This window comes from Camellia sinensis, chromosome 13, assembly GCF_055761805.1.
Source record: "Camellia sinensis isolate YWXY chromosome 13, ASM5576180v1, whole genome shotgun sequence".
NCBI lineage: Eukaryota > Viridiplantae > Streptophyta > Magnoliopsida > Ericales > Theaceae > Camellia > Camellia sinensis.
The window spans coordinates 41,441,253-41,513,341 of NC_138973.1; the positions used below are offsets into that span (position 1 = coordinate 41,441,253).

The 72,089-nt window shown below is 38.5% G+C and overlaps 2 protein-coding genes, 1 long non-coding RNA gene and 1 pseudogene across 4 annotated transcripts; 3 read left to right on the forward strand and 1 right to left on the reverse strand.

The window, feature by feature from the left end:
* The first annotated feature begins 32,023 nt into the window (after positions 1–32,023).
* Positions 32,024–37,549, forward strand: LOC114285103 (Plastid-lipid associated protein PAP / fibrillin family protein). 2 transcript variants are annotated; one of them, XM_028228098.2, is made up of 4 exons: positions 32,028–32,689; positions 35,652–35,847; positions 36,625–36,962; positions 37,251–37,549. In XM_028228098.2, exons 1-3 carry the CDS (start codon positions 32,094–32,096, stop codon positions 36,934–36,936), a joined length of 1,104 nt encoding a protein of 367 aa, XP_028083899.1. In that variant the 5' UTR covers positions 32,028–32,093; the 3' UTR covers positions 36,937–36,962; positions 37,251–37,549. The 2 variants fall into 2 exon arrangements, with proteins under 2 accessions (XP_028083898.1, XP_028083899.1); XM_028228097.2 differs by lacking the exon at positions 37,251–37,549 and having other exon boundaries at positions 32,024–32,689; positions 36,625–37,148.
* A 1,478-nt stretch (positions 37,550–39,027) lies between these two features.
* LOC145806108 (uncharacterized) lies at positions 39,028–43,500 on the forward strand. Its single transcript, XR_014348755.1, has 3 exons — positions 39,028–39,300; positions 40,372–40,806; positions 42,530–43,500. It is a non-coding gene; the product is annotated as an uncharacterized LOC145806108 (long non-coding RNA).
* A 7,861-nt stretch (positions 43,501–51,361) lies between these two features.
* On the forward strand, positions 51,362–53,315 carry LOC114285098 (putative calcium-binding protein CML18). The gene has a single exon (XM_082902072.1). It carries the CDS (start codon positions 52,050–52,052, stop codon positions 52,536–52,538), a length of 489 nt encoding a protein of 162 aa, XP_082758198.1. The 5' UTR covers positions 51,362–52,049; the 3' UTR covers positions 52,539–53,315.
* A 3,022-nt stretch (positions 53,316–56,337) lies between these two features.
* LOC145805336 (pentatricopeptide repeat-containing protein At4g16470-like) lies at positions 56,338–57,921 on the reverse strand (annotated as a pseudogene).
* Between the last annotated feature and the right edge of the window lie 14,168 nt (positions 57,922–72,089).

Below are 72,089 nucleotides of genomic sequence, written 5' to 3' on the forward strand. Positions count from 1 at the left end.
CTTGATAAAGAGTGCCTTTTAGATATCTGAGAATTCTTTTAACCAAAGCAAAATGACTGGTAAGAGGAGTCTGAAGAAATTGGCATGCATGGTTAACAGCAAAGGGTAAGTCAGGTCGAGTGATAGTAAGGTATTGTAATGCACCAACAAGACTACGATAGAGAGAAGGTTGAGAGAAGGGTAAATCTACTTGATCAGTAGAAGATTTGAGAGTCATAGGTGAAGGAGAAGACTTGCAATTTGTCATACCAACTTTAACCAATATTTCAGTAACATATTTTTTTTGAGATAAGAAATATCCTGAAGGAGAAGTAGTAACAGAGATACCCAAGAAATAGTTGAGCAGCCCTAATTCCTTCATAGAGAAGATAGAATGCATCTGAGTAATAAGAGCAGAAATATAGGAAGAATCACTGCCTGTAAGTAAAATATCATCAACATAGATTAAAAGGACAGTGATAGAGTGAGGAGTCTTTTTAACAAACAAGGATGAATCACAATGACTGCTCTAAAAACCATAAGTAAGAAGAAAAGAGGAAAAAGTAGATAACCAGGCCCTAGGTGCTTGCTTGAGTCCATACAAGGCTTTATTTAGTTTGCAGACTAAGGAAGGATTAGTTTGATCAACAAAACCAATAGGTTGATGCATGTAAACCTCCTCCTCTAGAATACCATGAAGAAAGGCATTAGAAATGTCCAATTGTTTGATAGACCACTGAAAATGAAGAGCAAAACATAGAAGAATTCTGATAGTGGGTTGTTTGGCTACTGGACTAAATGTTTCAAAGTAATCAATGCCTTCAGTTTGAAGAAACCCTTTTGCAACCAATCGGGCTTTATGCCTAGCAATAGTCCCATCAAAATTTTTCTTAAGTCGAAACACCTATTTGCAACCAATAGCCCTTTTTGTTGGAGGAAGATTGACCAAAGTCCAAGTACCTTGTCTGAGCAAGGCAGTGTATTCATCCTTCATAGCAGCAGTCCAAGCACTGGATTGAGAGGCCTCTTGATAGGATTGAGGCTCAGTATGATCAGAAGAAGTGAGAAAACACTGATGCTGAGACTTAGACCTAGTGATCATGGGATGAGTGTTAGGAGGAGAAGTGGAATGAGTAGAATGAGTGGGAGGAATGGAAGGTAAAAGAACAAACAAAGAAGATATAGGAATTTGAGGCTGAGAAGTAGGCTGAAAAGTAGACTTGGAGCTAGAAGTAGGAGGAAGCAAACCAGCAGATAGAGACAGATCAGCAGCAGACTGAGGCAAACCAGCAAATTGAGCTGAAACAGAAGGCAAACTGTCAAGAGGAGCAGCAGTTTCTGGAACAGATAAATTTGCAGGAGAGACAAACTAATGGACAATCTGTGAAACAGAGGACTGATGACCAGACTGTGAGAGAGGTCTAGAAAAGGACTGAACATAATCAAATTGACCAAAAATAATTGGAATTGGTGACTGTGGTGGAATTGGTGACTGTGTTGACTGAGCTGTAGTAGGAAGAACTGCAAGGGAAGGCACAGAGAAGCCATGGGAAGAAGACTAATCAGACCAGAAAAAAGAGCTCAATTGGAACAAAGAAGGAGGTGCAGATTTAATTGATGGAGAAGAAGCAAAGGGAAAGACATCTTCATAAAAAACAACATGTCTGGAAACATGAATTTGTCCAGTAGCAGGATCAAGACACCTATAGCCCTTAGTAGATGAAATGTAACCAAGAAACACACAAGGCACATACCTAGGTTGGAGTTTATGAGTAACATAAGGTTTAAGCCATGGATAACATCTGCAACCAAAGGTTCTAAGCAATGTATAATCAGGAGCATGGTGGTACAACATTTCAAAAGGAGTAAGAAAATTGATCTTAGCAGTAAGAAGCCTATTAATGAGAAAAACAGATGTGGCAAGGGCATCAAACCAATAAGCAAGAGGCAATGAAGAGTGGTGCATAAAAGCAATGGTGGTCTCTATAAGATGTCTATGTTTCCTCTCTACTACTCCATTTTGAGCAGGTGTGTGAGGACAACTCAACTGATGTTCTATGCCATGACTCTTTAAAAAATCATGAAACTTGGTGCTAAGATATTCACAACCATTATCACTCCTTAACACTTGTAATTGCGTAAAAAATTGTGTTTCAACAAACACTTTAAATTCCAAAAACTTATGAAAAACTTCACTTTTATAATGAAGAGGAAACAACCATGTAAACTTGTTATCGTCATCAATGAACAACACATAATATTTGTATGAGGAAACAGATGAAGTGAATGGCCCCCATACATCAAAGTGAATAAGAGCCAATGGCTTATTAACTGTAGAATTAGACAAGCTAAAAGGAAGTCTATGACTTTTGGAAACACAACAATGTGAGCACATTTTATTATCAATAACATATGAAACATTTACAGATGAAGAAGGTAACAAATGATGTGTAACAATGTGCTAAAGTTTCCTTGAAAAAGGATGGCCTAATCTAAAATGCCAATGAGAAGAATTAACAGTGGACTGAAAACAAGCTGGTGATGCAGATGCAGAAGATGGAGCAGCACTAGGAAGATGATAGAGACCATGGGAATGAAAGCCTTTATATAGCACATTCTTGGTACTTTTGTCCTGTATGATGAGCATATCTTTATAAAAAATAATAGTGCAATGATTATCAAAAATAAGCTGATGGACAGAAATTAAGTTGGAAGAAATGGAAGGTACATGAAGCATGTTTGAGAGATGAAAAGGAAAGGATGGAGTAGGGAGAAGACCTTGACTAGTGTGATGAATAAGTAAGGTAGTTCCTATCACGACCCAAACCCGCCCCTATAGGTTTAGCATCGTAACCGGCCAGTAATCCTGTGATTACCGAAGGCCTCTGAGACAGATTAACATAATATTAGGGGCTAGAGGAAGCAAATAACAAATATACAACGTTCGTTGAGCTGTGCAGACTTATATGAGACAGAAAAATTTTAAATTTTTTATGTGCATATACACACATCATCCTCACGTCATACTCTTGATCCTAACTTGATTTTACATGCAAACCCAAATTTAATCTCATAAGTCTTTTTACACATGAATTAAATCTAAAACTTTGAAATTCTAACATGCATGTGAGGATGAACCTCAAATTTATGAAGAATAATAAAAATCAAACTCAAACTAATTAATTTCTAAATTAATTTCCATAATCATGAATCTAATTTAATTTCTTGCTCAAAACCCAATTTCTTACAAACCCATGGAATAGGTTCCATAACTTTCTTAATTTTAGCTTTTAACTAAATTATCTACAAAAATTAAGACAAATATTTACCTAAAATTGTTGAATTCTTGAGCCTTCTTCCTAATCTTTTTTTTTTCTTCACTTCCTCTTGCTTCCTCTCTTTTTCCTTTAGTTCATCTCTTCAGTTAGCTTCAGAATTTCCAGCAACCTGGGTTCTTGTTCACAAAGTTGAGCCCTCTCTTTCTCGGCTCTCTCTTTCTTTCTTTACAAAGTGTTTTGAGCCCAAATGAATATTCAAGAGTTCACTAGCATAGAGACACCAACATACACTATACCTCTTGACACCTCACAAGCACACGTGCACACTTTTTTTTGAAGCCCACCTCAAGACTTACATGCACACACATACCCATGATTTCTCTGCACACACAAAATTTCTCTGCACACACACTTACATACACCCTCAAATTTTACACCATTTAATTTATGATTAAAATTAACTTAATTAGGCTACACTTAATCTAAATAAATCTTGATTAACACATAATTAAATTAATCATACCTAATCACAAATCTCACATAATTAAATTAGTTTAGTTTGACTTCCATTAGAGCCTAATTAATTATATTAAATTTATTAATCCGAATCAGATTTTTAGTCAGACTCCCAAAAGGCTCCAAATATTAAATTAAATTTATTATCATTATCAATTTTGATCTCCCAAATCATCTAAGCCTTCAATTTCTGATCAGACTCAAATTTCCATCAATAAATTACATATTTAAATTGGGCACATCATAATTAAATTTAATTTATAATAACCACAATCCTCAATCCTCATGACTTAATCAACTCCAATTAGGACCTAATTAATCGAATCTCAATTTCATTAAACTAAATCGAATATTTAATTAAACTCCCAAATGGGCCCTTAATTAAAATTAGATTCATTCAACTTCTTAACTTCACTTCCTTAAGCCATTTGGACCCTTAATTTCTAATTCCAAAATAACTCTTTAATAGAATCATATACGAGTCAGATCCCACAATCCTCATAAATCCCAAATTAAATTATAATACTCGGCAATTAAATTTCAAATCCTCGTAATTAATCAGGTACTAATCATTATATGTGATGGGGTCGTCACAGTTCCATCACCAACACTGACCTGATCATGTCCATGATATGGTTGATAAGAAGAGAGATTGTTCAAATCATTGGTGATATGGCTAGTAGCTATAGAATCTAAAAACCAGTTGGTATTGTTGAGAGAATTGTCACCAGGAGAACCAGTAGCAAACTGATTTGTATTGGTAATATAGGCTTGATGAGCTTGACGCCTTGAAGATTGAAAAGATGTATCCAATCTGTACCAACACTCTAATGCTGAGTGATTTGGTTTCCCACAGATCTAGCAAATCACTTGAGAAGAATTAGAATTAGATACAACAGAGTGAGTAGCAGAACTTGATTGATATGACTGATATCGTGTGTGACCTTGGCCTAAATTAGAAGATCTGCCTCTGTCTCGAAAATTAGCATTGCTAGAACTAGAATTTCCTTTAAAGAACCTGTTACCAGCTCTTCCTCCTCCTCAACCTCTGTAAGAACCACCTGTAGACGCGCCCTCGGGGGCTCACTACAGTTCGGACTCGATTTGTGTCACGGTCCTGTATCTAATCTCGCAGAGTGCAATGCAAGACTGATGAAATCATCAAAGAGTCCAAATCCGGCAAATCATTTTTTAAAACAGATTTTTTGAAAGAAGTGCCAAACATGGACTGCTTTGCCAGATACAGAGTCGCCACCTAAATATTTTATTTTGGGAAAATTTAGGAAACCCTGACTCATTGCCTAAGGCCACGTGTCCGTCATCACCAAAGTTGCCTCGGCTCGGGAACTTGGATACGATTGGGGAAGGTCACTTCGTAAGCACCCCCACTCGCCCGATCAAAGATCGGCCTCTACTAACCATGATATCTAGTTTTGAAAACATTATGCGTTCTTATTCCGGTTATTAGCCTAGATTTACTATGTGATACGCACAGCATACAAGTATAGACTGGATCGCTTGAATTGGAACAAAACATTTCATGTTTGTTTATTTGAAAATGGTTTGATGGTGCTACCCGCAAGTAGGCTAAGACGTGGATTTGCCACCCTCGGGTGGGCTTAGAAAACATGATTTTGCCACTATCTAGTGGGCTTAAAACTCGCAATTGATGAATTGTTCTAATTCAAATAACCCAACCTTCACCCACAGGCATTCAGGCAGTTATATCATATAAGCACATAGCCTCATGGTAAGCATGCTATCATGGCAGTCACTCACACACATGTAAGGATGCTAAAGCATAAACACTTACCGAGTACTCCAAGCCAAAACAAAAGTTATGTTAGAAATCCATGCATGATCCTAACTATACAGAAATGTCTAATGCAACACATGCAAAATGCAACTAAGATAGGCTCGACTATTCTAAAGATGGCATATGAAATGCTACAGCTAACACGTATTCAACTCGGAATTGTAATACAAATGCAGTTAGTATGATGCGCCGAGCCCGGTGCATGTAATATAGATGAATGGATGCAGACATGCTATCATACTGTATGCTAATTGAAACATACCCTAATCTAACCATCATAAGCTGGTAAATAAAAGGGAGAAAGACGTGGGGTTGGAAGACATACATCACACTCACGCACACTTATTACAGCATTACCCTCGCTCGGAGGGTCCAAAAGAATAATACAGTCTGAATAAATAATTACAGTCCGGAATGAATAATTAAATATTACAAAATCCTAATTAATTAACAAATTAACTAGGAAAGCGATAAACTAGCATGTAAGCCTATGGACTGCCTCAGCTCTGTTCCGAATGGTGGAATGATGCATGCTTGAATTGCCTGGCGCGGAAATCCATTGCGATGCCCCGATTCGCCTCGGTTTGCAATTGTTTTCGGAATATTGCGTAACGCTCCAGAAGGCCGCTGATTTCTGATTTGCTGCAACAGAGAGCAACAAAGGGGCATGGCAAAGTATTTCATATATGTATGCATGACTACTCTTCAGGGAGTGTAGTCCTCGATCCTCGTGCTACCAATTACGCATATCGATGCACGATGGCCGAGGAGTCGAATTGCATGACTCAATATGAGATGAATGCACATAAAAACACAACAAGACCTAAACTCCATCATGGGTCATCTGGAGTGTCGGCGACGGGGAATTGAGACACGTTCCGTCACTCGGAGTACGAAACGTCCTTCGTTTTCCGTGCTTGGGCTAACTCCTATCCCAAACACAATGCAAATGAGATGGCATACACAATGTGACTAACATACAACCTAGCATACGCAATGCTATGAGATGACATACATAATGCTCGATGTAACATGGCATACACAATGCACTAACACGCAACCTAGCATACGCAATGATATGAATTGAAAAGTCATACACAATGCATAATGGACTTACACCAACATGAGTGGGCCTCAGCCACACTCACATCAGTAGCCATTAGATGAAAATGAGACAACTGAAGTGCGTGCACACATGCACGCATACCGAGGACCGAACCTAAAGCATCAAATGCCACTCTATCAAAGTATGGCAAGGGATGAAAGATGGCCTATGAATATGTAATTTCCAGCACTAAAACATGATGCTAAATGATCCCGAAACATGAAAATATGGCACCCGATGCATGGAATAAGCCTCGAGACTCAAAACTAGGCACATGTATTGAACCACATGTATACAAAGAAAGCATTATTTGATCATGAAGCCAAAAGACAAAGCCAAGGCAGTCCCAAAACATGCACATTTCTAGTTTAGAGCATGGCCAAAAGATGCTAACATGATGGACTAAAATAGCATGCAACATTGGCTAACAAGCATGGTTTACATGGCACATATATGAAGCAAATGAGAACTCATCAAACCAGCCAAAAACAGTGAATGAAACATGCCAAAATATGCCCAAATAATCACTGCAATGCAGCCAATCCATGCAAAAATGAGGGGCTTCTTTGGAGGGCCTTGCAAGGGGTTGTTTAGCACATATAAGGTAGACACTTAGCATGACCAAACCAACTCTGGGAATGAGTTATGACAGCCCTAAAACTCACAAAATTGGCCCTGAAATCAGTCAAGGAAGCATACGATGAAAGGCCCCCTCAAAAGGCCTTGAATGGAATTGTTCTACACATGCACTATAGACATAAAATATGATCAAAAGGGCCCCGGAAAGACTTAAGGAAGACATTAAAACCCACAAAATTGGGCCCAAAAAGTGACTCCAATGCATGCAAAATAGAGACCATTTGGAAAGCCAATGATGCTAGTAAAGAAAATGAGGGGTGAGAGGATCACCCCTCTATGATTTCAAAGCTCAAAACCTCATCAAAGCCACTGAAAATCCCCTGGATTTCAGTGGCTAAGAGGCCAAAACAAGTCCAATGCAAATGCTCTAATGCATAGCCCTAAATATGAAGGAATGAAGCATGCAAGGAAGGAGATGACTCCAAACAGAAAAGTGACCTCAAAAAAAATTAAAGAGGAGTTCAAAACAAGGCTTTTTCCAGTTTATAAAAAATCTCTAAAATGTTCACAAGTAAGGCTAAAGTATGATGCAAAAACAACCCTAAAAGAGAGATAGAGGGTAAGCGGAAGTAGATGACCTCAAACAGCAAAGTGCCCTTAAACAAAGTTGAAGAGGAGCTCAAAATATGACACTTTCTAGTTTATCACAAAGCCCAAAAATACTTGCAAGTGAAGCCAAGTAATGAAGCAAAAAAATGCAAGTTTAAGGGAAATAGACACTTACCCTTGAAGAGCCGACCTCCAGTAGCTTTTGGACCAAGTTGGTGAGCTTTCAACCTCTGCAAATGACTTCCAAGGTGTTGGAATGGATGATGGAGGTGTGGTGCTAAGGGTTGTAGTGCAAATGGACCAAGAAAATTAGGGTTTTGGAGCTTGGAATAGTGACAATGGAGGAGGCCCTTAGTAAATTTTGTTCAACCCTCTGATATGAAGCCAAGCCTCTCCTTTATAGAGGAGAGGTTCCAAAATATCCAAAAAGGTCCCCAAGTATCCTCCATACATGTGTATGGAGGATACACCAAATGGCATCCAACTGGCACAATTGGACTACACTCAGAAAAAGCAAAAAGCAAGAAGTAGGCCGGCCAGTTCAAGTGGCCGACCGGCCACCCCCCCTGGTCGGCTGACCAGGGGTCAAAAGGGTCAACAAAATTTTTTGGCCGACCACCCCAGAAAGGTGGCCTCCCAGATGAGTGCAACACAGATATGTAGAGAAAAACCAGAAAATGTGACCCAAGAGAAAGAAAAGCTAGCTTTTAAAGGGGGTTCAAAAGGGTCAAGATGAATTTCTGGCCGGCCTACCCATATTGGTGGCCTCCCAGATGAGTAGAACACAATGGTGGTATGAAAAGCTAGAAAATGTGGCTCAAAAGTGAGAAAAACCAACTTTCTGTCAGAAAAATCGACTTTTGGAGAGAGAAAATGAGAAAATAGGTTTTTCAGGGAAAAAGTTGGCCGGCCACCATACTACCCCCTCCCTAATAGTGAAAATAAGGTCCCCACCAAAAACGGGCCAAAACGGATGCAAAACGAAGGTTCGGGGGCCAAAACGCGCGGTTCGGGACCCTAAAAATAAGCTGTTAGGCACCGAAAGTGGCGTATGACCACGAAGGTGGTCTCCCAGGCCACAGTGTGCCTCTAAAGGGAGGAAATAAGGTGTGTGCCAAAAACCAGAGCAAACGGAGGTAGTTAAGCGGTCCCGAACCGAGGCACACGGCCGACGGCTCCGAAAACTAGGCTTCAAACGGGAAAAATGGCCTACGACCACGAAACATAGCCTACGGCCACTGAGAGATGGTCTACGAGACCTCTCCCTCCCTTTGGAAAGAGAAAACGGAGAAAACAGGACCAGGTTCGCAAACCGAGGCAAGACACAAAAAGAGCCCCGAAGTCCGGAGGCAAGGCTCGCAACCGAGACTCTGAAACCTCAGAACGAGCACAATATGCAACATCACCGAGCGCTCAACTAGTGGCGTCTGAGTCTTAAGGTCGGTCAAAAATGAAGTGTCTACACCACCTTTATAGCCACATCTATGAGAAGTGCTTGAAACATGATAAGCAAAAGGAAGTTCTGAAGCATGAGCTTGCTTAGATAAGGATTCAACATGAATTGACTCAGAGTTTAAGAGAGAACATAACTCTCCAATGGAAATAGTTTCAACTCTAGTTCTGATTGCCGTTTTGAATGCATTATATTCATCAGGCAAACCATTAAGGATTAGTAGAACCAGATCCTCATCATCAACCGGTGATGCAGCTAAAGCCAATTGATTAGCAATTGACTTGATTTGAGTCAAATAGGTATCCATTGTGTGGCATTTTTTAAAAAGTTGACTAAGTTTGTTCTTCAACTGATGAATATGTGACCGTGACAAAGACGTAAAACGTTTGAGAAGAACACTCCACACTTCATGACTTGTGGAACAATGAAACACAGAAGTGAAGATAGATGGTGAGAGAGTTGCAGTCAAGCAACTGAGTAGATGAGAGTCAATCAGCATCCAATGTGTATACTTTGGATTCAAAATCTCATGATTGTGTTCATCGATGATAGTAGATGACGGACATACCTGTGTGCCATCAACGAAACTGAGAAGTTGTGTAGCTTTCAGAATATTTTGAACTTGATTCTTCTAGATAATAAAGTTTGTGGAATCAAGTTTGACACTTACAAAAGCATTCAGATTTGAAATGAGTAGAGCAAGATTTGGAGGTATGGAGGATGAAGTAGATGATACAACAGATGAGGACAGATTCAGTGATGACATTGAAGACGCCATTGATGAATCTTCAAGAACCAATGCTCGCAGGAGTCTATGGCTATGATACCATAAAAGATATTTTGCAGAGATCAAAACTTTTCTATTAATTCTCAAAATCAATTACAAATACAGAGATGAAGATATTTGTGAACCACACTAAGTGTGTGTTTGGTAACGTTTACGTTTTCAGTTTATATTTACAAAAATTTTATAAACTGGTTTTTGTTTATTTTTTGTTTATTTTTAGAAAAACATAAACTACAAACGTGTTTGGTAATTGACAAAATGTTTAAAAAACTTTAAAAATATAAAAAAGAGTGAAAAGAGGCAAGTGGCGGCGGAAGACGGTGGTGGAAAGTGGTGACGGTGGGTGGTGGGTAGCTGGTGGTAGTGGGTGGTGGCGGGTCGGTGGGTGAGGGTGGCGGGTGGTGGGTGGTGGCGGGTGGTGGCAGGTGGGTGGCGGGTGGCGGTGGTGGCGAGTAGGTGGTGGTAGTGAGTGGGTGGGTGGCGGTGGCGAGTGGGTGGTGTTGGCGGCGGGTGGGTGGTGGGAGGTGATGATGGTTGAGTGGGTGACGGTGGCGGGTGGTAGCGAGTGGGTAGTGGTGGTGGTGATGGCAAGCGGATGGCGGATGGTGGGTGGTGGTGGTGGTGGTGGTGGTGGGTGGGTGGGTGACGGTGGCGGGTGGTAAGTGGTAACGAGTGGGTGGTGGTGGGTAGTGATGGCAGGTACGTGGCGAGTGGGTGGCGGGTGGTGGTGGTGGTAGGTGGCGGGTGGTGGTGGCGGTGGTGGGTGGCGGGTGGTGGTGGTGGTGGCGGGTGGGTGGGTGACAGGCGGGTGGCTGGTGGTGGATGGTGATGGCAAGTAGGTGGCGGGCGGTGGATAGTAGTGGCGGGTGGTGGATGGCAGGTGGGTGGTGGTGGCGGAAGACGGTGGTGGAAAATGGTAGCGGGTGGTGGCTAGTGTTGGGTGGTAAAAAAAAAAAAAACTGAAAACTCAAAATGGAAACACATTTTTTGTGTTTTCATTTTTTGGCCAATTTTATAAACTGAGACCACTGATTTATAAATCAAAAATTTTACCAAACAAGTTTTTATTTGAGTTTTTTAAATTTTTATAAATATAAACAGAAAACTGAAAACGTAAGTGTTACCAAACGGCACCTAAGTAACTTTGGCTCAAGTTAGCTAAACCATAACAAACTAACTAATTCCAGTTTACGCTGTAACTGTCTAACTGTCTAACTGATGCAGTGGCTTAGCTAAAGCAGTTGCAAGTGCTGATGAAGCTGTCGACTGATCATGATGGCTGGAGCTTGAGCTATACTGCAGTGTGGCTGACGGAGCTTGAGAACTATCATGGTTAGCCTCTTTATCAAAGAAAAGTCTTTATAGGTGGTAATACTAAATTTTAATGGACAAATTACAATAAGGTGATAGTTTTCCAAAATAATTATAAATCTATAAAAAATTGTTTTTAATTAATTTGTAAGGTTTACTAGTATTTTATTTTATTTTGTTTTTTTAAAATGAATTAATATTTCCTGAATTCCTATTCATTATATTATTTCTTTTTAGTTTTCTAATAGGAAATCTATGTGATGCTCCTATTGAATAGTTATTGATCTGGATTGGGATCATCTTCTTCTTTTGTTAGGCGCTTGTCTCATTTGCATGTAAGCGCGTGTATGTATATATTATTTCAACATTATCCATGTTTTTATTTTTAAGAGATACTTTCACTAGGTAGTTGTAATAAAGTGTATGTATTATATCATCCAATACTTGTATAATATTCGAATGATTTTATTTTTATTTTAAATTAATAAATTTTTTTATAACAATTGACGTGGGTTTTTCATAGCTAATAAATGATGTAATGAAAACTTGCATTATCTCATCCAATAAATAAATAAATAAATAAACTATATAATAAAGAGAAAGGGTGTTTGATTCATAGATTTTGAGAAAAATTTAGAAATGAAAATAAAAATAAAAAATGAGTATAAAATGTAATTATATTTTATTTACATTTTACCTACTTTTTTTTTTCTTCAAATATCTCTTCAAATTATAAATTAAACACGATGTAAGTGAACTAGCTCTCTCTCTCTAAACTCAGAGCATCTCTCTCTATGCCTCCCTTCCTAAGCCTTCTGTTGGGTGTGTCGCCGGGGGTGGAGAGGAGTTCCGACCATCGGTCTCCTCTCTCCTCTTTCCACCTCATTTTTCTCATTTTCTTAGTCTTTTTGTTTAATAATATTGGAAGCTTATTCTTCTAGCCCATTCGTGCGCTACCATCACTACACCACCATTAGATCTGTTATCTTCCTGCCTCCATGGATCCACTCTGACTAGATCTGTCTCATCTTCGATTTTCCAGATTTGATATTTGGCTTATGCCCAAACTTTCACACTCGTAGCCAAAACTTTAAGATTTGATTTCAGATCTTCTCACAATTCGAAAACCGATGTTGTTTAACGTGTTTGTTTTACAATAGGCGACCATGTCAACTTCAATGTTCCATCTTGACCTGTAGAGGTGGGGTCTTCAAATTCTAAGTTGAAGGTTGCGGTATAGTGGAGCTTTGGATGTGTTTGGTGACTTGGATCAAGTTATTTTTCGGTTTGCTTTTTTATTTTTTATTGTTTGCTGTAATAATTTTCCTTATGTGGAGGTTGTGTCCCTCCTTTGTGAGGATTTTTTTCTCCTCCTCTATGGAGGTCAAGATTCTTCCTTCTATACAAGTTTGTTATCTCTTTATAAGATCTTTTGTTACTGTTGTACGAAATTGATCCGATTTTTATTAGTTTTGAAATGAAGATTTCTTCCCAATGTGGAAAACAGTAAACTGATTCTCATTAAAAAAGAAATTTATGAGCAAAGCTCATATATATATACAAACAGTAACAGATAATCTGTTATGATCTGTAACAAGCTATAACAAACTAACAAACTACTAACAATCTTATTAACTGCATAACAGAATTACTAACTAACTAACTAGCTGCTGCAATAGAGGTTGCTTTAACAGGCCCTTGCAAACACATGGGGGAAGACACCATGAGTTTGTCTTTAAGATACTGGAACCGAGAGACAGCCAACGGTTTGGTAAAAATGTCGGCCAACTGATCAATGGTGGGAACATAATGAAGAGACAGCCGTTTAGCAAGCACTTGTTCCCGAACAAAATGGCAATCAACCTCTATATGCTTGGACCGGGAATGAAACACCGGGTTGGAGGCCAGAGCAAGAGCAGACAGATTATCGCACCAGATCACAGGTACAGTAGGAGAAAAGACAAACAAGTCAGCAAGTAACATACGGAGCCAACTAACTTCAGCAGCAGCATGGGCTAAAGCCCGATATTCAGCCTCGGTGGAGGAACGAGAAACAGTGGCCTGTTTCTTGGCAGACCAAGAAATGAGATTGGCACCCAAAAACACACAATACCCAGAGGTGGACTTACGATCAAGAGTGTCACCGGCCCAATTGGAATCAGAAAAAACATGAAGATCAAAAGTGCTTGGGGTATAGGTAAGACCATGAGAGAGGGTACCCTTAACAAAACGAAGCAATCGTTTAACAGCAGCAAAATCACCATTGGTTGGGGCATGCATGTGCTGACAAGCTTGGTTGACAGCCAAAGAGAGATCAGGACGAGTGATTGTTAAGTATTGTAAAGACCCAACAAGAGTACGATAGAGCGATGGATTATCAAAAGGAAAATCAGAAGTAGGGGAGAGACCAGGTTTAACAGAAATAGGAGATGGGCAAGGCTTACAATCATCCATCCCAGCTTTGTGAATGATCTCTTGAGCATATTTATGTTGAGAAAGGAAATAATGTGTATCAGAGGTGTGAACAGAAATGCCAAGAAAATAGGACAAATTGCCTAAATCTTTCATAGAGAAAACAAGATGCATTTGAGTAACTAAGGTGTGAATATGAGAAGGATCACTGCCGGTAAGTAAGATATCATCAACATAAACCACTAAAATGGTAATGGAATGAGGAGTTTTGTGAATGAAAAGAGAGGAATCACAATGACTATTATGAAAACCTTGAGACAGTAAGAAGGTAGAAAATGTAGAATACCAAGCACGGGGGGCTTGTTTAAGCCCATACAAGGCCTTATGAAGCTTACACACATGAGTAGGAGAGGAAGAATCAATAAAACCAGGAGGTTGGGTCATGAAAACCTCTTCTTCAAGCTTCCCATGAAGGAAAGCATTAGATATGTCCAACTGTTTGAGAGGCCAGTGATGATGTAAGGCAAGACAAAGAATAATCCGAATTGTAGGAAGCTTGGCAACGGGACTGAAAGTCTCCTGAAAATCAATACCTTCTTGTTGGAGGTATCCTTTGGCAACAAGACGGGCCTTATATCGAGCAATCGAACCATCAGAGTTGCGTTTAATTTTGAAGACCCATTTACACCCAATTTGATTTTTATGAGAAGGCAAGGGAACCAAGGACCAGGTGTTCTGCTTTTGCAAAGCGCTAAATTCTTCTTGCATAGCCTTAAACCAAACAGGAGAGGTAAGGGCAGCTTGGTAAGTAGGAGGTTCAGCATCAGTATATAAAGAAGAAATACTGAGGGAAGCAGAGGGGCCAAAAGATTTGGACCGAGTGAGCATAGGATGAAGATTAGTAGATGAAGAATGAGGAAGAGGTGGAAGGTCAATATGTAAGGAGTGAATAGGATAGGAATGTATAGTAGATGTAGTAGGCTGGGTTGAGGAGAACACAGCCGCAGAAGACAATGGAGCAGCAGAAGGCAAGACAGCCGCAGGGAAATTCGTAGCGGAGGAAGTAGGCTGAGTGGAGGAGAGCACAGCTACAGAAGGCAAGACAGTAGTAGAAGGCAAGATAGCAGTAGGTAAACCCGTAGCTGAAACTGGGATTTGAGGTAACCGAGAAGAAGAAGAAGATGGAAACTCAGATGGAGTTAGAGCAGCAGTACATGGCAGCACGGGAAGTGAAGACTGAGGAGAATGCTGGGAAGAGGAAGCTGTAGTTGGTGCACAAGAAGACTGAGGAACATGTGAAGATGCCCAAAAGAAAGTCTGAATATCTGGCAAGGAGGAAGATTGAGATAAAGCAGGACAAGAAGAAGAAATAGAAGACATAGAGAAAGGAAAAATATGCTCATGAAAAATTACATGACGAGACAAATATAGTTTTCCAGATTTAGGATCAAAGCATCTATATCCCTTAGCAAATGGATGATATCCCAAAAAGACACAAGGCACAGATCTAGGATGTAGTTTAGATGAACTATATGGTTGAAGCCAAGGAAAACATTGACAGCCAAAGACTCTAAAGAAAGAGTAATCTGGAACAGCATGAAACAATACCTCATAAGGAGATTTATTAGCCAAAATAGAAGAAGGCATTCGATTAATAAGAAAAGTTGCAGTAGCCACGGCATCAAACCAAAAATGTAATGGAAGAGAAGCATGATGAATCAAAGCAATGGTAGTTTCAATAATGTGTCTATGCTTGCGCTCAGCCACACCATTCTGAGCGGAGGTGTAAGGACAGGAATGTTGATGAACAATCCCATGATGTAAGAGAAAAGCTTGCATTTTATTATTGAAATATTCGGTACCACCATCAGTGCGAAGAACTTGAAGAAAAGTAGAAAATTGCTTTTCAACATAAGACTTGAATTCAACAAATTTAGCAAAGACCTCACTTTTGTAAGCTAAAGGATAGAGCCAAGTAAAACGGCTAAAATCATCAACAAAAATTACATAAAACTTGAAGCCAGATGTAGATTTATTAAACGGACCCCAAACATCGCTATGAATTAAAGACAAAGGTTGTTTGACAGTTGAATTTGACAATTGAAATGGCAATCTATGGCTTTTAGCAATGCAACATTCAGAACAATTCATAGCAGTAGACTTCATAGGTTTACAAGTAAAATGCTTTTGTTGAGCAAAAAATTTCTGAGAAGAAGGATGGCCTAATCTATGATGCCACACGTCGGCAGAAACATCTTTATTGAAAGCATGAAAATTAGCTTGAGGCACAGCAGATGAATGAGGTGAATGCAGAGGAGACTGAAAATGATATAAGCCATTAGTGTGAAAACCTTGGTGAAGAATTCTCTTCGTTTTCTTGTCCTGAATCAGAAAAGAAGAAGCATCAAAAATAATGTTGCAATCATTATCTTTGGCAAGTTGATGAACTGAGAGAAGATTAGAGGAAAGAGCAGGAGAATGCAAGATATGATTGAGACGAAAAGAGAAATGAGGTGTAGGTAAAATACCTTGACCAGTGTGATGAATAGGAACAGACTGGCCATTACCAACAGTAATACGATCAGTACCTGGATAGTCTTGATAGATATCGAAATTGTTCAAATCATTGGTCATATGATCAGTGGCAGCCGAATCCAAATACCAAGGCATGGAAGAGGAGGAAGAGATGGATGGAGTGGGATGAGAAGAAGAAGACACAAAAGCTTTAGAACTAGACATAACAGACTGGGACGAAGATTGTCCAGGAGGTTGATATTGAGCATCCAACCGATGCCAGTAGTCAAAAGCAATGTGACCAAAAATACCACAAATTTGACAGACAGGTCCACTACGTCCTCTGCCTCTGGGAGAAAATCGACCACGAGAGTGCTGAGTAAAGAATCGACCACGAGATTGCTGTGAAAACTGACCTCCTCTGCCTCCTTTAGAGAAAAACCGACCTTGTGAACCACGAGAATAACCAGAAGAACCAGTCTGATTTGAACGGAATCCTCGAGCAGCAGAGAAAGCAACATTAGGTTGCTCAATAAGTGATGATTTTTGTGTTTTAAATTCAACATGAATGGATTCGGAACAAAGCAAGGCACACAATTCATCCATGGAAATGCCTTCTGATCGTGCTCGAATTGCAGTCTTAAAAGAGTCATACTCATCGGGAAGGCCATTCAATGTGATTAACACAAGATCTTCATCGTCAACAACAGCAGATGCAAGTGCTAATTGATTTGACAAGTTCTTGATCTGAGTCAAATACTCCTCCATGGATGCACCTTTCTTGGACACAGCATTCAATTTATTTTTGAGTTCATGAATATGTGACCGAGAGAGAATGGTGAATCTCTTGATTAAGGCATTCCAGACTTCATAACAGTGTTTAAACTGTACAACAGTGGAATAGATTGGAGAAGACAGGGTTGCCGTAAGACAACTGAGCAAATGTGCATCTATGAGATCCCACTGAACTCGTGTGGGATTAGAGATTTCAGATCCAGAAGAGTCCTTGATCTGTGCTGGTGGACATGGAATTGATCCATCGACATAGCCAATCAAACCAGTGGCTCTTAACATGTTGTGGATTTGATTTTTCCAAATCAGAAAATTCGAGGCATCAAGCTTTACTGTTACAAAGGAGGATAGATTGGAGATGAGAAGGATCAGATTGGGAGGCAAGATAGTTGAAGAAGATGAAACAAGAGGATCAGCCATGGAATCCAAGGATCAATGCTCGTTAGAGCTTAGCAATGCTCTGATACCATGTGGAAAACAGTAAACTGATTCTCATTAAAAAAGAAATTTATGAGCAAAGCTCATATATATATACAAACAGTAACAGATAATCTGTTATGATCTGTAACAAGCTATAACAAACTAACAAACTACTAACAATCTTATTAACTGCATAACAGAATTACTAACTAACTAACTAGCTGCTGCAATAGAGGTTGCTTTAACACCCAATAAAAAAAAAAAAAAACATGACGTAAATATTTAATGATTTTACTTCTAATAGAAAATAGAAAAAAAAAAAGAAGAAAAAACTTATAACACTTACTCCAAATACAAAAATAACTTGCAAATTCCTCTCAGTTTTCTCCTAGTCTTTCATTTTTACATAAGAAAATGCTATGCATTGCAAACTAATAACTTTATAAAATGTTCATATTATATAACGTGACATATAGTATAGAAACTTTGAAATCTAAGACGGGACCCATCACAATAATATGATAAATGAAGCATTTTACTTAGCAAAACTTTATCAAATTTTTACTTTGTATAACATTACTTTTTTTCCATTTCAAATTTCTTTCCCTAAACTCATTTAAGAAATGCCATAACAAAAAGAGTGTAAGTTTAGACTCGTTTTCCCAATCAAAAACTTGGCATAAATTTTTCAAATAAAAAGAAGGGGTTATGCATGTGCAAAAACTATAGATAAAACAATAAAAAAGTAAATATAAACATGTTTAGAGTTAGTTTTGGGTATTCAAGATTGGGTTTAACCTAGGCGTACGTGTATTGCTCCACATATAATTTGGGATATTACAAAAAGTTATAAGGAGGTTGATCATATAATTTTTTTAAAAAAAAAAAAAATTTCAATTACGTACACAAATTAAGGCATATAACCTACTATCATTAAGCAATGTTTCTTATAATCCAATTTTTTATTCCAAATTTGATATCATGTAATCCTCATCAAATATTAGCACTCCCTCCTATGCCATGTGTAGGTTTTTTTTAAAAATTTTTTTATAACTAGGAAAAAAGAACCCTCTGTGGGACATCATAGCATCCATAGGTCTTGACTTCAGGAGTATTGACTGCTGGTGGTGTTTTTGCTTGTTGGTTGCTACTTGTATTTGCTGCTGCTGGTGTTTTGTTTATTGGGCTGGTGGTGGTGGTGGTGGTTGGTTTGTTGGTTTATTTGCTGTTGGTGGTGGTTTGTCTATTGGGCTGGTGGTGGTTTGTAACAACCCTCATACTGTTTACTGATTAAGGACTGATTGATTACCGATAATCACTGATTACTGCTAAACGGAACTGATGATGACTGATAACTGACTGATAATTGAACTGATTAAAGTACTGAACTGACTGACTGAAATTGGAAACTGAATTGACTGAGTATATGTTAGTTAATTGCATTCTATCTGTTTGATTGTCTGATTATCTGTTCATGTTTATATGTTTAAACTGCTATTTGAAGGCCTTATCGGCGGCCGAATCTGAAACCGATTGATGTTACGTGACCCTCATATTTAATGTGATTTTATGGTATAAGTATCTGAAAATTGATTAGGTATGATTAAATTAGATTAAAATAAGCCAATTGAAGAGTTGGACTTAATTACCGTTTTGCCATTGAGTGGGCCACTATCTCACACACATACTTGAGCCAAGAACAACATTTCCTCAGCCATTTTCCTTCTCATTGCCGACCAAGAGGGAAGAGAGGAGAGAGAGTGAGAGGAATTGAATTCTACCTTGGGTTTTGCTTGGAGAATTGAAGGAATTGAGGTATAGATTGCATATTTGAGCTCCTAGTCTTCTAATTCAAGCTCTAGGTAAGGATCTTATCTTCTTATTGATGCTATTGAACTAGTTCTTGCATGGTTCATGCTTCATTGTAGAACTAAGTCATGATTTGGGTCATTAAGGGTGAATTGAAGCTCATTTCTTGCATGCATGGTTGAATTAATGAGTTTTGAGTTGAATTCATGGTAAATGGTTACATGCATGTCCATGTTGTAAGAGTAGACCATGTTTTCATCTTGTTTTGAAAAGAATGAGCTCATTTGAACAAGCTTTGAAGCTTTGATTTGGTTTAAATCCTTGCATGTTTGCATGTTCTTCATATTCTTGAAAATGGGTTTGAATATGGTTCTAATTGACTCACCTTTGGGGCTTGAATTCATAAATTGAGCTTTGAAACTTGTTATACATTGAATTTAGTTATGTTTTCCAGAATTTGGGCCCAAGAGGTCGAGTTTGGAGTGGTAGAATGCTTGGTTTGAGCTTGGGAGGCAGATCTGGAAATTCCAGATTTGGCTTCCTCGCTCGAGCGAAGGATTCCCCGCTCGAGCGAGCACCTTTGTCCAGGGCTCCGCTCGAGCGACCATCGAGCGACCATCGCGCGTAAAATTTCAGCATCCAGCACTTTTACTGTTTTGCAGACCGCTCGAGCGAAGGATTCCTCGCTCGAGCGAAGCCTTTGATTTTGGACTTACGCTCGAGCGTAGAAAGTCTCGCTCGAGCGAGGCTCCTATTTTCAGCAAACTTTGCGAAATGTTTTCTAAGTGTATTTTTGCATCCTCATCCCATCCTAGGCATTCTTAGGCCTAGTTTAAGGCACCTTGATGAGGATATCATTGTAGAACACACCAAGGCAAATTAGGGATTAAGTTATGAGATTTCCCAACTGTGTAGCTTAGTGTGTTCAACCTGTGAACTGTGTAGGGTTGGCAACTGGGGAGACACGCTCTAGCATACTGTAGCCCAGAACTCTGTGAGTAACAATTGTGTAAAGATATGTTCAACTGATTATCTTCTGAATACTGAACTGAACTGTTTACTGAACTGGTATTATTTACTGAATGAATGTATGTCCTTTATTTCTGAACTGTACTGTGGCATCCTTAGTATCTACGGTTTACTGTTACTGTTACTGTCACAGAGATCTCTGTCGGTTTCCTTGTGGAACCACTACTGTTTACTGACTGATGGCCATCATTACTGTTCGGTCTTTTAAGACCTACTGTTACTGTTATGCTAATGGATGTACCACATATGACTGTTTACTGTACTGAGCAACTGAATTACTGATTGAAATGAACTGTTTCCATACTGTAAGGACATTCATTCTTAACCCCTTTACATATTGTGTTATTCACTGGGCTTTAGCTCACTGCTCATATATATATGTAGGTGTACAGGCACCAGACCGCAGCTAGAGGCGTCAGGGTTACTCCAGTTTTGTCAAGCCAGCCTTTGTGCCTCACTGCGAGGTTCCGAGCCTACTGTTAAGGCTTAGGGGTGTTTTAGAATTTCCCCCTTTTTGTACTGTTTCACTGTTTTGTATAGACTGACTGTTTACTGTACTGTTATACAGGGATTAGGTCCCTGTACTGTGTGACTGTTAATTTTGTATACTGTGTTGTACAGACGGAATGTTTTCTGTACTGTTATGTGGGGTTGAGTCCCTAGTTAAATGGATGTGAATATTGTGTATACTGTTCTGTACTGTCTTTGTATAATGTATGAAAGCCTTTTTGCATACAGACTGTCACAGCTCAATGGACACTATTTATTTACTGTATTGGCTTCCGCCAGGCCCTGTACTCTGTTTCACTGTATTACTGTTCAGCAGGCCTTCGGTAATCTCGGATTACTGGCCGGTTACGGTGCTAAACCCATAGGGCCGGGTTTGGGTCGTGACAGAGTGGTATCAGAGCGATACTTACCACGAGTTATACCGCACACACGTGTCCAAATGAGCTATAGGGGGTCCTAGAAAAAGTAATTAGGACATCTCATGAACTTGAAAAGTGTGTGGTTATGTTACGACTAAATATCTGCTAATGTGTTAAACTGTTAAACAAATGACTGCTTATGTATAAAACTGTTATAACTGCTTATAGCGAAATGGACAATGCAAATGAACCTGAATCCTCGTCTACCGAGGCAAGAATGGAAAGAATGGAAAGAATGATAGAACTGATAACTGCTAGACTTGAACAACAGAACCAACCTCCTCCTCCTCCGGTTCAGCCGGAACCTAATGTGAATGTGAATGATGGGGATATAATTGCTCTTACCCAGAAGTTCAGCAAAATGAAACCGCCATCCTTCCACGGAGGCCTTGAACCGTTAAAAGCTGAAGCTTGGGTTCTGGAAACAGAGAAATTATTTGAAGTGTTTCCGTGCTCAGAAGCGAACAAAGTACTGTTAGCTACCTTCACCCTACAAGAAGAGGCTAGAAGGTGGTGGATGTTAATCCGTGAAACAAACATTGTTATGACTTGGGCTCAGTTCAAGGAGTCCTTCTTTGAAAAGTACTTCCCTCAGTGTGTTAGGGATAGGAAAGTAACCGAGTTTGAACAACTGAAGCAGGGCACAATGTCCGTTGCAGAATACGAGACGAAATTTACTGAACTTGCCCGTTATGCACCGCACATGGTGGATACTGAATATAAGAAGGCCAAAAAATTTGAAGGTGGCCTTAATGTGGCAATACTTGACCGGATAAATGTTTTGAAATTACCGACTTTTGTGGGTGTTCTCGACCGGGCATTGATGGCCGAGTCGAACATTGCAGCAGTGAGACAATCTGAAACACCAACGACTGAATGGCATGGAAAAAGGCAGAGTTTCAAATTTAAGAAAGGCAAGCACAACCCAGCCAACAAGAAACAGAATACGGGGTTAACAACTAGCCCCAGCCAAGGGAGTGGTTTCATACCACCCTGTCCTGAGTGTGGCAAGAAGCACAAGGGAGTCTGCTACAGAATATCTGGAGCCTGTTACAGGTGTGGCAAGGTGGGCCACATGGTTAAAGACTGCCCCTCTGCTCCACAAGCCAGTGGTAAAGCTGCACCAAGCGCAGCAGTGTCAAATGCTCCACCAAAGCCTAACCCCAGAGTTACGGGGAAAGAGCCTGTGAGGCAAGGCCGAGTGTTCGCACTAGTACCGGGAGATGTGCAGAATACCGAGACCGTTGTGTCAGGTATTCTCTCTATCTGTACTCAAAATGCATATGTACTGATTGATTCGGGGTCTACGCATTCTTATGTATCATATGCTTTTTCACGGAAATTGGATAGACCCTTAGAACCCATGAACTATCTGCTAGCCGTATCATCACCCGTAGGGGGATCCATGACATGTGATTATATGTACCCCGCATGTGAAATTATTGTTGGGGATATGCATCTGTTTATTGATTTACTGCCATTGAACATTGATCATTTTGACGTAATATTGGGAATGGATTGGTTACAAAAATATCATGCCACTATTGACTGTGTGACCAAGCAAGTTGTTTTCCGTCCACCTGGTTTGCCTGAATTTGTGTTTAATGGGAGTGGAGTAGTACCTCCTCCGTATTTGATTTCGTCAGTGAAAGCTGTTAAATTAATTAGAAAGGGGTGTAAAGGATATCTGTGTTCTGTACTGACTGTGTCTACTGATGATAGTATTAAAACTGATGTGAATTGTATTCCTATAGTCAGAGAATTTCCAGATGTTTTTCCAGATAATCTTCCAGGAGATTTGACTGACAGGGAGATTGAATTTACCGTTGACGTGATTCCCGGAACACAACCAGTTTCTAAAGCTCCTTACAGAATGGCTCCAACTGAACTGAAGGAACTGAAAGTGCAATTGCAAGAACTGTTAGATAAAAAGTTCATCAGACCTAGCACTTCGCCATGGGGTGCTCCTGTTTTGTTTGTCAAGAAGAAAGATGGCTCACTGAGACTGTGCATTGACTACCGTGAACTGAATAAGGTAACTGTAAAGAACAAATACCCTTTGCCACGCATTGATGATTTATTTGATCAGTTACAGGGTGCACAAGTGTTTTCTAAGATTGATCTCAGATCGGGGTATCATCAACTGAAGGTTAAACCGGAAGACATCGATAAAACTGCTTTTAGAACGAGGTATGGACATTATGAATTTTTGGTTATGCCTTTTGGAGTCACGAATGCACCAGCTGCTTTTATGGACCTCATGAACAGAATTTTTAAACCATACCTTGATGACTTTATTGATTTACTCCAAAAGTATAGAACAGCATGAACATCATCTGAGACTTGCCCTACAAACCTTAAGAGAACAGAAACTGTATGCTAAACTGTCTAAATGTGAATTTTGGCTTGACCATGTTATGTTTTTGGGGCATGTTGTTAGCAAAGATGGAATTTCTGTTGATCCGCAGAAAATTGAAGCTGTAGTGAACTGGCCTAGACCAACAAATGTGACTGAAGTCCGAAGTTTTTTGGGATTGGCTGGATATTACAGAAGATTTGTCAAAGATTTCTCCAAAATTGCCCTACCATTGACTCAGTTAACTCAAAAGGGGACATCATTTGACTGGACCGACCAAAGAGAATCTGCTTTCCAGGAGTTGAAAACTCGACTTGTGACTGCACCAGTTTTGACTTTACCCTCAGGTACGGATGGTTATACTGTATTTAGTGATGCTTCTCATAAGGGTTTGGGATGTGTTTTAATGCAGAATGGGAAAGTTATTGCTTATGCTTCCCGACAGTTGAGACCACATGAAAAGAATTACCCGACCCATGATCTGGAACTTGCTGCAGTAGTATTTGCACTGAAAATCTGGCGTCACTATCTGTACGGGGTGACATGTGAAGTATACACCGACCACAAGAGTTTAAAGTATTTCTTCACACAGAAAGAACTGAATATGAGACAGCGGAGATGGCTAGAACTGATAAAGGATTATGACCTACAGATCTTGTACCACCCAGGAAAAGCCAATACCGTTGCCGATGCATTGAGCCGGAAATCGATTGGAAACTTAGCCTATCTGCTTACAGGACAGAAAGAGTTGCTTTGTGACCTTGAAAAATCTGAAATTGAAATTGTTTTGAGAGAACAAGGTGGAACCTTAGCTGCTATTTCTGCTCAACCGGCACTGATTGAAGAGATTAAAGAGAAACAGCAACTGGATGACTTCTTGAAGAAGATCATCGAAGAAAGAGAATCTAAACCGAGACCGGGATTCAAATTTGAGAATAATGTACTGAAATTTCAAGAAAGACTGTGTGTACCGAATGATACTGAACTGAAAAGAAGAGTTCTGCAAGAAGGCCACAATTCGAAATTGTCTATCCATCCGGGGAATACGAAAATGTACCAAGATCTGAAACAGAATTTCTGGTGGCCGGGAATGAAGAAAGAGATTGCTGATTTTGTATCCAAATGTCTTCATTGCCAACAGGTCAAAGCTGAACATCAACGACCTGCCGGACTATTGCAACCCCTACCCATACCAGAGTGGAAATGGGAGCATATCACGATGGATTTTATCGTTGGATTACCTCGCTCCAGAAAAGGTATGGATTCAATTTGGGTTATTGTTGATAGATTAACCAAATCTGCTCACTTCTTACCTGTCAAGACAATCTATAATGCGGACAAATTGGCTGTTATCTATATTGATGAAATTGTAAGACTGCATGGAGTGCCTGTGTCTATTGTTTCTGACAGGGATTCGAAGTTTACATCGAGGTTTTGGCAAAGCCTACAAACTGCACTGGGTACTGAACTGAGTTTGAGTAGTGCCTATCATCCTCAGACAGATGGCCAATCAGAAAGGACCATCCAAACTCTGGAGGATTTACTGAGAATGTGTGTCCTTGATTTTCAGGGAAACTGGGAAAGTCACTTGCCCTTAGCTGAATTCGCCTACAACAACAGCTACCATTCGAGTATTGGTATGGCGCCTTTTGAGGCATTGTATGGCAGAAAATGTAGATCTCCAATTTGCTGGGCAGAAGTTGGAGATGGGCCTTTGCTTGGGCCCGAGATTGTGTATGAAACAACTGAGAAAGTGAAACTGATACAGCAAAGACTGAAAACTGCACAGAGCAGACAGAAGAGTTATGCCGATGTCCGAAGGCGGGACAGAGAGTACGAAGTGGGTGATCACGTTTTTGTGAAAGTGACACCAATGAAAGGCCAGACTCGTTTTGGAGTCAAAGGCAAGTTAGCACCGAGATACGTCGGACCATATGAGATCATTGAGAAAATCAATCCGGTGGCGTATCAAGTTGCGCTTCCTCCTGAAATGGAGCATATGCATAACGTCTTCCACATTTCGATGTTGAGAGATTACCTTCGGGATCCTTTCCATGTAATAGAGCCTACTCGTGTAGTGCTGAGTGATGACTACACTTACGAGGAACGGCCTATACAGATTGTAAACCGACGGATCAAGAAACTGAGGAACAAAGAGATCCCGTTAGTGAAAGTTGACTGGCAGAACCATGGTGGCGTGTATGCCACTTGGGAAAGGGAAGATGACATGGCTAAACGATATCCTGAACTGTTTCCACTGAATCCTGTTTTCTTCCAGAATGAAGGTAACTCGAGTTTAGAGGACTAAACTCTTTATAAGGAGGGGAGACTGTAACAACCCTCATACTGTTTACTGATTAAGGACTGATTGATTACCGATAATCACCGATTACTGCTAAACGGAACTGATGATGACTGATAACTGACTGATAATTGAACTGATTAAAGTACTGAACTGACTGACTGAAATTGGAAACTGAATTGACTGAGTATATGTTAGTTAATTGCATTCTATCTGTTTGATTGTCTGATTATCTGTTCATGTTTATATGTTTAAACTGCTATTTGAAGGCCTTATCGGCGGCCGAATCTGAAACCGATTGATGTTACGTGACCCTCATATTTAATGTGATTTTATGGTATAAGTATCTGAAAATTGATTAGGTATGATTAAATTAGATTAAAATAAGCTAATTGAAGAGTTGGACTTAATTACCGTTTTGCCATTGAGTGGGCCACTATCTCACACACATACTTGAGCCAAGAACAACATTTCCTCAGCCATTTTCCTTCTCATTGCCGACCAAGAGGGAAGAGAGGAGAGAGAGTGAGAGGAATTGAATTCTACCTTGGGTTTTGCTTGGAGAATTGAAGGAATTGAGGTATAGATTGCATATTTGAGCTCCTAGTCTTCTAATTCAAGCTCTAGGTAAGGATCTTATCTTCTTATTGATGCTATTGAACTAGTTCTTGCATGGTTCATGCTTCATTGTAGAACTAAGTCATGATTTGGGTCATTAAGGGTGAATTGAAGCTCATTTCTTGCATGCATGGTTGAATTAATGAGTTTTGAGTTGAATTCATGGTAAATGGTTACATGCATGTCCATGTTGTAAGAGTAGACCATGTTTTCATCTTGTTTTGAAAAGAATGAGCTCATTTGAACAAGCTTTGAAGCTTTGATTTGGTTTAAATCCTTGCATGTTTGCATGTTCTTCATATTCTTGAAAATGGGTTTGAATATGGTTCTAATTGACTCACCTTTGGGGCTTGAATTCATAAATTGAGCTTTGAAACTTGTTATACATTGAATTTAGTTATGTTTTCCAGAATTTGGGCCCAAGAGGTCGAGTTTGGAGTGGTAGAATGCTTGGTTTGAGCTTGGGAGGCAGATCTGGAAATTCCAGATTTGGCTTCCTCGCTCGAGCGAAGGATTCCCCGCTCGAGCGAGCACCTTTGTCCAGGGCTCCGCTCGAGCGACCATCGAGCGACCATCGCGCGTAAAATTTCAGCATCCAGCACTTTTACTGTTTTGCAGACCGCTCGAGCGAAGGATTCCTCGCTCGAGCGAAGCCTTTGATTTTGGACTTACGCTCGAGCGTAGAAAGTCTCGCTCGAGCGAGGCTCCTATTTTCAGCAAACTTTGCGAAATGTTTTCTAAGTGTATTTTTGCATCCTCATCCCATCCTAGGCATTCTTAGGCCTAGTTTAAGGCACCTTGATGAGGATATCATTGTAGAACACACCAAGGCAAATTAGGGATTAAGTTATGAGATTTCCCAACTGTGTAGCTTAGTGTGTTCAACCTGTGAACTGTGTAGGGTTGGCAACTGGGGAGACACGCTCTAGCATACTGTAGCCCAGAACTCTGTGAGTAACAATTGTGTAAAGATATGTTCAACTGATTATCTTCTGAATACTGAACTGAACTGTTTACTGAACTGGTATTATTTACTGAATGAATGTATGTCCTTTATTTCTGAACTGTACTGTGGCATCCTTAGTATCTACGGTTTACTGTTACTGTTACTGTCACAGAGATCTCTGTCGGTTTCCTTGTGGAACCACTACTGTTTACTGACTGATGGCCATCATTACTGTTCGGTCTTTTAAGACCTACTGTTACTGTTATGCTAATGGATGTACCACATATGACTGTTTACTGTACTGAGCAACTGAATTACTGATTGAAATGAACTGTTTCCATACTGTAAGGACATTCATTCTTAACCCCTTTACATATTGTGTTATTCACTGGGCTTTAGCTCACTGCTCATATATATATGTAGGTGTACAGGCACCAGACCGCAGCTAGAGGCGTCAGGGTTACTCCAGTTTTGTCAAGCCAGCCTTTGTGCCTCACTGCGAGGTTCCGAGCCTACTGTTAAGGCTTAGGGGTGTTTTAGAATTTCCCCCTTTTTGTACTGTTTCACTGTTTTGTATAGACTGACTGTTTACTGTACTGTTATACAGGGATTAGGTCCCTGTACTGTGTGACTGTTAATTTTGTATACTGTGTTGTACAGACGGAATGTTTTCTGTACTGTTATGTGGGGTTGAGTCCCTAGTTAAATGGATGTGAATATTGTATATACTGTTCTGTACTGTCTTTGTATAATGTATGAAAGCCTTTTTGCATACAGACTGTCACAGCTCAATGGACACTATTTATTTACTGTATTGGCTTCCGCCAGGCCCTGTACTCTGTTTCACTGTATTACTGTTCAGCAGGCCTTCGGTAATCTCGGATTACTGGCCGGTTACGGTGCTAAACCCATAGGGCCGGGTTTGGGTCGTGACATGGTTGCTACTAGTATTTGCTGCTGCTGGTGTTTTGTTTACTGGGCTGTTGCTGCTGCTGATGGTTTATTGGTTTTTTTTAGTTTTTTGGGCTTGATTTCTCACCAACCCTTTGGCTTGAGCTAGCATATGATAGGGTGCTTCTCTTGGTATCAACCTAGTTGGGATGAAGAGAAGCTCTATGATGCTTTCTGCTTTCTGCTCTTTGCATTCGCTTTATTGATGTTATCCATATGTTTATATGTTTGATGCTATCAATAAAGTTTTTTTGGCTGAAAAAAAAAGTAGGTCTTGACTTTAGGGTAATCGGTTGCAAGTCAAATTCAATCAAGGAAGAGACTCACCATCAGAATAAGAGAGGAATGCACTAATCCCCAACACAAGAGACAGAATCATGATTAGAGTACAACACAGTCAGTTTCACTGTTTGAACAACGGGTCGCTAATCGTGCCTTCCAGAAGTCGAGTCCTAGTCAACTGTGTGAAATGAAGGCACCTTTCCACCCCACCACCACCCCTAGTGGTATGCCTTGCATTCAATTTGAGATGTTTCACAAGTGTAAAAACCCATTTCTGAGATTTTTCTCTAATCTTTTACTGTATTTGATGTAAACAATTTTTTGTCCCTCAATTTGGTTTGGGATATGTCCCATAAAGTTATTTGTTTCTTTACTCATAGTCAAATGATCCAATTTTCTTTAAATTTAAATCATGTGATCACCAATGCATAAGTTAGGAGGATGACAAACATTTTTTTTTTTGTTTTTAATTTTACAAAAAAAAAAAAAAAAGAAGAGATAATTTGGTTTTCTTCTATAATTATAAATAAATAAATAAAAGTCACACAAATGAATTTTTTTTGATGGGATACATATAGATGAGTTTAAGGATGAAGAAGGATCCGAACCATTAAATTGTGGATTTGTAGATCAAAAACAATTTTTTTTTTTTTTTGTGTCTCCCAACTCACTACATACAAACCATAGAGCTGGAAACCACACAACACAACTCACCGTGATTATGATGATGAAGGGGCCTTTAATGCCCTTGACATTTTGACTATTCCCTTCCCAAACTGCCGTTGCCAGCCCCCTCTCTCCCTAGCTATTAAATTTTGTACATCATCTCATCATCCTCTACTTTGTGGTGTCAACTTCACTTTAGACCCCACCCCACTTCGTTCAACCAAAATCCAAACCAAACCCAAGATCTTGTTACTCCTATTTTAAGTCCAATTTTAATTGTGTCACTTTTTATTGACTTGTTATTTAATGTACCATTTATGCTAATTAAAATTCATCATACAAACTATTGCTACTATAGTAGTTTTTTTAGTGATTTGATTTATATATGATATTATGAAAAAAGAAAGCTCTTATACTGTGTTTGGTTGAAAGATTTGGTGAAGGATTTGGACAGGAAAAGGGAAAAGGTGTGTGAAACTATGTGAAATTTAGGCATATTTTATTCTCATTTCACCTACTTTTTCCATTTCTTTTTCCAAATTCCTGCTCAAATCCCCCAATCAAACACAACATTAGGTATACATATGCAACTTGTTAACCATAATAATAAGAAGAAAAAAAAAAAAAACTTAAGTGGAGCCCCTAAAATACAACATATATAAATTGTATGAAAAAACTCTCATTTTGGGGAGAAATCCTAACAAATATATGGGGATGAAGACCTATCTATACACAAGTGAGAGATTTGAATCACTAATTTTTTAATGAGGTGCAAAGATTCTCACTAATCAGATTAGCTCCATTGGCACTAGTACTTTAGTTATGAATTTGTAACCTTAATTAAGAACACCGCTGAGTCTCCACTTAAGTTGTTATACATCAGTATCATAACGGAACTAATTTCACCCCTTGTTTATTTATTTGAAAAAATTAACAATAAGTCTTATTTTGTTTTAAAAATAACAATTGAATCCTATATAGTTTTAATGTGAACAATCAAATCTTATCTTTTGTAAAATGTTCAAAAAATTTAAATCTCGATAATGGTGAATTTTATCAGAATTTTATCCTTCTTATGAAAAATAATTTCATAAACAATTTCAATTTAATTAAAATTATATTTGTTAGTGGTACAAATTATGAATATTATGTTCAATAAAATCATAAACAACAATGGATATACAAACTTTCATTTTTTGTTGTTTAAATCTGTGATTTTTCAAATTTCATTAAAATTTCATCAATAAGCTTCAAAAAATAATACTATAATGAATTCATATATTTCTCAATGCGGGAAATAATTGATAAATTGTATATTTACAACTTTGTTTATAAAAATGTATTTAATTTTAACAATTAAAAATATAATTTTTTTGTTCATATTTTAAGCAGGGTAAAATTAAAATAAAATATACCATTATAAATAATTAAATATTTTGTAAACAATAAAAAGAGAAATTACAAAAAAAAAAAAAAAACTTAGGGTTTAACCTTTGTAATAAAATAAACTCTGAATTTTTTATTTTATCAATTTAAATCCTAAACTTTTGATTTGTTTTTAATCTAAACATCTATCTATTTTTGTTAAGTAAAATCCATAAAAAAAAATATGTATTCCAGTCATTAAACTCAATAAAAAAAAGCGTTTTAGACATTTTATATATATTTAAGTTGAATAACTAAAATACTTTTTTGCTGTCGATTTTACTTAACTGACAATGGTCTAAATTGAAAATAAATTTAAAAATTAATATCTAAATTAATAAAATTAAAAAATCAGAGCTTATTTTATTAAAAGTTTCAAACCTAGAATTTTTTTTAATAATTATCCCAAAATAAAATTTAAATGGTTCATATTCAAACTTTAAAGCAAGAGGCCCATTCCTGTAAGGCAACCTCCATTTGTATGGGCTTCTCTCCAGCCCAGTATATGTTAAACATCAATCTTGACAAACCCGACCTGGCCTGGGTTCCCCTTGGAGAAGAAGCATCTCACACGGACAAAGTCATCCGCTTCGCTTGGCTATCCAATTAGGACTAAAAAAATAAAAATAATTAAGTAAATTAATAAAATAAAATATTATATTTAAATTATAATTATTTTAATTTTTTTGAGTAATGATATATAACTATAATTTGAGAACTCTATAGATTGTGTTTGGTAGAGTTTTAAAATTATGATTTGAGTGTAGAAAATTTGTTTGGTTATGAGTTTCGAAAAGAGTTTAAATGAAGTGGTGTGACATATAATATTGAAAATTGGTTGTTTTAAAAAGTTGGTGTGAAATTAATTTTCTAAAGCTGTAACCAAACGACACACTCAAATTAAGGGGTAGAATTAAACTTCAAAAACTCTACCAAACGGAGCTCGAAGTTCTAGTGAAGTAGAGGAGAGAGATAGAGAGAGAAGTGTATGTTTTACCTTCACATAAGTACCCTCTACATTTTTAAAATTGCATTAGAACTTTTAAACATTATTGAATTTTTTATCACAAAAATTTAAAAAATCAATCTAAACAAAATTTTTAATTACAAACTAAAAAAAAAAAAGAGAAACCTAACTAAAACAGTTTTCGGCGAACATTGTTATGACCCACAAACAGTCGCACAAAAATCTCTCACCTCGACCAAAACATGGCTCTCCTTCTCACTTCACCCCCATTTCTCCTCTCCAAAAACACTAACCCTAACCCTACTCTTCGCTCATTCCCCCTCAAACCCCACTCTCTCTCTTTCTCTGTCATCCCCAAAACCACCACTGCTGCCGCCGCCAACCGCCGATTCTCCACCACCGTCTGCTTCTCCTCCTCCACCTTCTCCGGCGACTCCCCCGACGATAAACCGGAAGATGTGCCGGCGGGAGTTGTAGACGAGTGGGGGGAGAAGTCTGAGCCAGAGACCGAGCCTTCGACGAAGTTATCGGACTCGGATCCACCGAAGGATGAGGATGAGTGGTCTGGGGTTAGTGCTGGGGACGACTATGTTACCTCCGGCAATGGCAGTGCTCCAGCGGCTGCGGCGGCGGACGAGGAGGATAGTGGAGGTGATGATAAGATGATGGAGCTGAAGAGGAGTTTGGTGGATACGGTTTACGGGACGAATTTGGGGTATGGGGCTACGTCGGAGGTGAGGGCGGAGGTGGCGGAGTTGGTTTGTCAGCTGGAGGCGGCGAATCCTACTCCAGCGCCGACGGAGGCCGTGGGGGTTCTTGATGGGAAGTGGGTTTTGTTGTAAGTTCATTACTCTGTTTTCTCTAAATTTTGACATTATAGATATATCTATGTTTATGGGAGTGGATTTAGATGCTAAAAAGTTAATCAATTGCATTGGACATTGTTGGGGGAAATTTAGTTGGTGGTAGTTAAATATGAATCAGGGGCAAGAAGTAAGACAATCTCCAACCCTTGATTTGAATAGAAGTTTTGAGTAGCACTCTAATGGATAAACTCAAATTTGAGTAAAAAATGGGCAAGTGTCAAGTTTGAGTGGATACTAGGAAGTAAAGGAGAATTTGGGTAAAAACAGCTCTGTGTCAAGTTTTGATTAAATAGAAATTTGAGTAAAGGAAATGGGTCTCCTGTCATTTGAGTCTAAATTTGAGTAAAACTCAATTTGATATAGGATTGGGTAAAGCAGTGGAAGAGATTTTAATGGTTTTTTTTACTAAAATTTAAGTCTGAGTCAAAATTTGGATAAGGATTGGAAATGCTCTAAGAACTCAAAAAGGCAGCATGAGCATGACATTAGAGAATAACAGAATTTGTATGACACTCTGCACTTGTGTGGGTGATCAACAATCTTTTTATGAATTGCTTAAATATTCTAAGTTGCTAATGTATAAGAGTTGAATTTGCATGCTAAAATTGAAGGCTGTGTTGCATGTACTTTGGATTGAAATGTTGGTTGTATTTCTCTTGTTCTTCTATTCAAAAACCTTTTTTTTTTTCACAATTACTTCTTGACTGAAACTAAAGAGGAAAATGATGAATATAGCTACAAATTAAGCAAAAAAAGAAATAAAATGAAATTTGCAAAGAATGTCTTCATCAGTTTGTTACTTTTCAGTCTCTTTTCAATAACTACCTGGGCTTGTTTGTTTCTAGAATCAATGGTTTTAGACTTTTTAGCAATGGGTGACTGTAATTAGGCTTAATAGGATAATTTGGATGAGTTGCCTTTTTCGATGTATGAACTGGATATGGTGTAAATGAAGGTGAAGATGTGAGAAATTTAATAATAATTGATAAATGGTGTCAGCATGTGAAACTCAGTGGATTTTTTGCACGAATCCTTTGGGTGGAGCAGGGCTGCAAAAGATCAAGTTGTTTCAGTAGGGAACATGTTGTACATACTAATCACCTGATTGTGTGGTGGGAAGTGAAGATTTTGGTAAATCTGGTAATCTTTGCTTATGGCACAGACAATAAAGTAAGCCCGGTGGGAGATGGGAGCAACTGTTGGGAGTAATTGAGGGGGGCTAGATTATAATCTGTGAAGAATGCATGGGCATTTAGCAATATGGAAGAGTGGATTTAAATTTAAATGGAACAGTAGAATCATACAAGCAACAATTAATAGGCAGATTAATTCATTGGATGAATTACCAGTAATAGGTTAAATATATTGATTTGGTGTATTATATCAACATATTATCAACCTCTGAATAGTTCCCCCAGTCTGCTCACCCAAAACATATGAGCTTTAAGCCCCAAATTTCTAGCTCAATTCTCCAATCTAAATATCTAATCTCGTTGTTCCAAAATTGTGCATCTGTATTTGAGTATGAAGAACATTACTAAAATTTTGTTGATAAGAGATAAAAGTAGTAATACTGGAAAATAGAGTTGGGGATCAAGTGTTCAGAAGTTCACATTTCTGTTTTTCTCATGGAACTTGAAGTTGGAATTGGACACAACCAGAAGTAATTTTGTTCTTATGGGGTGCGATCTCTCCTCTTTTTTTTTTTGGTTGTGTAAAGTGTAAACTATTATTATGATGTTCGTGACCCTTATTCATTGAGTGGAAAATGCATAAAGTTAAATGCATTTTTTTTAATGTATAGTCAATGCATGAAAAATCAAGGATAAAGGTGGTTTTAAGAGTGAAGGAAGTGTTAAACGGCTAAAAAAACAGAGAGTAATGTACGTCAAACAATTGATTACTGTAAGCATCAATGTGGATTAACTGCTTTCATCTCCCCCAACAGACACACACACACACACAAAAACTGCTGTTTTCATGAATTATTTTACCCTTTTGATTGATGCAAGTGCATTTCACTACTTGGATCACTGTCATTTAACTTCAACATGTTTGCTTAGGCTGGGTATAATTCAAGATCATCTACGTATGGGTATTTATCAACCAAAAAAAAAAAAAAAATCTTCATCTACATATGGGGTATAAAGATAAGGATGTAGCTGGAAGGACTTGCATTGACAATCCTTTCTAGATCTGGACCTGAGTGGAGTGCAGTTGGGGACATAATGAAACTGGAAGAAGTGAGCTGTCTAAAATGTATTAAATTAGTAAGGATGTGCTTTGCATACTTTCTGCTACTGGCATGTATCACAGGGCATGTTTGGTAGTGTATGGGGGATTGGGCTTCAATAAAACTGTGTCACATGGACTCTTCTAGTTTCTCTAAAGTTTTGAGACGGATAAGAGTGTGGATATGTGTCCAACAAGCATACCCAATGGAGACACTTCTCTAATTTTTTACAATGTTTAGAGAAGAAGAAGCTCACATTTGTTAGTAAAAGAACATTTCTAGTCTTTCACATGGATGAAAGATAGAAATTTTATATTTTTCCTAAATCAAAATCTTATCTAATTTCAAGTACATTTTTTTATAATTTACAACACCTTACCTAAGAATAAAATATGCAAGATTTGTGTATCCATGACGCGTATCCCTGCCCATCTCCAACTTTAGGATACATATCCCAATATCTTAAGAATTAGATTTATGAAGGTTTGACGCTTTCACTCACCTGCACCCAAATAGTCTTACATAGTATGTCATCCTTCAAAATGATGTACAATTGGAAAGTGTTTATTTGGTTTATTCATTCAGATGCCTGGAGAATAATATGTTGTATTTGTAGATAGAAACTTGATATAAGTGGCTTTTAAACTTTTTATTTGTTGGTTTACTTAAATTGGTCCTTATTTTTATGTTCTAACCATCAGGTACACTGCATTTTCCGAGCTGTTGCCTCTTCTGGCAGCAGGCACCACTCCTTTGTTGAAGGTTGAAAGGATTTGCCAAGTAATTAACACTAGAAGCCTTGAGATAGAGAACTCTATCACATTCTCCAGTCCTTTTGCCACTTTTTCCTCCAGTGCCATTGCCAGCTTTGAAGTTCGAACTCCTTCAAGAATACAGGTACTCCTGATCACAAACATTAGCAATTGAACGTAATTTTTTCACGCAGCTCCTTCACCAGGTGACCCACCCATAATGAAAATGGATATAATGAATAAAAATGAAAAATCATATTTATGATCAGATCATGGGAATCAATTACATTCTATAGTTGGCTAACCCAAAAGATCTTTTAGGGGTGATGCGTAATTGATGGAAAGTAACAGGCTTGGACGAACTATATAATTAGAATGGTAAATTACATTTTTCACCCTCCAAATTTCACCTAAATTTCACGTTGGTCTCTTGCGTTCTAATTGTAATGAAGTCCTCAGACTTCACCTTGTGTCTCAATTTGGTCCTCCCGCCGCCCCTACCTTTCAAAATTTGAGTGAAAGTCTAAACATAAGAGACTAAAATAGAGTTTGAAGTGTAAATTTTCATAAAACAATTTCTTGAAATGCGCCCAAACGTGCTCATGTTATTGCTTTATGTTCAAACTTTTAATTGTGAGTGATGGGAGGACTACATTGAGACACAAGTTGAATTAATGAAGACTTAATTGTTGCAATTAGAAGATGAGGGACCAAAGTGAAATTTGAGGGTGAAAAGTTTAATTTGCACACATTCTCTGGTAAATTCTGGAATGAAAATGGGTGGGAGAATGCACATTAGACTGTGTTGAAGCATATCATTAATTTTGAATTATTGGAAAATTTGGCAATTTGTTTAGCTACATTATTATCTAGCATTGGAGAATGATTCTAAAATGTTTCTATTACATCCACAAATTTGCAGGTTGAATTTAAGGAAGGGATCGTGCAGCCCCCAGAGGTCAAGTCGAGCATTGATTTGCCAGGATATCTTGATATTTTTGGGCAGAGAATCGACTTGTCTCCTGTGCAGCAAGCTCTTAATCCTCTGCAAGAGGTGGTGGCGAATGTAGCTCGTACTATTTCTGGTCAGTCTCCTCTTAAGGTTCCCATTCCAGGCGAGCGAACAAAATCGTGGCTTCTTACTACATACCTTGACAAGGATCTTCGCATCTCAAGAGGAGATGGTGGCCTTTTTGTGCTTGCTAAAGAAGGGAGTCCTCTTCTATATCAGTAACCGACGGATTGTGATTTCTAAAATAGGTATATTTATATTTATTATTACCCGTTTGTGTTGTTGTGTTTTTGTATATCCATGATTAAAGAATTACTTCTTTTCTTTCGAACCAACAAGAAGAAAATAGAGATTCAAGTTGTCTTGATCTTGTTCTTAATGTTCTTTTGGTTTTGATACAACAAAGTCAATATATAGATGATCAAATTTGATTTTTTTTTCCTCTTTCCTAGGCTGACATATGCTTTTATTATTTCTCTTTTCTCAAATTGTGTTTGATGTTATAAATTTACGCTAACTTATACACCCTTTTATAGGTCTCACAAAAAGCATTTCCCAAACGAGGCGGAAAATGTTGTTTGTATAAGCGGACTACTCAAGTCTGAAAATGATGCTTCTTTGTAATCTTTGTGAAGGTTCCTAGGACTCATTATTGAAGGCGTATATTTTTTTTTTGCCTACTGATTTGAGTTAGTCAGTATCTATAAGGTTCGTACCTCAAAGGGCGAATCAATTAAAATTTAGGTTACTTTCACGGGTTTTCCTCGATAATTTGGATAAATACAGTGCTCGATTAGTCTGGGATAATTAATTAATTACACCATGCTTCCTTAAATTGTATAGTTGTATAACAATTTCACCGATGCTATTAGGTCACTGTTAGTTTTTAGCTGTTCGACTATAACATCAACAAAAGAAAATGTATTGAATTCTGATTTCACCCTTTAGAACATTATTCCAACAAATTATGGAAATAAAGATTAAGCCCAACTCAGTAGCTCCATCTCTTTTTTCCTGCAGCCTTAAAAATGTATTAATGTTAGAGGAGAGAGTAAAATGATATTCGCTAATAGTTTAGACGCATAATTAATTTATAAATAAATTATGTTATAATTGAATCTTTTGACATGGTTAAACAATATAAGTAGTTTCAATTCTTGACTAACAATTTAATATGAAGTTGATGCAATACGAGCAGGACATGGTTGTCACTCTTGGTAGGTTTCATGCCCCCCACCCCAACTAAAAAAAATCATTACCCATTTTACTTTTTTTTTTTCTTTTTGTATAATTAGCTTCTTTTTTTTTTTTTTTGGGAACTCTTGTATAATTAGCATTAACAACAATTCTTGCCACCTATACTTCAATAATTGTCTACATAGATAAGTTATTTATGTAACAACTCTCTTTATATATTTTATGTTATAGAAGTTAATAACATTCATCATTTGTTATATAATATAACCATGTAAAAGTCCTAGTTATATTTACAGAATACTGGTGGCAGTAACTATAAATAAAATTTATTTGGTGATATATACCAATGCTCTCAATGTTTAGATGGTTACGAATCTTTTATCAAATTTGAATTTGATGAAAAATGAGTCATTGTTTTGCTCCAACAGTTGCCTCAAAGGGGTATTAAATTGAGGATTTCACTTTTTTTTCATCAAGGTGAAGACCAATGTTTCTTTCATCAAATTACTATTCAATGTCATTGTCGGATGTCCTCTCAAATGATCACCTCAAGTAAAAAATCTGTGAATAAATTACAATGGCCAATCGTCCACCCGATTGACCGGTGGTTTAATGAAAAGTCAAAACTCTCCGTTGGAGCACTTGATAACAAAGGAAGTTTTTATTTATATTTAGTGAAAAAATTGATATTTATCACTCTTTTTTTTCTTATTAAATTGGGAAAAAAAAAATTTCATTTGAAATCGATAAAAGATTGGATTAATCTATTATAGCAATGTCACAAGATTTCAAAAATAGATAAATAATTTCCATAGAATCCTAGAGGATGAGAAAAATAATTTTAAAAGAAAGTTTTATGTATCATAAAATATAATTTATTATTTTTTCACTTGTGAATTCATATAGTAAATGTTATTTGCACAATTAAGGGCTGGTTTGAGATCTACTAAAAAAGATAAAAAGCCAAAAAGTTATCAAAAAAGTAAAAAAGTTACCTTATCTTTATGCATTGGGCGGCAAAACCCTGTCTGAATCTACAGAGGGTAAAATTACGTTTTTGCCCTTCTTTTTTGTTGCTGTATCTGAGTCGAATATATCACAAATATACGCTATCAGAAAGCCCCTTTCCTTCTCCAACCTCCATTTGCAAGAACGGCAAGCAAGACAAAAACCCTCAGTCGGTTGAACAAGTCTAGTTCGTCAAAGACACACCGCCCACTGCCGAGGATCCGTCACATCCTTCACATTGCACCACCGCCACAGCCGTGCCAAAGGTAGACCTCGACGCGATCACCTGAAAACTGTAACCGACAGGAAGGACCATCCATCGTCCTACACCACTGCCGACCAGATCTACACTACTTCGGCCCGTATCCCCCAATGAACAAGGTAACATCTCTTCCACGCCACTAATTTTGGGCATGTGAACCAATTTTGTACATTTCCCCATTTTCGGCGATTTGGTAAGTGCAAAGAAAATCTTCGATTTTTCCTGAACCAATTCTGTACATTTCCCCATTCAGAACCTCTATGTAGCTCAAAAATGAGCCCCCCGAATCGCCCGAATTAATAACTTTCTCCACTCTCACATTTCCACTTTCCAACATTTTCTTTTCTTTTACCTTCTTCATCACTCTCTCATCTCTCCTCTGTTCCTCCACTTTCCTTTGTCTTTAATGGCTGCCCATAACCTAACCCCTCTATCATACTACATGCGTGGGTCGATGTTTTAGCCTTTTGGGTCTCTCTCTTTTTGGTCGGTGAAGATTACCCACAAAGCCCTTCAAAAAATTTGTAGATTTTTTCTTCTAGGTGTGTGATGGTTTTGGGTATTTAAGGTTCTGTAAAGCTTTTGTTTTCTCAGATACCCATTGAGAAAATATTTTCTATTTTGACATTTTTTTTCTTTTTTTTTTATCTTGGTTATGTGATAATATGCTTGTAATGTTCAGAATTTTGATTTGGATATTTCACAAAGCTTGAATTTGTTGGGTCTTTAAATTCTCACTTGATGTTTCAACCATTTGGGTCTGTTTCTTTTTTGCTTGTTGAAAACATCTAGAAAACAAATTGGAGATTAGTGTTTCAAAACAATTGGGGCAAATTGGGGCATCATCACTGTGTATTTTGTGATTCAATAGAAGGTTTAAGGTTGAAGATTTGACATTTGAAGGAAATTTCTTGAGTCAGTAATGGTTACTTGTTTCCGCCATCGTTAGCGTATGAGAGGAGTTGGCTATAGTATGAGAGGGTATGACATTAACATAGGACGATAGGTAGTTTTTAAGTAAAAGGAAATTGATGACAATTTTAACTACGAACAGATACATATATCATTGGTAATTTTTTTAAGTAAAAGGAAATGGATGACCATTTTTTAAATAAATATTGTTATTCACCATTTTCATGTTGTCACAATGTTGCTTTTTGACATATGCCACAATTACTGTTGCATTGTAGTACCGAAATGGAGCACTCACAATCGCAGTCGACACCTTCGAAACATTTGCGTAAGTGTGGTAGTAAACAGTCTAAACCGCAATCCGCAAATGTGCACAAAGCAAATTAGGACTCTGACACGGTGCGCATGTTCTTGCAACTTGTTATCAAAGAGTTGGACTCAGGTTTCAAGGGCAGCTTCCATACAATGACAATGCACGGATACAGGGCTGTCGTCAAGGCCTTCGAGGAGCGTACACATAAGATCCATGATGTGAAGCAACTGCAAAACAAGTATGCGTTACTGAAAAAGGATTGGCAGTCATGGTCACGCCTGATGGACAGCAGGCATGGTCACGCCTGATGGACAGCAGGCATGGGCCAACCGGCATAAGTTACAATGAAGCAACTGGTTTGATACAAGCATCCGACGGCTAGTGGGCCCATTATGAAAAGGTAACAATTCCATATTCTTGTTTGTAACATCCAACGTGATAGTCATGCATATGTTACAATATATATTTTTAAAAATTCTTCATTAATATTTTAATGTGACCAAAAACAAGAACTAAACCTGGTTGGACACCTATTTTTCACCCCAACTACCGTTGTTATACTTGCCAAATTGCCTATCCGTCTCTCTATCTCCCTCCCTATGTATGACTGTTTTGTGAAATTTTTTTAACTGTTTTGTGAGTTTCTGCGGGCAAGTACTTGACTTTCACTGCCATTTCGTACTCCAAATTGCATTGTTGTGTGTTTGACTGGCGTTGAACCTATGTGGTTACCTGCGCACCTATTTTTTACTCCAAACAGGTTGCTTATATACTTTGGTAAGTTGGCCAAGCAAGATTCATTAACAAATCTCCGTGCCTCAGGTTGTTGTGTCTTGGTGTTTTATGCTTATGAATGTGAATGGGCATGTACTAGTAGTGCATGAGTAGACACTAATTTGTTACGTCACGTTGCTTTGGGCTTATCATTCAGTCTTCAAATAAACTAATTTCATTTGCGTAGTTGACAAAAAACGCCCACATGTTTGTTTGTTTCCATTCCCTCCCTGACATGTTAAGCACCTTCCCAAAACCCTTACATCATGTCACTATTGTTTTTGTGTTATCTTACCTTGATTGTTTATGTTATGGAGATGATTTAAAACTCATTTGCAAACTCATCCGCCTACCATAGCATATTTTCATTTTTCTTTTTTTTATAACAGTGTTTACCAGTAGACGAAGAAAAAATTTTCTCAAGTAAATGCATGCACCACAAAAAAACATCACTACTTAGTAAGACATTCAAAAAAAAAAAGAAATTGACTAAAAGTAAGCTGACTCAGACTATCATAAAACAAGCCGGAGTTCATTTTATCATATATTAGGTATGAGCTAGAGTCCAATCAAAATCTTTTAGCATCCTGAGCTTGAGTTGAGCATGAAGGTGTTCACTTTGGATAATTTCCTTTGGGCTTGAGTTGAGCATGAAGGTGTTCACTTTGGATAATTTCCTTTGGCTACATTATGAGCCATTCTACAGAATAAACTCTATGTATTCTACAAACAATGATATGTGAGGCCCACCACATTTTTATACAAGAAATTTGTAAAATATACAACATTCCTAACCTTTGCAGGTAAGCCTAATAGACTAATCAAATCCAACAACACCGATAATGGACTAAGAAAGTCTCTTTTGAAGACATAATAGATGGTATAATGGACTTGTTCTATGTCTCGTTCTGCAACTAGGTTGGAGCACATTGGAACAGACTTTTTATGCAACATAAAATTTCAATGGAACTATTTGAAACTGTCAATGAAAGCAACAATATTAGATAATTGTGTCATGATAGATGACTGGTAAGATAAAGCATAAGCAAATTACATATGACAATTACAAATGTCATATTTATGATATAGCATAGCACTGATTAGAGGGACAGTATACGAAATCAATGAAGATAATCTGCCAATGCAATCAAGTCACATCACTGCAAGAATTCATGCAAGAGACCTAGCAAAAATATAAGGTGTTACTCATCTATATTGATAATGTCCTCCTCATGTGATCCATAATATTTGTAGCTGACTAAACCTATAACATAAGCATGCATCATGGTTGTTGTGTTTCTCATCCTTCCTTGTTTTAAGTTATGTTTATGTGTTTTGGTTTTTCCCAGATTGACAAGAATGCACTGAAGTTCAAAACGAAACCGTTGGAGTATATGGACCTCATGCGAAGGGTGTACGAAGGTGCAACGACAATTGGGAAATTTGCATAGACACCAGGGGCAGCATTTGAACCTGTCGCCACCGAGGACAATCCTTTGCTGGTAGACGAAGAAGACTGCGAGGACAGTAGTGGTTTGCCTCCTTTCTAGCCATCCGCGCAGCATGAACACACTATCCACCACACTTGTACGCAAGAGGAGGACACCCCGGTCACTGTACATGCTGCGTCATCGGCAATTCACGCTGATGACACACCTATGAGTGGCGAGAGCAAACGCAAATTCAATCGCACAACACACCCACAGCGAAAAAAAGGGCAGAGTGAGGGAGCATCGCTCTTGGCGAGTAGCATGGAAAACCTTGCATCCTCAGTTAAATTACAACAACGAGAAGTCTGTGTGCATCATGAGTATGGAGATTCGATGCAGGACTGCATTCGCAAGTGTATGGCAAGGTTGTACTCCCTAGAAGGCTTGGACCCGCAAGACCCACTAATTGTTTTCGATTTGACGCTAATAGACAATCCGACAAATCAAGCAATATTGTTGCAGATTCCAATGGACGCGACAGTCACTACTTGGCTGCGAATAAAGAAGTCCCAGAATATGGGTGGCCCATCAATGCCAACTCACAGCCTCGGAATGACTGGGTGGTTCTGACGGCTTTAGTCACCGGAAAGGATTCATGTTTCATTACTGTCCTGCATTAGTTTTCGGTGATGTTGCTACCTCCTATGTTTGTTTTACATTTTTTTTCCCCTGCCAACAACCCGTGAGTGTGTGTATTTTTTTTTTCTTCCCTTACAAACAGATTTGACAGTGGCTGTAGGCTTTTTTTATTACGGAATTGGTGTGTGATGTGTTGGATGTTGTATTACTTTTTATGCAGCAAGAACGTGATTTGCTGTGTGTTTGTCAACTTGCTTCAATATTGTCTATTTGTGAGAATCTCGACAGGTGCTACAATTGTAGAGCAGAGCTTTTTCATTAGGCAGGTTGCGTTGTGATGTAATGGATGTATCCCTCGCATTACTGCAGCAACCACGTGAACACTGTTGTGTTTGGCAACTTGCTTGCAACGTCTCTACTTCAATTATGGGAATCTGGACGTGTAAAAATTCCTTTTTCAGTCAATATGTGCGTACCCTATATGTGATGGACAGCTTTTGTTATTTTACATTTGCAAAATCAGTTTTTATTTCATGTGTAAACGAATATGAATTGCTTATATTTTTTGTTTGTTGTTTATTTGGTGTATAAATGGTTGTCTCGGTTCATAAATGTCTCGGTTCATAAATGATTTTCGTTGTGTAAAAAAATTTGTGGAATGAAGATATATCCAATAGTAGGAGAAAATATTAAACAGTTCTCCAAATTTATTAGTGTATAAAATGAAGAAATTAAAAAAATTAAACCGTCATTTTGTTCACATTGTAGAGCAGTTCTTCAAAACAATTAGAATATAAAAAATGAAACAGTTAATTACAACGTATAAAAGGAATTGAATATAAAAACTGGAAATTATATAAAATATCAAATTATAATGATATTTGTATTAATTTGTGGGCCCACATGTTATTGTTGACAATTATTTTGTGCGCAATTTTGTATTGTGAACACATTTTTTTATTTTATTTATTTGAACAAATTAAAATGTTTACCATAAAATACGAAAAATAGGTAGAGAACACAACAAATATGCAATAGAACAAAATGAAATTGTGTTAACACTGTTTCACAAAAATCATACCAGAACAAGCTGTCCAGTTTATAATCATGGCTGCACAAAATATAATTTTGTGAACATTATTAAATTTTTTTTGGTTCCCACAAAAAAAAGAATCAAACATGTAGGCACCCTTGACAAGTTGTTGAATCCCTTACATCACAAAAAGCTACGCACATGAAACAAAATGGCCCCCACAACCTTAGCCATTATATTCTTCTCATCTGCAGTGTTTTTTTCCTCTTAGTTGACATTTTCTCTCTCTCCCTCTCTTTCCATCTACGCAGAACTCGTTTATTTCCTTGGAAGTTTTTCAAGTTTTTCACAATTTTCATTCTTACATTTCCAAATGGCGAACAACGCAGATCCGAGTCACCGCGTGCAACATGGTACATCCCGGGAAGCTATCGATGAAATTGCGAGGGAAATGGTAGTCGAAACTAATCACAACTTGGTAGAAGCATGGAGTTGTGCGGCAAGATATTATTACAACCATTATCACAAAGTCCCTCGAAATACATCAATACTTTCGGGACGTTTATGGATGTTTGAGTTGTTTAACGGCCACTAGGGCCGGTTTGAAGATGCTGTCAATATGTCACAACCAGTGTTCTTGTTGTTATGCGACGCGCTTCATAGTTTTGGGTTGACGTCGCCGCAGCGGGAGCATGGCGTTCCGTTGGAAGAGAATGTAGCCATTTTTATTTGTGCGTTGCAGGGTCTATCTTGGAAAAATTTGCAAGAACGGTTCCAACACTCAAAGGAGACATTGTCACGCAATTTTCATGAGGTAATGCAAGTTATGATACCGTTTACATCGGTTCATAGTAGGAGTCTTACGCCCGAACAAGTACAACAAGGGAGCCATCCACATTTACGGTCGCAACAGCGGTATCGGCCATTCAAGGTGACAATTTCCATAAATGTGCAAATTTTTTAAAGCTTTGAAAAAAACCATGATTAAGTTATGTTAATTTGTAAAAGAGTAATGCTAGAGACCCCAAATATTCTACCAAAAGTTTTACCAAATGTCTCACATGGGTGTGGGCCCCACACAATGTGGGTCCAATGTGGGTCCCACACCCATGTGAGACATTTGGTAAAACTTTTGGTAGAATTTTTGGGGCCTCTAGCATTTTTGTTTGTAAAAAATTGATGCGTTGCGTAGGGTTGCATCGCTGCATTGGATGGGACGCACGTGATGGCTCGTGTCTCGCAAGAGTACGCCACATCATACTATGACCGGAAAGGCGTGTCGACACAGAACATAATTGCCGTATGCGACTTTAACTTGTGCTTCACATTTGTCTCTGTCGGTTGGAACAGGAGCATGCACGACAGCCGGGTTTTGCACTACGTGACAACCGAGCCGAAACATCGCTTCCCGCATCCCGCACCAGATAAAAAATATTAAACAGAAATATGAATACGTAGAAAATATAAATATAAATATTTTCAATAATGTATTTTCTTGGCAGCAAAATTGTGAAAATTATTGTCTTTTTTTTATTTTATTTTTATTTTGTCAACAAAATCAGTTTTCTAATGTAGTTTATTTCCCATTGTTCAAAATTTTTGCAAACAAATTAAAAAAATGAAACAAATGAAAATGAAAAGTTTTGAAAAATAATTAAGTGGTAAATAAGAATGTGAAAATGAAAATGAAATGAAACAATTTATAATTTAAATTAATAAAAAAAATTGGAAATAGAAATAATGTTAATGAAATAGAAAGTAATTAGAAATATAATTTCGTAATTGGAAATATAATTTTTCACAATAAAAGAACTTCACAATGAAATAGTAATCGAAAACAAAAATGGAAAAAGAAAAATTTACTAATGAAATAATTGACAGCTCTTCATTCTTATAAATTGAAAAAGAATTAATTATTATAATTCGCACAAAATGCTGTAATTGGAAATATAATTTTGCACAACAAAAGTAATTGCGAAGAAGAGTAATTGAAAACAAAAGGTCTTAACAAGAATAATTCATTATTAGATGAACAAAAAACTGAGACAAGTTAATTGAAACATAATTTAAGTGGTAAATAGTAATTGAAAACAAAATTGGGATAAGAACAATTTTTACTAATGAAAATGTAATTGTCATAAAAAAAATTAATTATTATAATTCACAAATAATGTTGTAATTGGGAATATAATTTTTGAGAACAAAAGAAATTGGGAAAAGGAGTAATTGAAAACAAAATTGGGAAAAAAATAATTTAGTAATGAAATTATTCAACAAATTTATTATTATTAACAAAAAAAAAAAAAAATTACGAACCAAGACAAGTTAATTAAAGAATAATTTAAGTGGTACACAATACTGTCAAATTGAAAATGAAATGAAACAAATTTTGTAGGAAAATACTATTTGGTGGATAGCGATTATAGCAACAAGACAGGGTACCTAGCCCTCTACAAGGGGTATAGGTATCACCAAAATGCCGATCGAAATCGAACACCGCAGAATCAGTTCGAAATGTTCAACAATGCACATTCGTTACTGCGTAGTTGTATTGAGCTGACATTCGGTGCCTGGAAGTTTAGGTGGGAGGTATTGCGGAATATGCAGAAGTTAAGTTTTTCTAATCAGGTTACATTTGTATGTGCGTCGATGGCGTTACATAACTTCATACGCCGACATAGCGAACTTGATGAGGTCACGATGACTATCCCAGATAGTAACGATTATGTGGCCCTCCAAATGCTCGACTACGACGAATACACACGGGTTGTTGATATGATAGAGGAAGGGGACTCCGACCTTGCAATGGCCGTTGTAAGAGCGAACATTACGAACGAACTCGTACAGCAAGTGCACCGGTAGGGGCAAATTGGAAATACAAGAATATTGGTTGAAGGTTGTTAATATCAGTAACTGAGATTCATATTTGAAAATTTGTTTGGTTTTAATAGTTTCATGTCTTTCGGAGCGTAGACATTTTCAACAAATTTTATTTTTAAAGAAAGTATGTCCACTAATTAACATATATAAACATGGGGGAAGTTTTTGCAATATCTTTTATAATAATTTGTTCTCAACATGGCATAAAAAAATTATTTCTAGCCATTGGTTAGAAAAAAAAAAACATAAAAAAAAAAAAAATTCATGATTGGGCATGTACGTGGTTTATCTTTTTTTATTCACATGTTATGATATGAATTTCAAAAAATACATAGCAGACCTGCAATAACAACTCAAACAAAATAAGGAAAAAAAATAAAAAAGTTATATTTCGTACAAGTGGAACACTGTGCGTCCGTGTTCCACTCGTTTCCAATTTTCGAACAATAATGGAACAATTGCAACCTCTGCTTGACATGCATGGAAAACAAGGAAGTCACTTTCTCTTCGCCCTGCTGTGTCAGTATGAAGGGTAAAATAGTCATTTCTATTGTTCTAATAATATTTTATTACACATTTATTCGAAAAAAGTCAAAAAGTTAACTCAAACTTTCATATTTTTTTTCTCAACTTTTTAATCCAAAAAGACAAAAAGTACACTTATTTAGGACATCCCAAACAACTCTTAAAACTTATTATACATTTTATTTTAAAAATAATGGTTGGTCTTATTATTAAAATTTAGGGAAAATCGGTCTAGGGTCCCTCTTCCACTTTTCGTAATGGAAGAGATCCACAAAATTATTTTTTGATGTCTAAGGTCCCTAAACATATATCAGATGAAAGTTTCACTGGCTCATCTCTTTCCACTCACTGAAAGACCTCTCGATCGTCTTCAACACTGGACAATTCGATTTACACAAACTCAATTTGACCGATTCAATGATCGGAAACTCCGAAACCAAACTTCAATTAGAAACCCTAGGTTTGTCCGGGATTCAACACTGCGATTACGGCCTCAGTTGGCTCTGGAGGAGTTGTAAACAGCTCAAGAAACTCCAATTGCGAAGCTGCTATGCAATCGACGATGAATCATTACTCTCATCGTTCGTCGAATGCTTAATTGGTCTCCAAGAAGTGGAATTGTGGACATGTAGGGCGATAATCAACGAGGTTCCTCTTCCTCCTCCTCTTTCATACACTTTCTCATTCTAGGGTTTCAAGTTCTTGAACCCCTTCAATTTCATTTTAATTCGTCATCCCCTGTTTTCCCTACTATTCCGTCAAGCTTTTACAGTCTATTTCATACACTTTCCCTACTCTTCTGTCCCTAATGCTTCAGATTTGCACCTTACAATGAACAAGTGTGATGATCAATCTGGGAAGCAAGATGCAAAAGAACAAGAAATGAAAGAGGAATTTCTCTGTGATGTCCAGAGAAAATTCGACCAGAGAAATTCTCTGTGAAATGTGAAGTTCAGAGAAAATTGGACCAGAGAAATTCTCTGTGAAATGTGAAGTTCAGAGAAAATTGGACCAGAGAAAATCTCTGTAAACTAGAATTTCTCTGTGAAGTCCAGAGAAAATTCGTCTAGAGTCTCTAGATCGAATTTTCTCTGACTAGTTGAGTCTAACTGATTCAATTTCCCCTTCTACAGCTTGTATTATATCTGTCAACTACACAAATGATGTGTTCTTGTATATGTATGCTTTTGGTATTGTTGTTGTTTCTTGGTAATAAAGTTTGTGCAGCATTTGTGCTGTTTAGTTACTGATATAGAGGTTGATGAAGATGTCGAACAAGAAGATAAACCTGGAGTTCAAAACCTCAGCATCTCTGTGTTCTACAAGAGGCAAAGTAGTCAAGTAAAAGTCCTTTTCATCTCATTATTGCTCCGAGCCTTCACTTCCAACTCGGCCGAATCCAGTGACCGTGACGATAATTCGGGCTTAAGCATTAGCGATTGTATGGAAAAGTGCTGGAACAATTGCAGTTGTGTTGGGTTCACCACAAGCAATAGCAATGCTAGTCCAGAGAAATTCTCTGGGTTTCAAATTAAGCATTCCAGGTTCCAAATTGTGAATTGAATTTTTTTTTTTCATTTGAAGTTGAAACCAGAGAAATTCTCTGGTTTTTGAATTGAATTTTCTCTAGGTTGAAACCAGAGAAATTCTTTGATTTTTGAACTAAATTTTATTAGGGTTGGTCCAGAGAAATTCTTCCCAGAATTTCTCTGGACCAATTTTCTCTGTGACGTGAGATGATGACAATGGTCATGATTCGGCGCTGAAGAAGTTGCAGAACTCTCCCATTAATGGAAGACTGAAGCGGAAATATAAAGGCCACGAATTGTATACGAAACACAATGGTAGAAAGAATTTTGAATTTACAGCCAATACATTGTTTTTTCTTAGGAATTGGGAAGAACTTGCATCAAGTGATAAAAGGGAAGGGGAAACAAAAAAAAATCATTCGTAAACTTCTTCAAGATAAAAAAGACATTTCTTGATTATCAGTGCACAAACATTCACCAAAAATATGCATGGTGTATGTGTGGCTCCCTCTGCATAAAATTCTGAGAATAATTAGATTTTCCAGAGAAATTTGGACTGAAATTTCTCTGGACCAATTTTCTCTGGACTGAAATTTCTCTGGACCAATTTTCTCTGGACTGAAATTTCTCTGGATCAAGGTTGAGGGACCTTAGACATTATGAAAATATTGTTGATGGACCTTAGACATCATAAAAATATTTGATGTCCTTTATGCTATAAAATCATAAGATCAAGGACCTTAAAAAAAAAACCCCTAAAATTTATTACTAATATTTCAAAAACAACAATAAATTCTTTTACTTTTTTGAATATAATAACATGTTTATTGCTCTATGTAAAATGTGAAAAATTTATTATAGTAAATATTCGGGCTTGTTTAGTTTGTTTTTCAGAAAATTTTTTGAGAAAAATTCTCTACAAACAAATTTTTAAGAATAATCAAATCAAAAAAAAAATTTTCAAAAAAAATCTCAAAATTTTGTTTGGTTACCTACTTTCCAAAATCACTCTCTCTCATATACATCAAATCAATCATTTTTTTAAAACTCTCTTTCCAAAACAATTTTCCAAAATCATTTCTGAAAAAAGGCAAATCAAACAAGTTTTCGTACTTTTTATCTCAAAAATTACTCTACAAACACAAACCAAACACACCATTCATTTTTTTTTTTTTTGATTTGGGATAATGATGCAGACTGAATTTTAGAAAATATATATTTTTATTTTATTATTTTAAAATTAATATTTGACCATGAATATTCTAAATTGGTATAGAATATTATGGAAGTATTTAGTTATTTAGTTTCCTAATTTAATATGATGTAGTTTTCCTATTTTCTTAGTTTTGATTTTATTTCCTATTTTATTTGTTTCTTGTTCTACAAGAATTAGGTTCATTATAAATAAAGATGTAAGCCTTAGGGCAAGGGAGAGTTTTTGATGATTAATATATTTTGAGTTTTATTACTCTTTGTTCCAACTTTGGTTAATTCTGTGTGAATCAATTTTGGTTGAGCCTTTAAACTTGGTATTCTTGAGGAATCAACGGGTCTAGAGAAGAGTTTTATTTCCGGTGTTCTTGTGTGAATCAACGGATCTTAAGATTGTTACTATTGTTTCGATCAGCACTGCATCAGATAACCTATAAAAATCAAAAAGTCAAAAAATTATTAAAAAAAATCAAAAAGTCCATACTATTTAGGGAAGCTTGTGGAAAAGTCTAGAGGGTAAAATTACTATTTTGTCCTTTGAATTCAACTATTCAAAAATCAAAAAATTAAAAGTCAAAGTTAATAAGGGTAAAATAGTCATTTTAATTTTATTATAATATTTTATTATATATCTTTTTATAAAAAATTAAAAAATTATTCTAAAGATACAATTTTTTTTTCCTCTCCCTTTTTTTAACTAAAAAAATCAAAACACTTATATAACTAGAAATATTTGAGATCCCACAAAAAAAATCTCTATAACTCTTACCAATGTATTGATAGTTGATATATTTAATTTTTTTTTAAATTGGTGTCTGACACGAATAGTTTAGATTTTGGAGTCATCTAACCTATGCCAAACAATTGTCCAATCATCACTCACTTTCTCAAACTTTAAATCAAATGAAGAGAATTAATGCCGGCACGAAACGACCGCCAGTGTATCGTTTAAATTTCGCTGCAAAAGTCTGTCTCGCGATTTCCAACCTGTACCCAATCACGCAACGCCACCACATTCAACTTTCTTTTAGGAAACTGTCCTTGTCTGATGTGGCAAACAAGATTGAACAGAACAATCCGACTGTAACAAAACAAATAAAACTCGGCCACAGTGGCTACTTTCCCAAATTTAAAAAACATTTGACAAAGTCTCCAACGCTAGACAGACGTAAGAGTTCACGAGATTGGCGCCACTTTTGCGGCATCGTTTTGCTTTTTTCAAAATTTTCTCGGGAAAATTATGGAAAGAAAAAGAAAAAGAAAATTATATCATGTCGTTTTTATTGGCATTGGTGTTGACTCACGAGCAAATTTCAGACTCTCTCAACCGAATTGAGTAGAAAAGTCGATCCACTACGCGTTGTTCGTTCCCAATACAAAGACTCAGATCCGATTACTTCGTCAAAAATTCGGATCATTCGATTTTCCTATACAATCTCAGAGTTTGTGTAGAGAGAGCGAGAGAGAGAGAGAGAGAGAGAGAGAGAGTATTGGAATGTTTGTTTTTGTTTTGTGAATTCACAGATCTGATTGGAAGCAAAGAAAAGAAAGGAAAAAAAAATTCCCATTTTCTTTGATCGGGAAACAGTGCCGAATTTGAATTTTTGTTGTTGCCAGATTCATGAGCAAGGAACCGGTGAAGTTAGACGATGAACAGCTCGCAGAATTGCGAGAAATTTTCCGATCATTCGATCGAAACAACGATGGAAGCTTAACTCAGCTCGAACTCGGCTCGTTATTGAGATCGCTGGGTTTAAAACCGAGTCCCGATCAGCTCGAAACCCTAATACAGAAAGCGGACACGAACAGCAATGGTCTCGTGGAGTTCTCGGAGTTCGTGGCTCTGGTGGCCCCGGAGCTTCTTCCGGCGAAATCGCCGTACACGGAGGAGCAATTGAAGCAGCTGTTTCGGATGTTCGATCGGGACGGAAATGGATTTATCACTGCGGCGGAGTTAGCACACTCAATGGCTAAGCTCGGACACGCTTTGACGGCGGAGGAGCTCACCGGGATGATCAGAGAGGCGGATACCGATGGAGATGGAAGAATTAGCTTTCAGGAGTTCTCTCAGGCGATTACTTCGGCAGCGTTTGATAATTCATGGGCTTGATGTTTGGGGATTTTCAGGTACCTTGGTTTTTCTCCCTTTTGTTTTCTTTGATTTCATTGCATTTTTATGAAATTTGATGAAAATGGGCGTTGATTATATCATTTATATGTGATTTGGGTATGAAGTAAAGGGTGATTTTTCATTCAAAAAATGTACAAACACTATGAAACAATTGGGTGTAGAATTATATCTTCAGATAATTCAAGGCAATATCTTTATTCACATTTTACCTATATTTTTTTTTTAACTTTTTAAATTTGTTTTCAAATTCTCCAACTAAACATAAAAGAAAATTGATGGCGAAACAAATTCCTGAAAGCTTGACTTCATGTCTATTGTTTTAATTTTTATTTTTGCAGTTAGACCGCGCTCCCAAATTTGTTTGCCGGCAGATGATTCTGCTATGTTCAATCACATACATCATACGGAAGTCAGACATTTCAGAGCTCATTATACTCACCCGTAAGCCAATTTTCACATCCTTTACATTTCGAGAGCCAAGTCATTCTCACCCATAACCTGATCTTCCTGGTGTGAAAATAAAGTTTTTTGTTTTTTTCCCGTCATGGTAGTCCCAATTTTTTGGGTTAGTTCCGTGAACATCATTTCACTTTATCTGTTCGATGCTTTGGGTATCACAGCCACGGATCTTTAGCAACTGTTTTTTTAGGCTTGATGGTAATTTTGTTGACAACAGACAATTTCTGATATTTTGTTGAGGCATATTTGGCTTAGTAAGCTTTGTGAATCCATGTCTACTTGATCTTCTTGTGTTAATTGCTTAGTATTAATATAAAAATAAATAAATAAATTTTGAGGCTACTTTCTATTTTATTGATAATTTTTTTTTTAAATATGTATGAAGATTCAATTTTTGAAGTTTGCACGAGGGCCCATAAAAGGTTGATATCAGCCCTGGAAATGTAAAGTTGCATAGCCAAGTAATAAAACTGAGGGTAAATTATGCTGACATCCGTTGAGTTTCTATTTAATACATATTTCTTCACATTTGAAAAATTATATTTTTCTCCCTGAGTTTTGTAATCTCATTATAAATTTGTCTCCTAAATTATTGATGTCATGCTCTAAATTTTTTTAAATAACCATCTTGTCATTTTTTTTACAATTTGTTTTTCCTATCATTATGATTACATTCTACAACTTTTCATCATTAAATTTTACTTGAATATATTCCTATTGAGTGATGATATATAAACATAAATCTTTTATAGAATTTTCATACATAATAATATAACTTAATGGTGACATTTCACTTTAAAACAAAACATTCATAAACATGATTTATATTTATAATAATATAACTATCACAACATTTTTATGATATTTTTAGTATAAATTTTTATATATGAATATAATTTTTCATTTGTATTTCCACTATTATATCTAGATTAGATCAATTTAATCTACATATACTCAAAAAGTATAAAAAATTAAAAAAAAATCCATTTAACACAACAAAATAAGATAATGTATTGAGTTTTTTTAAATTTTTTTTTTTTGTATTTGGTGAATTTAAAAAAAAATCACAAAATATTATACTTCGTAAGTATATCTAGATTAGGTGTATGTAAAAAAAAAAAAAATTTAAAATATTAAAAAAATTCAATCAAAACAAAAAAACACAAAAAAATAAAATAAAAAAACTTAATTTTTTATTTGAGTTAAATCAAAGAAGATAATTGTTATTTCTCTTGAAATGATATGAATAAAATATCTGTATTATTTTATATGTATAAAGGTTAAGGGACAAATATGTTATTTTAATCTGACAGGAAGTAAATGTAATTTTTCAAATATGAGCGGACATTTATATTAAATAAAAATCTGAAGGAGTGTCAATGTAATTTATCCTAAAACTAAAACCCAAGCATCAAGACCGGCAAGAAAACGCCTTAACCATTTATCTCAAACCTTCTTACCTATAACTTGTGTCATTAGACAGGCCAAATATCTCATTTATCTCAAAATTTCTAACTCTTTGTTCCAATTATATTGTCAACCACAAGATATGATGAAAAATATCTCATTTATCTCAAAATTTCTACCTCTTTGTTCCAATTGTATTGTCAACCACAAGGTATGATGAAAATATTGAAACAAAACGAATCTCAATGTACGATTGTGCGACTGAAAATGTATTAAGATAGGACAAAAATTTCGAAGGTTTGAGGAGGTTACTCGGTGATGATACTTGCATCATGCCTTCATCTTCTTCTTGGATTTGAGCATCACACGCCCAACAAAAATGGATAAGAAGTTGAGAAGTGCCACAGCAGCAAGTACAGGTATGAGAATGGCATATTCTTGTGGAATAAAGTACTTGTGGATGAAGTGATCACCATCCACAAATGGCTGAAATTTCATAAAAATCACTGTCAAATAACTAATTTAGTCAGACTCATAACATAAAATTACACTAGATGGAAATTTCAACTCTCCAGGATTATGACCCAAAACATATAATAAAAGATAATAGAGAACCAACAGCCCGGTATGCTAATTCCATTTTTGTGACTTTTGCTGCCAGTCACACAAATTCAGCAAATAAGCATTGTTCTTACAGAGTTATACATATCTCTACAGAAAAAAAGTATATACAACAAATAAAAATTTAGATGCAGACTCATGGTGATCTTTTCCCCTTGACCCTTCCCCACGAAAGAAAGAGCAACCAACTAAAACATAAGAGTTTTGGCCAGAGCTCGCCCGTTATAAGACAATAGAAAAGGGTTTCCCAACTCCTGTCCTTTAAATTTTCAAATCTCATTTTCTTACCAAAATGCCCCAAAACTAACACTCCAGCAAATTAGCGCTGTTTCAGTTATGGAATGATTTGAAAAATTAAAAAATAAAAAACTTCTGATCTCGTCCAGCTCTGGTTGTCTTAGCACACTCTGGTTGTCGGCTAGGACACTCTAGTGCCCAGCACACTATGGTCTGCTCGGCCACTCCATAGCAAAGTTGTGAATTCCAATATCGGCCAGCATATCATTTCTTTTTTCATTTGTATGGTTACATATGGGTACTCGTGTGTACCAGCAAATACTGTAATGGATTTTTCGCTATCTATTATATATGTATAAAAAAAAAAAATTATAATAACCTATAAATTTTAATGTACATTCTGTGACATTCAACACCAAATCATTTAATTTAAGCATGACATAAACATGTTATCCAACACAATCTCTAGTATTAACTCAACAAAGAACAGTATGTTCTGTACAAAGAAAGAACAATATGTATCACATGAAAAGGATGAATTTGATAGCAAACAGAACCAAAAAATGTTCTAGATAAAAGATTAACTGGATCAAGCAAGCAAAATATTGAATTTAAGAGGATTAAGATTGGCCCATTTGTTCTATACTTGTTCTAGATTGAAGCAAGCAAAATATGCCATCTTCAAATTTCACATCAAAATGTTTGCCCTAATCTGATAGCAAACAGATTTTGAATATGGAGCAGAGAGTGAGAGACGGAGAGAGTGATTTATATATATAATGGAGAGGAAGGGCTTTTAACTAACCGATCCAGTCTTTTGGAGCTTCAGGTGATCTCTTCTCTACCAGAGAAAGCAGTTTCAAGCCTTACAGAGTCAAGCACCATGCTGCTAGTCGCCTTTGCCCCAAAGTCAAAACCCAAATGTTAGGGCTGAATGACTGAAAGGTTTGGGCAATCACTTAGGAATCAAAGGTTTGGGTACCAGACTGGTATACTAGTGTATCAAAATTTACCAAAATTCTACGGTGCAACATCTTGGTAAGCATAAAGATTTTCAATGAAACAAAACTTCATGTAAGCGGTTCCATTTTTGGTCTGGTACAGTATGTTTTAGACAGTATGGGACGGGATTAATAACTTTGCTCCATATGGTGGTCTTCCGAGCTGAGCTCTGTTGAGCCACTTGTATCAATATCTTCAGAAAGTTGACAAGTCGAGACCCCTTATCCATGTTGTATGACCCTATGCATGTCTGAAAACCATTGAATAACTTTAACATTATTAGTAAAAAGCCATTGATGTTGCATTCATACTCTTGCACACCAGAGCTTTTAACATTGTGCCAAGAAATGCTCATTCTCTTACATGACTTGACCAATAATAAGAAAATATTTCATCCCCTTCCCAACTCAATGTTTTGAGTATGTGCACTATATGTTCAATTCTCGCATGAGAAAAATCACCAATTATGAATTTCTCAACAACTCCCTTCACTTCAATCAGACTATGCCGAGGTTCCTTCTTCAATCCACTACCCTTCAGCATCTTTCTTGCCTCTACATCACAATTCGACATCCCATCTGAAGCATATAAATTTGATAATAGAACATAGGGTGAAGTAGTAACAGGATCACGTTTCAAAAGCGTCCTTGCCAAACGTTCCGCAATTAAAACATCTCCATGCAGTCAGCAAGCAGAGAGCAAGCTCACTAAAACAACTGGATCATGCCTAGAAGGAAATTTTTCTATGTATTCTGCAGCCTCCTTTAGTCTCCCAGCTTGTCTAAGTAGATCTATGAGGCAAGAGAAATGCTCAATGTCAGGGGCAATCACATAGATTTCATTCATAGAATTGAAATAGGCTTGGCCCTCATCCACAATCCCTGCACGATTGCACGCTGTGAGAAGTGCAATAAATGTAACAGAATCTGGCTTCAAACCAAGCTCCTTCATCTGCTCAAACAGTTCTAGGGCCTTTGCCTCATGCCCATGATTTCCAAATCCAGAAATGATGCTATTCCATGATACAAGATTGCGACAGCCGTTTTATTAAAAACAGTTTGTGCATATCCAATGCAACCACATTTAGCATACATGTTTACAAGTGCATTATCAACACCTGGATCTCCATCTGGCTTCGTCCTGATCAGATGAGCATGAATCTGCTTGCCATGGCGTACAAAAGCGATGCCAGCACATGCAGCAAGAGCACTCGCATACGTGAAATCATCAAGCCATAAACTAATTACATTTGTCATCTCTTTGAAAATACTCAAACCTTTTCCATGATCATCACAATGAGAACAAGCAGCAATAAGGGTATTCCATGAAATGACATCTTTCTCTTTAATCAATCTAAAGGCCTTCTCTGCTTCTATCATGCTGAACTTTTTTATCACATTTTTGAGGGAAAGGCTACGGTGTACACTTGGTGTGCACCTATCACAAATTGTTATAATTTTACCACAAAATTTCATAACATTAATTATAAAATGCATAATCTCGCCACAAATTACCGTAATTGTTGGCTATATAATTTGTAAAAGGCAATCACAATTCAATACGTGGCATGAAGAGAGCAATTTGGAGAGTTAATACAAGTTGCTAATCATAGTTGGACACGTGTCAGTCCGTATTGATAATAATAATGGATCTGCGTAGCATTGGAACAATCGAGGGATATAAGGTGATGTGGCCTAACGGTTACTCACAAAGTTCAAATTCAAAATCAGGAGGAAAGCCTAACTGCAAAGGTGGCATGGTGAGACTGACTGTGAGAGAGCATGTTCAGCAATCATGGGAGGACATTTCGACGGTTAGAAGCCCACTTCGACGGTTATCATTAAGAAGTATAAATAGCAGAGAAGGCCCCAGAATGAGGCATCCATACTTAGATCAAAAAACCAATTTTATTTACTTTGTTTTCCCTTCCAGTTTTTACAGTTCTTCACATTTCTATGCTTCAAATTCTTGTACTGCACTTAATTCATAGGAGTAGTTTCAAATAGCTTGTTGTTATAAACCTCTATGAGGCTGGGTCAGATCATTGTAAGTTTTTCATTTTTACTTAATGAAATTCTGAAATTATTCTTCACTTAATTGTTATTTACTAAATTCTCCTAAACAAGCCACCAGTAAAAGTCCTCTTCATTGAGGTTGAGAGAACTAAAACACAATCGTTTGATAATTGGTTGGCAATTAATCTTCTATGAGGACTGATTGATCTTTGCTAGCACGCTTAAAATTACAAAATTAACCTTCGAAAGTCAAAAAAGCCAACATATATTTTTGGCACGTCCAGTGGGACTAATTGAAATGGCTAGACGTAGGAGACAAGGAGAAAATGAACGTCTGGAAGAAGGTGTGGAAGGAGAGATAGAAGTACTCGATTCAGAGGATAATGTGATAGCACATCCTATAGAAGTACCTATCTCATCAGAACCTATGGTAAACCAGTAATTCAGAACATGCACCACATGTTCAAAATATTGGATGGGACCATGGAATTGAACCATCCACTGTTCCATCTACTCAGCCAATGAATCCATGGGAAGGCCTGGTAGATGCCATGGGACAACAGTTAATGAACATAATGGAAAGATGGGCAATATCCTTTATGGATGTGATGAATTCTTATCAACCAACAAACATAAGGCATATGAAGGAAAATTCAAATGTTCCTCAGCAAAAATTGACTAGAGATAAACAGTCTATGCAAAGTAATAGACATACTAATGGTCAGACTAGTAATCAAAATTATGAAGGGCCATCACCTATACCTCAATCATGGTATGAGCCTCTTTCGAGGCCTATAGTAAATCAAAATGCTTCATTACCTAACAATGAAGCCATACGAATTGGTGAATCTGGGCCAACACAACAAAATGGCATGAGAATGTTTTCAAATCCCATGTTCGAAGCCATACCTGGCACAAAGGGGTTCACTAATCCTTTGTTCGAATTCATACCCAGGAGATTGGAAGGGTTTCTTGCGGCTAGGAGAGAACCAACACCTGTTCCTCCAATTGTAGGCCCTTTCGCAGGTCCTTTTACAGGACAGGCTCAGAGAGGTCAACCATACCCTTAACAGCAGCCAGTACCACAGGGACAACCAGTCCCAAATATACCTCACTATGGACCAAGAGGACCTCAAGCACAAGGGTTTCCACTAAATCCTGTGTTTGTTCCTCTAATGGTAGTCCAACAAGCACAAAATATGGTTCCTAGGGACCAAATCGCTGATATTGTTAGAGAAATGTATGGACTTATGGCTCGAGGGGTTCAAACTCCTGTGTATAGGAAGCCATACCCAGAATGGGTGGATAGGGTGCATGAATATCCAAAGGGGTTTAGAATACCAAATTTTGCTCTTTTTTATGAGAATGAAAACCAGTCAACAGTAGAATACATTGTTAGGTTCGTAGCCCAATGTGGTGAATTTACCAATAATAATTACATGAAGTTAAGACTTTTTCCAAATTCTCTAACTGGGGCAGCTTTGTATGGTATATTAACCTTACACCTGGCTTTATCCAAACTTGGCAGCAAATGGAGGAGGCATTTCATGCTCAATTCTTCCAAACAGAGCCAGAAGTTTCCATGACAGACTTGGCAAGGTTGAGTCAAAGGCCTGATGAAAAGGTTGTTCAATTTATTACTCGATTCAAAAGAGCGCGAAACAAGTGTAGGGTCATTCTACCAGAGCTTCAATTTGTGAGATTGACTCAAAATGGTTTAGAGTTTAAGCTTCGAAAGAAGTCCGACTCAACTGAGTTCCGAGACTTAATGGAATTAACCTATAAGGTGTCTAGATATGAATCATTACTTGAGGAAGAACAAGATCGAAGTAATGTATCATACAAGACTTATTATAGAGACCTTAATTACGAGATTGATGCAGCAAAGATCGTAGGGAAAGAGCCTGTGATCTGTGAGACATTAATTCATAAAGACACTACAATAGACCAGCAGTTTAAAAAGAAAGACTTTCATAGGAAATACTCTTTCGACTTAACAAAGGCAGATGACATTTTTGATCATTTGCTTACAGCAAATTTCCTAAAGTTACCAAAGGGAGTTAAAATTCCTTCTCTAGAAGAACTTAAAGGGAAAATGTATTGTAAATGGCACAATTCTTAGTCTCACTAAACTAAAAACTGTATTATTTTTCGGGACAGGATCCAAGAACAGATTCGAAATGGGAGTTTAAAATTTCCAACTAAAGCAGAGAAAGCTATGGGGATTAACACTAATCTATTCCCAGAGATTGGAGAAGTTACAACCAATGTTGTTGTGCCAAACTTCCAGAACCTATCCTTAAAGGAATTGGAGGAGGTTAATGTGCAGATGCATGTTGCCAGCCAGACTACTGTCAAGGAAGATACCAGAAGTTCACTAGCGAATGGGCAGAGCTTGGCAGACCAAAAGGAGGACTCTAGTGAGGAGGCATTGGATGATGACTCCTTAAAGCCAACTGTCGTGCAAAGAATGTGTCCCAGATGCAGGTTAAGTTACAAATGGTTGAAAGGGCTTCTAATTGATGGGAAACAATATTACAAGGATGTGCAGAGACATCCTAAACCAACCAATACCGACAACAAGAGGCCATACCCAACTGGTCCCAGACAGTAGCCACTTTTGGTCGGACCATCAACTACTAGAGTGCATTCCAAGGGCAAGAGACCTTTACATGAGTTCAGACCACCCAACTATTACAGGGTGAAAGGCAATTATCCTGAGAGGAGGCCTGAAGTGGGCTCAAGTTATGGAATCAGAGCCGAAGATTGACCTCCAAGATCAACCTCAAACAAGATGGAAGGTAACCAGCCTGACAGAAGGCTTGAATTAGGCTCAAGATAGGAGATCAGGGCCAAGTAGTGACCTCCACAGGCAACTTCGAAGCTGGCTTCAAAGGCAGAAAGAGCTAGTTTAGCAACTAAACTAGTGAGTTCATGGGTACTTGAGATTCCATATTGGTTTGTCAGGCAGAACAAGCCTAAGGAAATGTTTACCCAAAGAAGAGTTTTTGGAGACCAGGGTCAAATGGTTAAACCTCCCTTAGTGACTCCAAATAATTGGGTGTTACTAAAGCACCAAAAAACAAAGGAACCAAATGTGGTTCCAGTAATTTCTAGGTCTCAAAGGAGGAACATCCAGCGAAGGTACACTCAGTACCAAAAGGATTTGAAGGAAAGTGGAGAGAGTTCTTCATTGACCTAATGTAGACACCCCATTTTTGACCGTCCTCAAGACTTGGACGTCATCGCTTGAACACTCGATGATCATCCAAGTTCGTGTTCGTTTTGAGTTTCCGAAGGTCTTGGCTGCGTGCCTTGCCCTAGGATCTCTCAACTTGTCTGTTTTGTGCTTGGTTGTGGACCAAGGACTTGTGGTTTTGCTTCTGAGGGAAGGGGGTGGCTTGTTGGCCATCTCCACACCCCATCGGCTATGGCGTGATGCCATCGGCCTTGCTTCCTTGCCATTGGCCATAAATGTTGGCCGGTTGGCACTTTTGTTGGTCGGTTGGCACTTACTTTGGTCTATCGGCCATATTTTCTGGCCGAGGCCTTTTCTTTGCCTTTTTCAGGCATTTTGCATGCCAGCTGTGCCAGCTGGTGAGCACAGACCCTCCCTTCCATACACGTGTATGGAGAGATTTGAACCAAAGCTTAGCTTCTCTAAGAAGCTTTGAATTTGATTTCTTATAAGAGGGGAGCCTCCCCCCCTTGCCAGAGGTTCAGCAAAATAGATATAGAGTTCATAGATCTCTCTCTCTCTATATATCTCTCTCTCTATATATATTTATGTGTGTGTTGGTGCCTTAAAAGTGTATTTTGTTCATACTTTTGCCCTATAGCACCTAGTAGAACACCTTCCTTTGATTGTTGAGGCACTAGGAAGTTGGTTTCAGAGTTCTTGGACTGGTTTTGATCCAAGGGGGTGGCTGGAGTTGTGTTCTTGAACGTGTTCTTTAAGGGTGAGCAACTAACCTATTGTTTCTCCATTTTGGCTTAAGCTTTTAGACCTATTTGCATATTGTTTTAAGCTTAACTATAAACTGAAAAAAGTTCTGTTTTGTGTGCTTAAGATGATTGTTTAAAGTCACTTTTTGGTTGGGGGTTGTCTACTCCCTCTTAGGCCTTGTTTGGCCTTATTTTGAGCCACCTCTTTTGGCCTTTGTTCTTGCCTTTGCATGACCTTTCTACCACTGAAATCCAGAGGATTTTCAGTGGTGGAAAGGTAGTTTTAGAGTCTTGTATAAGAGAGGGGCACCCCTCTCTCCTTGTGTCTCATATGCTTGTGTTATTGGCTCATAATGGTAGCATGTTTTGGCTTCATTTCAGCAAGTATTTGGTGTCATTTGGTCGTGATATACCTTTGTTCTAGGTTGTTTTAATGGCTTCTTGCATGCACCATATACTTGCCTTGTAATCCCCTCTATTGCCTTAACATGCATCTAACATTTGGACTATCATACTTGCATATTTTGGCTCAACTCAAAGGAACTTTAGGTCATATTTCAGCATGCTAAAGCTCTGTTTGATGTTGTTTTGATCATATATGTATTTCTTTGTATAGTTACCATACATCCTCGCTTACTAGCTTTGAATGTCCAAGTCATTAGCATGCACTACTTGGACCTTTTTTTCATGATTTGGCATCATCTAAAATGTTATTTCAGTATATATAGTGTGGCCATACACTTGCATTTGTCACTCTTTCCATGCTTTGGAAGGTTGGTGCTTTATGCCTCAAACATGAGCCTATATGCATGCCTTTTTGCCTAAGCTTTTGGACTACCATATCAGTGCATTTTTGGTGTTATTTTGACATGCCATAACTCTGATTTTAGTTGGTGAAATCATATCGTGCTTGATTTTGATACGTGTAGTGCAATCATCCTTATTGGCCTTGTATGCGTCATGTTTTGTGCTCATCTTTCTAACATGTTTTAGCCTCATTCCATGCATGTTCTAGCCTTGTTTTGGTCTGCTTTGGGACTGTCTTAAGTCACCTTGGCCCTTTGGGGCTTGCTTGTTATGGCCATAGTGTAAGTCCCTTGGCTAGCTTTAAGCTTTGAGTCCATTAGAATGCTATGTTTATCATATGTGCATGATTTGGCATCATTCCTTGCATGATTTCAGATCCTATTTCACTTCCATACTCTCACATTTTGTACTTCTTCCATGTTCTTGAGAGTTGGTGCCCCCAAGCTTGGTTTGTGAACCAATTGACTAGCATGCTTGCATATACTTTTGGACCATCATTTCAGCACCTTTGGCCACTAATTTTGGGCATGGCTGAGTTCTGTCCATCTTCGGTATAAGTCCATTGGGTATGTGGTTTGCATGTTGTTGCGTGCCTATTGTATTGTATGTTTGCATGCTTAGATTGCATTGCATTGTGCATGCTTAGCATATTATATGTTTGCATGTTTAGGGCGCATGTCTATTGCATATTAGTTGCATTGCATGACATTAATGCATACTTGTTGCATGCTTACATGTTTGCATGTTTGCTTGCATACACATATTGCATTGAGTTTGTTTGCATGCCATTAGTCTTGTTGCATTGTATAAATGTCCCCATGTTGCATTATACCTGGCATACTTGTATTGCATTGTGTTTGGTTTGGGGTGTCAAACCAAACACGAGGACCGAGGGACGTTCGTACTTGAAGTGACGAAACGTGCCTCAATCCTCGGTCGCCGACACTCTTGATCCAACATGATAGAGTTGTAGGCATTCATATGTTTTGTGCATTCATTCCATATTGAATCGCACACTTGGCTCCTTTGGCCATCATGCATCGACATGCGTGATTGATGGCCCGAGGGTCGAGCACTACACTCCCTTAAGCTCATGACATGATAGGGAGGGTGTTTGTGCACACATTGCATTAAAAATGCGTTGCCATGCTCTGTTTGTCCTCTGCTGCAGCAAAACAGCATTCTGCAGGAAGATATGGCCGGCCGGCCATCTTTAGTGCCGATCGACTAAACATTGTTGGCCGAGATCCTCACAAATGGTCGATGACCAATTCCACATGGCCGATGTTCCTATATTTTGGCTGGTGACATCTCACAGTTCTCAGGGAGTGGTTCAGAAGCATCCTTGGGACTTGTGCAGTTTTCAGAGGTACAAAACAGTGCAAACAGAGGCAGCATGTGGCATAGCAACGGGTTTCCGAGTGAGGCGATCGAGCAAGCATCATTCAATCATTCCGAGGTGGAGTTGCGGCGGCCTCTTTAGTTTCATTGCTTAGTTAATTTGTTTAAATTAGTTAAGAGTTATGTAATAATTAATTAGCTAGGGTAGTTAATTAATTAGTTGATTTGTATTATTTATTTGGACCCTCCGTCGAGAGGGCAAATTTTGTAATGAGCGTGCGTGAGTGTGTGAATGTCTTCCAACCCCACGTCTTTCTCCCTTTTACTTAGCTGCTTTTAATGGTTAGTTTTAGGTCATGTTTCAATTAGCATCCTTATGCTTGCATGTTTGCATCATTCATTTGTATTGCATGTACCAGGCTCAGCGCATCATACTAACCGCATAGTATTTCAATTCCAACTTGAATACGTGTATCGAGTTGTCGCATTTCACATGCCATTCTTAGATAGCCGAGCCTATTTCTAGTTGCAATTTGCATGTGTTGCATTAGGCATCTTAACATAGTTAGGATCATGCATTGATTACTAAATAGCTATTGTTTTGGCTCGGAGTACTAGATAAGCTTTTTTGCTTTAGCATCTTGCATGGGTGTGAGTGTTAACATGACAGCATGCTTGCCATAAGGCTAATTGCTTATATGATATAACTGCCTGAATGCCTGTGGGTGAAGGTTAGATTACTTGAATTGGAACAATTCATTGAAATGCGAGTTTTAAGCCCATTTGATTGTGGCAAAATCATATTTTCTAAGCCCACTCGAGGGTGGCAAAATTCATGTCTTAGCCTACTTGCGAGTAGCACCTTCAAACTATTTTCAAACAAACAAACATGAGATGATTTGTTCCAACTTAGGTGATCTAGTTTATACTTGTGTGTTGTGCACATCACATAGTAATTCTAGGCTAATAACCGGAATAAGAATGAATGTGTTTTCAAAAACAAGATATCATGTTAGTAAAGGCCGATCTTTGATCGGGCGAGCGAGGGTGCTCATAGATGACCTTCCCCAATCGTACCCAAGTTCCCGAGCCGAGGCAACTTTGGTGATGATGGACACGTGGCCTTAGGCATGAGACAGGGTTTCCTAAATTTCCCGAAATAAAATATTTAGGTGGCGACTCTGTATCTGGCAAAGCAGTCCATGTTTGGCACTTCTTTACAAAAATCAGTTTTCCAAAATGATTTTCCAGATTTGGACTCTTTGGTGATTTAGCAATCTCACATTACACATTGTGAGATCAGATTAAGAACCGTGACATTTGAGTCCGAACTGTAGCACTACATAAAGCCCTCGGGGCGAGTCTACAGTTTCTGGCGACTCCGCTGGGAAGTTAGAGAACTTGACTCGAACTCATGATATCTTGTTTTTATTACACTTATGCGTCTCTTTACATTGCATTTGCATTGGTGCGCCTAGGACACCGTGTTTGCCGTATGCTATTCCTGAACAATTTGTCGGAGGCTTGCTTTGAGAAGCGTGCCATAAGGCTGATCGGTTACGGGCTCTGCCACGACGGGAACACAAACCTTGGTTTTCACCGAGGCACCCTCTTTGACCATTCGACCTAGTGCATATCGGAATCCATAGTGATTATTCCAAACTAGGACAGGTTGCTTACCCAATTGTAGGTTGTTTGAAAACCGCTGTGTGCATAATGAAACCCTAGCCCCTGGCAATAGGATAGGGAAACCTTACCCCAACATAGGGGTGTTTTGGCCCTTACTTGCTTGTTATGTGCTTTTAGAGTTGGCCTCTACAGGTATGCACGTATCAGTCTGCAAGTTTGGGTATCAGGCCTGCGGGCATCAGCATTAGTACTTTGAGAATTAGTTATATCTGCGAGTATCAGATTCAGATTTGGGGGCAGTGATTTGGGAATAGTGATCAGTGGTTGAGAACAGTTCATTCAGCTTATGTTTGCTAACTGTGTGTTGTCTTTATTTAAGCTGTTATGCTGTCCGTTTTTCTGTTCATTATTTCCTTATTGCTTTATTTATCTTTTTGCAAGGTAGTTTAGCACCATGGCATCCGACCAGGAAGATATCCCCCGAGCACTCTGTGTTAGAGGTCGTAGACTTAATCGATGCAGGGATCTGATAGACGGACAAGCAGTGTTCCTTTCTTTACCCCCGGTTACTAGACGGAGGTTAAGAGGACGCAGTGTATCGGTGCAGCGGTCGCCAGATCAGGGGTTTACCCCATCAGTGGACAGACAGGCTGAGGTCTTAGTTTCTACTGTAGGGACAGATATATCGGTTGTGCAGATAGATCAGCGCGGTATGGCAGGTATAGAGGAGATGATGTGTCAGCTCTAGGAAAGTATGAGGACCATACAGCAGGACGCTGCCCGTCAAGCAGAATTCGCCAAACAATAGGCCGAGGTCATGGCTCTACAGGCAGAAGTAATTGCCTGGCTGCAGCAGCAAACTGGAGCATTTGCTTCACACCAAGCTCCTCCTCCACCAAGAGTTCCAATACTCGGGGAGACAGCACCCGTCCAAGATTATACGAACATTCCAACGGGGCCGGCTCCGCCCCCAATCCTACCCCAACTATCCAAAACATCTATCAACTTACCGGATTCCCCCTTTGAGTTCAAGGTGGACCCCACAGTGTTAAAAGTGAGCAAGCTTAAAAAGCTGTTCAAGAAATCCCAGGGTATGAAGTCCATTCCGAATATCAAGGACAGATACACCGACTCGGCCGTGACGCTGCCGGACCGATTTAAAATGCCGCACATAGACCGTTTCGACGGGTCTGGAGATCCTATGGTGCATTTGTGGTTGTTCTCGGACATACTAAGGCCGATGGGCCTCTCTAGATTGCAGAAACTTTCTCTGTTTGGCCGGACCCTATCAGGTATAGCGGCTATTTGGTATGTAAAATTGGAAGACTCTGTTAAGAGGAACTGGGATGAGATGGCTGAGGCCTTTGTGGCTTAATACTCCTATAATACTCAGATCGAGGTCACAACTCGTGATCTCGAGACAACTAGGCAAGAGCCGAAGGAGAGCTTCTTCGATTTTGTGACCCGGTGGAGGGCCAAGGCCTCAATGATGACCATCAGGCCTATTGACAAAGATCAGATTCGGATGGTTGTGAGCAACCTCCAGCCCAAGCTTATGCAGAAGATGATCGTTCTCCCCCTCCCCACCTTTGCAGATTTACATGAGATAGGAGTGCAGATCGAGGACGCTATGAAGCAGGGCCTCATTGATCATGAGAGAGAACAGCCTAAGAGGGCATTCAACCGCAGTACGAATGCAGACATAAGCAGTGCTGTAGCTGCCAGAGCTTTAGATGTGAGTATGGTCACCACCCCCACCACCCCGAGAACCCTTTCAGCTACGCCATTCACCGGTGCATCCGAAAGTAGCTCACAAACAACCAAGTTTCCACCCAGAGGCCAAAGAACCTTTACCCCACTATACATGTCTTTGTCTAAGGCTTTGGGGGTTTTGATCAGGATAGGGCACTTGAAGCCCCTAGAGCCGCGACCATTGCCAGAAAAACTTTCCCCCTCCCACAACCCAGCTAAATATTGCGCATTTCACCAACAGCATGGTCATGACACCGACCAGTGCTATAGATTGCGTCACGAGATTCAGGATCTCGTTGACAATAGGGTGATCGTGCCTCCGGAGAAACCAAATGTCACAACCAACCCTCTCCCACCACATAACCAAGCTCCACCTCCTAAACGCATCAATTTGATCCAAATAGGGGTTGTGTCATACAACCCTAGTATATATATCACCCCTTTTCACCTACCCAAGCTGGAGGTGTTCATTCTTGACAGCATTGACTTGTGCGTGTTGGACATCTCCCGAACCCAACCTGAAACGGTGGTGGTAGCTATCAAAGATAGAAGTGGGTCGACTGCGGAGGCAGATAAGAATGCAAATACAGAACCTGAGACGTCTGCAAGCTTCATGTACAACCCGAGCAGTTACATTACATCAACAGGCTAGGCTAGGCCGAATGTGGAATTGCCAGTGGAGGCAGAGATTTGTGTAGTGCGGGAGGATGGACTTAATCAGGGACTGGATGACCTGGCACAACTAGAAGAGGACATTGCTAACCTTTAGTTTTTCAACAAGCAAGATCCGGGAGACGTGATAGTCAACTGGTTTGATTTGGATGGGGCAGTGGAGTCTACTGGGTGGCTTGACGACCAGCTGGATGTTGTTGAACAACCTCAACTAGAACAGGGTCTGTTAGGGATGGGGACATCAATTGTGGCCGGAAGGGTCGGGAATCTGGATGAGTAGTCGGAGAGCACCGGTGTTAAGAATTTCACTCGGGATCCGGGCAATTTGAATATAGGAGATGTTGAACAGCAAGCTGCGTTGAAACAGTCTGAGCGGGAAAGGATCGAGGATTCTGAGAGGGCCAGAAAGGCCAAGGCCCCTACAGGGACAGAACGTGCTGTGTGCACAGGAACAGAGTGTGTTGCGGGCACAAGAATGGAAGTGCTGTGGGCACAAGAATAGTTGTAACGGAGTCGGACTGGTGTCTGTCGGCGGCCGATAGCATGTGGTGGGAAGATGATGATCTATGTCTCGCTCACACCGATGAAGACTGGGGACGAAGCCAACCGGATGATACTTGGTATATTGGCGAAGTTGACCACATGACTAGGAGTGGGCAGTATTACAAGTCCCCACACTTAGATCAACCAGAGGCGTCTGGAAAGGACAGGGAGGCAGACAAGCAAAAAGAAAAGCTACTCGAAGAAGAGGCTGTGCTGAAACAGCTTAAGAAGATACAGGCAGACATCTCCATCTGGGGACTGCTTATGGCTTCAAGAGTACATAGACAAGCCGTCCTTTCTGCTATGGACAAGGCCAAACTTTCAATAGATACCACGCCTGAGCAGCTGGTAGGATTGGTTTTTCTGGGAGGAGCTTCCCCGACGTTGACCTTTTCTAACAAGGAACTGCCGCCTGAGGGCGCAAACCATAACAGCTCTACATCTCTGTGGAGTGTAGAAACAAGTAGGTATCGGTAGTTCTTGTCGACACAGGATCGGCCATTAACGTGTGTCCGTCGAGGACGGCATATGCAATCAGGTTGAAGCCCACGGACTTTGTGCCAACTGCCCAGGTGATAAAGGCTTATGACAATACTAGCAGAGAAGTGATGGGGACTGTGCAGATTCAGACCAAGGTTGGTCCAGGACATCACGAGATTAACTTTCATGTCTTGGACGTTCCCGCAACCTTTAATCTACTCCTAGGGCGGCCGTGGCTACACCAGGTAAAGGCGATATCTTCTACCCTGCATCAAATGTTGAAGTACCCCCATGGGAAATGGGTGGCCATTGTTTTTGGAAATTCGTCAATCCATCCGCCGCCAAAGGTGTCTACACCAGTTTTGGAAATCGAGCATGGCATGGAGGATGTGTTCCTATCAGGATTCACCCTAGCCGAGGCCCGGGTCGTACAGAACATTTTGGCTATTGATGAGGGGTTGTATGTCAGTGCACAGTCTGTGTACCTCATGAACAAGCTCCAGCATATCCCTGGGATAGGATTAGGAAAGAGTGGCCGAAAAGGCATTGCAGTATCGGCCAAAGTACCGCATAACCCACATACCTTTGGTTTGGGTTATCTGCCCACCAAAGAGGACTGGGTAAGAAAGGGCAAAGAAATGGCTAGGAGAGCCCGAGTCAAGCAGATCGGGAAGCATTTTGAGCTGATGCATCGGCCTATCCAAGGCACTCTGAACGGATGGTTTGTCCGGGAGGGGGAGGACTTTCCATTCTGCGGCTTCCCAGAGCCATGGCTGAATACCGGGAAGAGACGTCTGCCAGGTTTTGAGATCTTCTTCGACTTACGGTTGTCTGGGGATGATGTTACCGAGGAGTAGACAGACCCATCAGCTGAGGCTGAGCAGTGTAAGGAAGTGGATTCCGAGAGCACCGAGATTGAAATGGGGGTAGCACTAGCTTGTCTACTATCAGATCCTCCGATCGTACATGAGTGCTTGGGGGATGACCTCTCAGGGTCCATGATTGGGAATGAAGCGGCTGCAAGCCCATCTGCAAACATTTTAGATGCGTCCATCGCACCCTCCCTCGTCTGGCAGTACGAGGAGGGATTCTTATCGAGCAGCACCGGGTCAGGTAGTGAGCCAGAATCTAATTCTACCGAGTCTGTAGGATCGGAATCAGGTTCTAGCTCGTCTGAGTCTAAGTCCGGTATTCCTGGGGGTGACAACTCGAATGCCACAGTCCTGTCTAGGTCATCTTTTTTTTTTTTTTTTTTTTTTTTTTTTTTTTTTTCCTTTGAGTCTGTTGTAACAGAGGAACCAGGCGACTTAGAAGTGATTAATGAGAATGGAATGGCTGTGGCCTTTGAGTATTTTTTTGTGCCTTTGATTTATTGCATTAATTCAGACTTTCAAAACTTCTATGAAAACGACAAGGAAGAAATTCCTCCGGTTTTGAAATATTTGCTAGATCAGGAACTGGAGAGGTTTGTAAAACCCCTAGTTGATGAAATCACCCAAATTAATGTTGTTATCGAGAAGAACCCGCGGCTGGTCCAGATTGGGTCCACGTTGTCTTTGGAGGAGCGTGAGCGCTTAGTCGCATTATTAAAAGATTTCAAAGATGTTTTCGCGTGGTCCTACGAAGACATGCCTGGAATCGATCCTGAGATTGTACAACACCGAATCCATCTTGACCCCGAGGCCTAACCTGTTAAACAGAAGCTCAGAAGGATCCGCCAGACTGGGCTATCAAGATCAAAGAAGAGGTCACCAAGCAAATCGACGCAAGGTTCCTGCTGGTATCTGAATACCGAACTTGGTTGGCCAACATAGTTCCAGTACCGAAGAAGGATGGCAAGATTCGGGTATGTGTGGATTTCAGGGATTTGAATAAAGCCAGTCCAAAGGACGACTTTCCTCTGCCGCATATCGACGAATAAGTGGACTTCACTGCTGGACACGCATTGATTTCATTGATGGATGGCTTTTCAGTCTACAATCAGATTGTGATGGCACCCAAAGATCGGGAGAAGACTGCTTTTACCACCCCGTGGGGGACCTACTGTTACAGAGTGATGCCGTTTGGGCTGAAGAATGCTAGAGCTACATATCAACGGGCTGCGACCACAATATTGCACGACATGATCCACAAGGAGGTTGAGGTGTACGTGGATGACATGATTGTCAAGTCCAAAGAAAGAGAGGGCCACTACACTGCCTTGCAAAAGTTCTTTCAACGGATCAGAGAGTATCGACTGCGGCTAAATCCTCAGAAGTGTACATTCAGTGTTACAGCAGGGAAAGTGCAGGGGTTCTTGATTACACAGAGAGGTATCGAAGTCGACCCTTGCAAAATCAAGGTCATCTTAGAAATGCCACCACCAAGGACTGAAAAGGAGGTGTGAGGCTTTCTGGGGAAAGTGCAATTCATAAGACGGTTTATTTCAAAATTAACCTTGACTTGTGAACCACTCTTTGGTTTCCTGAAGAAAGGAATGAAGTTCTAATGGGACGGCCGATGCCAAGCTGCTTTTGAACAGATCAAGCAATACTTATGGAACCCACCCGTGTTGTCACTGCCTGAGTCGGGGAAACCGTTGATTTTGTACCTTTCAGTAACTGAAACTACAATGGGCTGC

Bases quoted from the DNA above. Each gene is read 5' to 3' on its own strand.
- LOC114285098 (XM_082902072.1), top strand. From the start codon at position 52,050: ATGAGCAAGGAACCGGTGAAGTTAGACGATGAACAGCTCGCAGAATTG.
- LOC114285103 (XM_028228097.2), top strand. From the start codon at position 32,094: ATGGCTCTCCTTCTCACTTCACCCCCATTTCTCCTCTCCAAAAACACT. The intron at 32,690-35,651 runs GTAAGTTCATTA...TCTAACCATCAG, and splicing joins GATGGGAAGTGGGTTTTGTT to GTACACTGCATTTTCCGAGC. The intron at 35,848-36,624 runs GTACTCCTGATC...ACAAATTTGCAG, and splicing joins GAACTCCTTCAAGAATACAG to GTTGAATTTAAGGAAGGGAT.